The following is a 72,089-nucleotide window of genomic DNA, read 5'->3' as shown; positions in this document are numbered from 1 at the left end:
TCCACCTCTATGGCCATTCGTCACTTTTACAACATTAACAGTGGGTTTTGCACACTTAAGGGCTATGATGAACAAAACAACATAAGATTCAATCAAGAACATGAGAAAATTAAGCAATTAAGAGACAAGTAAAATAAGACATGTATGAGGCTGCTGCTGATGTAACACAACATATTGTTCTGCAATAAATTTTTCCTTTATAGGGAGTACACTCTAAAATAATGATTAAAAATATAGTGTAGTAACTTGAGTTTTTACTATCATTATCAAGTATTATGCATGATACGTAATTTTATGTGCTATACTTTTATAAACTTCTAGCATAGTTGGTTTTACACCAGCATCACCACAAATGGGTGAGTAGGGCATTGTGTACGACAGTATGATGACTATGATGTCACTAGGTGATTGGGATTTTTTTAGCTCCATTATAATCTTGTGGGACCGCTATAGTATATGAAGTTCAGTTGACTGAAACATCATTATGCCATCGCATGACAGTTGCTGGAATCGTACAGTTTGCCACCATTTCAGATTGGTTTCATTCACTTTGTGATGTGCACTAAGATTCTTCCCTGTCTTTTCAGGTCTTGATAGCACATTTCGTTTTAGTGTTGAGCAGAATTCTATCGTCTGGCTATACCACAGTTTATTAATCTATTCACCTACTGAAGGGTATCTTGGTTGCTTCTAACTTTTGGCAAGTGTGAATAAAACTTCTAAAAACATCCATTTTGGCATAATAATCTGTAGTATGTCAATACATTAATTTATTTAGGCATGCTCCTTTGACATACATTTAGGTTAGTTCCAGTTTTCGTTTTTGTCGTTGTTATGTCAAACAATACTGCAATGAACATCCTTTATGTATATTGTTTATGTATTTGTGTGCATACACCTGAAAGAGAAATTCCTAGCACTGGAATTGCTGAGTCAAAGGGTATGTGCGCTTTAAGTTTTGATGGAACACTAATGAGGTCTACTAGTGTCTTTTTCGAACTTTAAGTTTTGTAATACATTACATTTTTCCAGTGTGGTATATTTAAAAAAAGAAAAGTTTCTTGTTGTCTGTGAATTTTGCATGTTGATCTACTCACTTCTTTTCATCCTTCATTGCCCAGCCACTCCATGTGCTCCCACAGCGTGTCACACACCCTCCCCTGTATCCTCTGAATGCTCCACTTGTCTGAGGTCAGTTCTATGTTTTCTAGTAATAACAATCACAAAGCCCTGTAGGAACACAGCTCTTCTCCTGCAGTCAGTCCTGAAGTCTTACACACATTTGTTCATTTGATTCTCACCACCAGTCTGGGAGCTGGCAGGAGAGGAGTAAAAATTTGCTTTGCAAATGAGAAAACAAAGGCTTGGCACACAACACAGACCCATGGGTGCAGCACCATGTCAAATTTGCTTCTTCTCTTCCACTTGCTTGGCACAGGACTGCTGAGAACGTCTCTGTGAAATAGCCTCATTCATCTCATTGTTGGCTGTTTTACAGATTAAAGCTTTCCAAGGCCTCTTCCACCTCCCTCCATGATTTGTCTTGAGCCTCAACTCCTCACCTCAGCATTCATGGGCTTTAAAAATATCTAGCCCAACTCCCTATTACTATTATTTTACTGTTTTCTTCCTCATATACCTGGCGCCCTAGGTCTCCTGGAATACTTGCTGTTTCTCAAGCATAGTTCAAAGTTTCTCACTTCCATGCCTCAGTTCACGCTGTTCCTTCTCCCTGGCATTCCCTCCTTCCATGCCCTACTACCAACATCACAGGTATCCTTCAAGCTCTGCTCAACAGCTACCAGCTGCGTGAAACTTTTTATGATGTCTCTTCATCTTCCTCGACAACACTAACAAGACTAGCTCTCAATTGAGTGCAAATCCCCTTTTTACACCTCTTTTATAGCCTTTATTACACATCCGGTCAAATCATAACTACCCTTTTTATCTTCCCCATGTTACGGTAAATCTTTGAAAAGTAGTACCACATGAACTGCTAACTACGCCCCTTGAGCTTACAGGAGGATCTGGAAATAGTGGTTTAGTGGTGTTCCAAAACTCTCCTACATATATTTTTCCAACATAACAAAAATTGAATTATTTTTATAATCTTATATGCAATTTGTTTTTTAATTTTAATTATAAAGCAAGGACAACTTCCTGACTCAGTGCATTTAGATCTATTTAATTCTTTCTAATAACTACGTATCACAATATAGGAGTTTCTACCAAGTTATTAGCCGTTTCCTCTTTCTGAACAATTGACTTTCCTTAATCTTCCTTTATTACAAACAAAATTGAAACAGTATCTTTACATACACACCTGATATTTAGGGAACTAATTTCTAGCAATAACATTTCCAGGTAAAAAGATACATACATTTTTACACTTTAATAAGTTTTGCCAAATCACTGTCCAAACAACTGTGCCAATTGATTTTTTTTTTTTATTTTTATGCAACCCCATTCATCTCTTGGCTGAAGATTCTTTGTTATTCAGTGTTCACCTGCTCTTCTTGGAAGGCTTCTCCATGCCTTCTCCTCAGTGTTTACGTGGGGCAATGGAGTACTGAATCAGTCCTCTGTTGCCCATAAACCCAAGTTCCTAGCCATTTCCTCTTTCTGAATAATTAATTTTCCTTAATCTTTCTTACAACTAAAATTGAAACAACACTTTTTTTTTTTTTTTTTTTTTTTTTTTGAGACGGAGTCTGACTCTGTCGCCAGGCTGGAGTGCAGTGGTGCGATCTTGGCTCGTGGAAACCTCTGCCTCCTGGGTTTAAGCAATTCTCCTACCTCAGCCTCCTGGTAGCTGGGACTACAGGCACGTGCCACCAAGCCCTGCTAAGTTTTTGGTATTTTTAGTAGAGATGGGGTTTCACCATTTTGGCCAGGATGGTCTTGATCTCCTGAACTCATGATCTGCCCTCCTCAGCCTCCCAAAGTACTGGGATTACAGGCGTGAGCCATTGCACCTGGCTTGAAACAATATCTTTACATACACAACTGACATTTAAGGAACTAAGAAACTCAAGTTCCTAGCTCAATCGTAGTATTTACTCTATTACGTGGAAGTCAAGTTTATATGCTAATCTCTATTACTAGCCTGTGAGTTTCTTAAAGGTAAGGACCCTGCCTCCTTGTTCATTTCTTTATATGTTATAACCCCTTACACAGTACTTTAGGAAGCTTAAGTTAGTGTGTGTGTGTGTGTGTGTGTGTGTGTGCGCGCGCGTGTGTGTGTGTGTGTTGGGAGTGGGGATTTGTGCAGGAGATGAAGAAATTAGGAAAGAAGTGTTGTGAATGGAGGAAGGGGTGCAAGCAAAGCCCAGAGGCTCACAGCCAGTGACTTCCAAGCCCCAACATCCTCCCTCTCTTTTCAGAAATTGTGACCAGGGTAGTTGGCCCTACATCTTGGTCATTTGGCATTTTTCCCATAAGTGATAGGAAACTGCTGCCTCTTTGCTCCAGTAGTCTGGTAAAACTCAGCTGTGAGACCCCGACAACCAGGGAATTTCCTTTTCAGCAGCCTGAGCATGCAGGCTTGATTGAGCCTGGACGGTTGCATCTGAATCCTGTGTTAGTGGTGCAGAGTGAGACTTTTGTTTAGACAGAGCTAGGTTCCTTCTCTTCCTGTTACCTACTGTGTAACCTGAGGCAAGCTGCCTAATCACTTCAGTGTTTCATCTGTAAAATAGGAATAACCGTGTCTGCTTTGTAAAGTTGTACTGAAGAAGGTAATATGTACATAATGGGCCAAGCCCAGCTTCTGGTATATAATACACATGATCAACAAAAAACATGATTTTGTTTTTCAGACCCCTTAACCACCACCAATTAACTATGAAGTGCCAGGCACCGATCTTAAAGATCACTTCATTTGACTTTATCACTTTACAAAGGAGGAAACTGAGTCCCAGAGAGAGGCAGTCACACAGGAGTTGAGAAGGCCAGGACAAGACTCTCCTTTCTCCAGGCCCAGGGCATGTTCCACCACCTCATAGCGATTAAACTTAGCTGGGGCACCTTGACCTTCTCTCCTTGACCCAGTGAGAGCTCTCCCTCTGTACCTCCCAGAAGAAAGCACTGCTTCAGAGAGAGGCCACCCTGTTTCCTTTCCTTCCTCTGCCCTTCAGCCATCATCTGTTTTATCACCTCCCATTGTCTCCCCTCCAGCCCTGCTCCTTGACCTCCTCTTTTGCAGCAGATGCCACGTGATCTCCACAACCATTCTACTTCTTCTTTCCTCCAAGGCCTAAAAAAACGCTGTGTATTCCCTTTCTTAAGCTCTGGCACTGGGCAGTTTGCACTTAGGGGTTCTTCGATCCAAGAAGTTGTATGCACTCTCTCTTCCCTGTGGAAGGTTTCCTCAGTGCCAAGTCAACAGAGCTCCCATGGGCTTAACATCAATAATTAATTCGCCAGGTGCGGTGGCTCAAGCTTGTAATCCCAGCACTTTGGGAGGCCGAGGCGGGTGGATCACGAGGTCAAGAGATCGAGACCATCCTGGTCAACATGGTGAAACCCCGTCTCTACTAAAAATACAAAAAATTAGCTGGGCATGGTGGCACGTGCCTGTAATCCCAGCTACTCAGGAGGCTGAGGCAGGAGAATTGCCTGAACCCAGGAGGCGGAGGTTGCGGTGAGCCGAGATCGCGCCATCGCACTCCAGCCTGGGTAACAAGAGCGAAACTCCATCTCAAAAAAAAAAAATAATAATAATAATAATAATAATTAATTCAGCACCAACTACGCGCCACGTCAGTTCTTACCGCTTTATAGACCTTAACGCATTTGATCTTCATAACAACCTCATGAGATTGTGAGATAGTATCAACAGCCCCAATTTACAGACAAGGGAAGTGCGACACCCAAAGATTAAGTAACTTGTTTAGAGCTTTATAACTAAGACTTGGAGAAAGGACTTAGAACGAAGCAGTAGGCTCCTGAGCTGCTCCCAGGATAAGGCTGCACTGGGTCTTTGCCTTTGCTTCTTCCCCTCTCTGAGCCGCTTCTCCCGCTGCCTGACCATTTTCTTCTGGGAGCTTTCCTTCTTCAGTCACTTGCATACAAATCTTCAACTCAGAGGCAGCTGCCAGGGAATCCAACATTTGGACACCCCTCCAAGTCCACCCCAAATGTTACCGCTGTTTGTAGGTTGATGCACACAAAACATTTTTTCCCTCTTAGATGAATTTATGTATTCATTTGAAGGACTGCCCTTAGAGAAACTAGTATAATTTTCAGAAATTGGGGTTGTCCCAGGAAATCCAAGATGATGATAATGATGATGATGGTAATAACAATAAATACTTTTTTTTTTGAAACAACATGCTAAGTTCCTTAATTGCATTATTTCATTTAGCAATCTAAAACATCCTTGGAGAGTACTGCTATTCAGGGAATGCTTCCACCATGATCGTGACCACCTGCAGACACATCATTTCAATTTCTCAACTCCTAATCATTATAATATTTTTAGCTTCCATTTTGATGTCACGCCAAAATCTCAGATTCAATGTGGTCATATCTGAATTCATCACCCCTTCCTGTCCTGCAGCCACACTCAGTCCACTCCTCTCCTTGCACCCTGCTTAATGGCCTCCTCCACTCTCGTGACTCATTCCCCTGACCCCCAGCCAATCCAAGTTATGCTGATTTGTTTGTTGTCATGTCTCTTGGTTCTCTACCTTCCTTTTCAAATCTAATTTTTTATGTATTCCATTTATTTCTTCCATAACCATCCGAGACATTTTATCCTCATTTTACACATAAGCCCTCTGAGGCCCAGAAGCCTAAAGCATGTTGCCTGAAGCACACAGCTTCAGGTCAAGGACAGATCATGATCGCAAACCAGATTCCTTCCTCTGGTCCCAAAGCCCATGCTCTTTCTATCACAGTGCAGCGTATCCCATTAGCACAAGTCAAGGGCTGAGATACCTGCAGGTGTAATGAGAAATTATTTTAAATAATTTAGTAACAGCACTTTAAATAACAGTGTACTACTTACGAGTTATTCCCTTTTCAATTTTCTTTCAATCTTTTAAAATAAATGGAGAAAGTCCCATTTGATGCTAGAATACCATTAATATCCTAGCACTCGCGAATCTTCCTTTTCAGTAACAAGAGAGGCCTGAGGCTCAGAACTTTGGCAAGCAACAAAACCTAGCTAGCATTTACTGACATTGTTTTGTCTTCATGGTTACTTCTATTTGTGGCAAATGACACCAGTTTTCCACGTGTGGTAATGGCAGGTCACATAAAATTTTCTTTAAAAATAAATGTATTAAGTTTTAAAAATGAGTCAATAATTTAGAAAATCACAGAAGTTTTAAGAGTAAGTCAATGATTTAGCAAATTACAGAACACCTGCTCTTCAGAATAGCAGAAATCACAAAGATGAAATGTAAATAGCTGAAATCTTGAGTATAAAAAACACAATCAAGTTGTTGTGTAGGATATCGGCAATTTTTGCTTGTCGACTCCATGGTACCTCTTCGGAATCAAAAATTTATCTCCTCAGTGGCCCTCAAAGACCTTTCTTCCTGCTTATTCAGTTCAGAGTAGAAAGGCCCTCAGATGGATGTCACCAAGCCCCCATCTCCCGTTTCATAAATGAAAACTGAGGCTCAAAGAAAGAAGGCAACTTACTAAAGGTTGCATAGAACATGAGAGCTGTTTTGGGACGAGCATGTAGGCCTCTTAATCTCCCATCCACCCACTCTCCATTGAATCAAACTGCTTCTATCACATACATACATGTACATAGGTACATATACGTATATATGAATGTATGTGTGTATATATATATATATATATATATATATACACACATTCATCATCACACACTATTCATTCCTATACCTGAAGGAGACTCAAGCAATCCCTCTCAGATTCAGCAAAAGAAGATTCAGTTAAGCACCGTACCCTAAGGTATCCATTGCATTGTATGTAATGATTTAATTTCTCTCTTATGCCCCTAGGAGGGTAATAGATATGTCCCAGCTTTAGGAAAAATAATTTTCTGTAGGGTTTAATTATCTTGCAAAATCCCAATTTGAGAAAAGCTGCTAGAGTTTAACCCCTTTGAATTCTGATTCTCTTCAGGACAAGGAGTTTTTGTATGGCCAACTGGAGTCTCCTCTTGCTTTAATTTAATGCCATCTCCTCTTGTGTAGTGCTTCTAAGATGCGGAGAATTTATTAGCATGTCTCATAAAATGCTAGTGTAGCAGGAAATTAAATTCATCTGGTATAATCAGCTATTTGGAAAGCTTTGCTGGTTGCTCTGCTCTAAGTTACGGTTGCTAAGGTGATTGCAAATTGATTGATGAGTTGTTCTAGCATCCTTCCAGGTATTGATGTTAAGTTTAGATATAGACAAACCTAAGCATGAATAGAAGAGGCCTACCATGGTGGTAAAAGGGACTCTAGAACCAAGGGAACAAGGAATGTTAAACCTGAAGAGGTTTTGTTTACTAAGGAGAACTTTAAGGGATCCTTCCAAAAGCTAGGACAGAGAAAAGACTTGTTTTTAGTGGCCTCAAGGGGGCAGACTTAAGACCCATGAGTAGAAGTGAGACGGATTTCAGTTCTGGAAAGCTAGAGAAATATGCACCTACAAAAGGGGCTGGTGAGCTTGCCCTCACTAGAGAGAGCTCTGAGTTTTGCTGAGTACACTGTGTAAAAAGCTTACTAGATTGTGAGACGCTTCATTCAAAAACCGCTGACATCCCATCTAGCTATATGACTCAATGATAATAGCAATTTTCGAATCATTCTTCTTTCTAAAGAACCAAGTTTTGTTTCTTTTTCAATTATTTTTCACAGAATTCCAAATTAAACATAAATTAGCAATTATCCATGTTCAAAGGGTCCTTTCATATGTGTGATTAGATAGGACCAATATGCATTCTATATATATTTTTGATTCAAAAATAAGAAACTAACAGTAAGGTTTTTCTTCTACAGCAGCATGCTAAGCCCTTGACGTGCATTTAATCTCATTTAATGTAAATTTAATCTCATTTAATGTAAATTTAATGGGATAATGCTGTACAGAGACATTATTAAAGACAAGCATTTTAAACCATTGCTTGAAAAGAAATCTACAGATGTTTCTGTGCTCCAGGATCATAAACAAGAAAGGACTGTCATCTAAACCAAGACCTAGTATAAGATTTTCCTAACCCATCTAGCTGTTGGTGTGAGGGCATGCTCTGGCACCATGGAACCTTACTTCTATTCAAACATTCATTAGGTAAATCCAAATGTGGGGCTGTATTCCTGTTTGACAGGCAGGAAATGACAAATTAGTGTCTTAAGAGATTAACAAAATATGTAATTAGATGTTATCAATCACCGTAAAAGAGCCTGCTTTTTCTTACATCAGATAAAGAAGAATTTAGTCTACTAAAAACTTTCCAGTTCAAATCATGCATTAACTCTCTAAGGCCATATGAACAGTAAGCAGTGCTACTCAAACTCCTCTGCTGGGAAATAAAACAACAGCATTAGGCAGGGAAAACTTGTGAGGCCAGGAGCATACCTGGACTCCCAATTTTCCTTATCACTTTGAGCTGGACACTTCTTGTTTCTTCACTTCAGTATCCTCATTTGCAAACTGAGGGGAAATAAACTAAATGATGTATTAAGCTCGTTCCCAGTCTAACTTTCTCTAACACTGTAATTACACAGGAGGTCAGGAGAAGACTCTTAGTTAGCAGACATTTTGACATTTCTATCAGCTTGGTGAAGTAGGAGAAGAGAGAGAGAACATCCACTCATAAAGGCTGGAGGGCAAAGGCCCAGAACTTCCTAGATGACATAAGCACTTTTTCTTTTTTTTTATTATTATTATTATACTTTAAGTTCTGTGTTACATGTGCAGAACATGCAGGTTTGCAGGTTTGTTACACAAGTGTACACACGCTATAGTGGTTTGCTGCACCCATAAACCCGTCATCTACATTAGGTATTTCTCCTAATGCTATCCCTCCCCTAGCCCTCCACCCCTCAACACACACAGGTCCTGGTATGTGATGTTCCCCTCCCTGTGTCCATGTGTTCTCATTGTTCAACTTCCACTTATGAGTGAGAACACATGGTGTTTGGTTTTCTGTTCCTGTGTTAGTTTGCTGAGAGTGATGGTTCCCAGCTTCATCCATATCCCTGCAAAGGACATACACTCATCTTTTTATGGCTGCATAATATTCCATGGTGTATATGTGCCACATTTTCTTTATTCAGTCTATCATTGATGGCATTTGGGTTGGTTCCAGGTCTTTGCTATTGTGAACAGTGCTGTAATAAGCATACATGTGCATGTGCATGTGTCTTTACAGTAGAATGATTTATAATCCTTTGGGTATATACCCAGTGATGGGATTGCTGGGTCAAAATGTATTTCTGCTTCTAGATGCTTGAGGAATCACCACACTGTCTTCCACAATGGTTGAACTAATTTACACTCCCACCAACAGTGTAAAAGCGCTCCTATTTCTCCACATCCTCTCCAGCATCTGTTTCCTGATTTTTTTAATGATTGCCATTCTAACTAGTATGAGATGGTATCTCATTGTGGTTTTGATTTGCATTTCTCTAATGACCAATGATGATGAGCTTTTTTTCATATTTTTGTTGGCCGCATAAATGTCTTCTTTTGAGAAATGTCTGTTCATATCCTTTGCCCACTTTTTGATGGGATTGTTTGTTTTTTCTTGTGAATTTGTTTGAGTTCTTTGTAGATTTTAGATATTAGCCCTTTGTCGAATGGATAGATTGCAAAAATGTTCTCCCGTTCTGTAGGTTGTCTGTTCACTCTGATGATAGTTTCTTTTGCTGTGCAGAAGCTCTTTAGTTTAAGTAGATCTCATTTGTCAATTTTGGCTTTTGTTGCCATTGCTTTTGGTGTTTTAGTCATGAAGTCTTTCCCCATGCCTATGTCCTGAATGGTATTGCCTAGGTTTTCTTCTATTATTTTTATGGTTTTAGGTCTTATGTTCAAATCTTTAATCCATCTTGAGTTAATTTTTGTATAAGGTGTAAGGAAGGGGTCCAGTTTCAGTTTTCTGCTTATGGCTAGCCAGTCCCTCCTGATGTAGTACTTGTGGGTTTTAAAAAAGGAGTTTCCCAAAATATTCAGTTAAACTTTTAAGTGACTTATGTGTATATCTAAATACATGATCAATTAATATTTGTCTTAAAAGGGTTTTCTTTGTGCTTTTCTAAGTATAGGATGGTTAAACAATACTCTTATTTATGACATAGCTTCACAAACAGGAAGGAGGTTTTTAGCTCCACAATTTGGGTAGATGTGTATTTAAAGAAACGTTGTTGCATAACAAACACTGCCTCTTCCTAAAATGCATCCTACCAGAGGCAATTTTGGAAAACACAAATATGGGGTAAGTACATTTTGAAAACTATGTGAATATAATAGAACCTTAATTAATATTTGTGGCTTTTATGGGAAATACATGTTTTCTAAGGCATCTGTCTTGCAAGAAGTCCGTCTCTGCTATGAAGAAAGTTAAAGAGGACATGTAGGTTAAATTCTGTTTCTTAGCTTTACTTCCAGAGTACTTTACTTCCAGCTTACTTTTGCCCTAAAGTTTTTTATTGTTCTAGTAAAGAAGGCTAACAATATATTCTAAACCACTAAGTAATTTATATAAACTTCACTTACAACCCATATTCATGTGACATATATATGTGCAAAAGCACTTTCAAATTTACTACTGTATCATTCAATTCTCGTTCACCCCAATGGAAGTGACTTTATGCCCCTTTACGGATAAAGGAAATTAGGTACTTTGTGATTTCTCTCAAAAAAAAAAAAAAGCGAACTAGAAAGCACCAAGTTAGGTCAATCTGGAACCTGGGTATTCCAATTCCAGTTGTAGTGCTTCCTCCCTATCCACCACTCCTGTCTACATGTAATTATGCAATACATTGAAAAGATTAAAAGATGGGTCATGGACTCAGGCAGACCTGGGTCAAATCCAGATTCTAGCACTGCCCGGCCATTGCCCCTGGGCAAGCCATTTTCCTCTTTGAGCCCCATTTGTGAATTAAGCTAAAAATAACCCCCACCCCCATGGGACGGTGGGTAGAATTAAACAGAAATGCATGAAAAGCACATAACAGAATGGACCATAAATGTTAGCCATTGTCAGTTATTATGTAATCTACAAAGTATGTTTAGTTACACTTCATGAAATACTTTCAGTTTTTCAAAGGCACCACTAATACATGGGAAATCAAACTCTGAAAATTAATTTAACTTTAGAGGTAAAGTAACATGCCAGATGCAAAAGATAGTATTTCATGAACAAAGCTCTTAGTTTTGAGATTTGGTCTTTCTTTATTTTTTTAAGGGAGAATTATCTTTTGCTTTCTATAGTTCCAAAATGTTCTTAATCGTAAGACATTCTTAATACTCTGAATCATATGAATTTGCCATTTTGGTAAGTCACAGACACCAAATGGTGGCAATCTCATATGGCTCAACCTGAAAGATTAACAAACTATCCAGCAGATGAAAGGATTTTTTTTAGTTGCATTAGGATTACTGAAGAAATTGTTTGAATTCTCAGTGCATCTCCGATTTAACAGATGAGTGAGTGATGCCACACTCTTATTGAGAGTTAAAAACAAAACAAAACTAAAACGAAAGCACACAACTTTCTCTCTCTGTCCCAAAATACATACATGCATACCCCCCTCTCCGAATGAAATCCAAAGGGTAAAACTGTCCTGATGCCTGCAAATTCCCAAGGAGGGCACCGAAAGTACTTGACAGCGAGTGTGCTGAGGAAATCGGCAGCTGTTGAAGTTACCTCCTGCGGTCTTCCCAAATGTCTGAAAGGGAATATACCGGCTTACCAGGTGTAGGTTGGGAGAGGGGCATTATCAGTGCTCAGGTGAGGGAAGTTTGTGAGTACCCAGATGGAGACATCCGCCTCTGTGTCGCTCTGCATGCCTCTAAACCGGCGTGTGTGTTTACTTTTTTGTGTGTCACTATGCCTTTGTGCTTCTGGGTGCTTCTGTGTTTGTTTCTGGCCGCGTTTCTGTGTTGGACAGGGGTGACTTTGTGCCTGACGGCTTCTGTGTGAGCGCGCTCGCGAGTGTGCCTGCGGGTGCCCTGGGAGGGTGTGTCTCCGTGTCTATGGCTGTGGTTCCGTATAAGTCTGAGCATGTCTGCCGGGGTGTATTTGTGCCTGTATGTGCGTGCCTCGGCGGGCACTCTCGTTTCCCTCCGTATGTGGGGCAGTGCCGGTGTGCTGCCCTTTGCCCTGAGACCTCAGGCTACACAGGCGCCCAGGGCAGGCAGGTAGCGGCCACAGAAGAGTCGAAAGCTCCCGGGTTGACTGGTAAGCGCGCCAGCTCCAGCTTTAGCCCTCTGGGGCCAGCCCGGGTAGCCGGGAAGGAGTGGTGGCCGGTCCGCCAGAGAGCAGCTGGGCCCCGCCCGGGCCAGCCCCAGGAGAGGGAGGGTGAGGGGAGGGTAGGAAAGCGGAGGGGTGCCTCGCCCCTTCGGGGCTGCCGGCGTGCCATTGGCCGAAAGTTCCCGCACGTCACCGCGAGGGCAGTTCCCCTAAAGTCCTGTGCACATAACGGGCAGTGCGCACTCCGAGGCGGCTTCTCCAGAGCGCTGGCTGGAACTGGCTGGCACCGTGAGCCCCTAGCACCCGACAAGCTAAGTGTGCAGGACGTGACCCCACCACACCCACCTCACGGCCGCTGAATGAGGCTTCCAGGCGTCGGTTCGCGGCCCGCAGAGCCCCGCCGGGGATCCGCCAGCTGAGGCACCGGCAGCCGGTGCGCTCACCTGCCAGACTGCGCGCCATGGGGCAACCCGGGAACAACAGCGCCTTCTTGCTAGCGCCCAATGGAAGCCACGCGCCGGACCACGACGTCACGCAGGAACGGGACGAGGCGTGGGTGGTGGGTATGGGCATCGTCATGTCGCTCATCGTCCTGGCCATCGTGTTTGGCAATGTGCTGGTCATCACAGCCATTGCCAAGTTCGAGCGTCTGCAGACTGTCACCAACTACTTTATCACTTCACTGGCCTGTGCTGACCTGGTCATGGGCCTGGCAGTGGTGCCCTTTGGGGCCAGCCATATTATCATGAAAATGTGGACTTTCGGCAACTTCTGGTGTGAGTTTTGGACTTCCATTGATGTGCTTTGCGTCACGGCCAGCATTGAGACCCTGTGCGTGATCGCAGTGGATCGCTACTTTGCCATTACTTCACCCTTCAAGTACCAGAGCCTGCTGACCAAGAATAAGGCCCGGGTGATCATTCTGATGGTGTGGATCGTGTCAGGCCTTACCTCCTTCTTGCCCATTCAGATGCACTGGTACCGCGCCACCCACCAGGAAGCCATTAACTGCTATGCCAAGGAGACCTGCTGTGACTTCTTCACGAACCAAGCCTATGCCATTGCCTCCTCCATCGTGTCCTTCTACGTGCCCCTGGTGATCATGGTCTTCGTCTACTCCAGGGTCTTTCAGGTGGCCAAAAGGCAGCTCCAAAAGATTGACAAATCTGAGGGCCGCTTCCATGCCCAGAACCTTAGCCAGGTGGAGCAGGATGGGCGGACGGGGCATGGACTTCGCAGATCTTCCAAGTTCTACTTGAAGGAGCACAAAGCCCTCAAGACGTTAGGCATCATCATGGGCACTTTCACCCTCTGCTGGCTGCCTTTCTTCATCGTCAACATTGTGCATGTGATCCGGGATAACCTCATCCCTAAGGAAGTTTACATCCTCCTAAATTGGGTGGGCTATGTCAACTCTGCTTTCAACCCCCTTATCTACTGTCGGAGCCCAGATTTCAGGATTGCCTTCCAGGAGCTTCTGTGCCTGCGCAGGTCTTCTCTGAAGGCCTATGGGAATGGCTACTCCAGCAACAGCAACGGCAACACAGGGGAGCAGAGCGGATATCATCTGGAACAGGAGAAAGAAAATAAACTGCTGTGTGAAGACCTTCCAGGCACGGAAGACTTTGTGGGCCATCAAGGTACTGTGCCTAGCGATAACATTGATTCACAAGGCAGGAATTATAGTACAAATGACTCACTGCTGTAAAGCAGTTTTTCTACTTTATAGGACCCCCCCCCCCAACCAACAGAACACTAAACAGACTATTTAACTTGAGTGTAATCAACTTAGAATAAAATTGTATAGAGATATGCAGGAGGAGGGGCATCCTTCTGCCCTTTTTATTTTTTTAAGCTGTAAAAAGAGAGAAAACTTATTTGATTATTTGTTATTTGTACAGTTCAGTTCCTCTTTGCAGGGAACTTCTAAGTTTATGTCTGAAGGGCTTTAGTCCTAGAGGACCCGGGTCTGCTATGTTTTGATGACTTTTCCATGTATCTACCTCACTATTTAAGTATTAGGGGTAATATATTGCTGCTGGTAATTTGTATCCGAAGGAGATTTTCCTTCCTACACCCTTGAACTTGAGGATTTTGAGTATCTTGGACCTTTTAGCTGTGAACATGGACTCTCCCCCGCTCCTCTTATTTGCTTACACGGGGTATTTTAGGCAGGGATTTGAGGGGCAGCTTCAGTTGTTTTCCTGAGCAAAGTCTAAAGTTTACAGTAAATAAATTGTTTGACCATGCCTTCGCTGCACCTGTTTCTCCAAAACCCCTTGACCGGAGTGCCGTTGCTTCCCCCACTGGAAACCACAGGTAACTACTTGTGATAACTGCCCATGACTTAATGTGGAATGATACAGGAATGACATGCACAGATTGCTTAACCCTTTCATTTGCTTTTGAATCTGCTGCTGCAAAGCTGCGTCTCTCCTGACACTTGTGCCCCAAATCAGTTCTGCCTGCTCTTAGTATAGCTCAGCTCTCCCTGGTTATTGTTCTGTGTTGTTACCTCAGCAACACTGACTCATAGAAACGGAGTTATAGGCATATGTTTTCTTCCCTTCATGCGCCCCCACCACCCACCTTCCAGTTCTACTTGTTTCATAACTGCTTATATTTATGTCTTGGCCCTGTCTTATAGTGGAGCTCTTTGTACTGCATCAGGGCTTGGAATTTTAGGGATAAGGAAGATGTTCTTATGAAAAACCTACTCAAACATGGCCCTGTAATTCCACGGAATAATTAAAAAGGCATTGGACATGGGAGAAAAGCGGGAGAACATGTCACTGTTGGATACCTCATGACCTCGAAACAGAATTTTAACCCCTTTTTCTTCCATCCTTTAGTCCTTGTTTTCTTCCCCCATTGACTCTCCTCACTTCAGTCTAAACCAAGGTTCTGAGCCTTGGCACTATTAGCATTTTAGACCAGATAACTCTTTGATGTGGGATCTGCATCACTGGATGTTTAGCACCTCTGGTCTCTATTCATCAGATGCCAAGAGCACCCCCTGGTTATAACAAGCAAAAATGTCTCCAGACATTGCAAAAGAGCCCCCGAGGTGTGAATTCACCCCTGGTTGAGGGTCACTGGTAGAAACTGAAAATCTAAGCAGATACATACATTCTTTCTAACGCAAGCACTTGATGGTGCAGATTTTCACAGTTCACCTAGGCCAGCACTCTTTCCATTCCGTCATGCTGCTTTCAAAACTTGCTTTCTAGCTGCCCAAATAGTGACCACGAACTGTTAAGAAGCCTTTAGGTCTCGACATGAGTTGTTTGGGAGGGTTCATCAATGGAGGTGAGACCTGTGGGCCATTCTGTTCGTGAAGAGATTATAATATTGTCAAGAGGCACGTTAGGGGAAATCACAAAAGTCAACACATTTCTTCTCCCAGCCCCTTTCTATTTTTGCCTGGGTGTCTGAGCCAGAGCTTGGCCCAGGTTTGATGAAGTGGATCGTCCTCCTTGGCAATGCCAGGCTGGAATGGATCAGCCTGCAAGGTTCACTGCCATTTCACTGGCTTATGAAGCTGACTCCAATCCCCTGTTCCTTTCTGTCCCAGCCAAGGTCCCCAATCAGCAAAGCATTGTCCTTCTCTGCTTCCTGTCAGCTCAATAATGGGGCGTTTGGGTGAGCACTGAGCTCTCAGGAGACTGTTAGTTGCCTGTGATTTTGGAACATGCCATAGCAGATTGGAGAGTGTGTGTCATACAGTGCTTTTACTTTTCTTCAAGGCTTTTCATACCTATTAACACATTCTCTTTCTACTGCTCTGGTCCCCACCCTCAGAGATTTGGGCAGCTTCTTTTGCTAATCTTTATGCTCCCGGTAGCCTCATAAGATCTCAGACATGGAAGAGCCCATAGAAAGCATTTAACATCTGAAGGGACTGAAACCCTGTGAGGCAAAGGACTTGCCCAAGGTAAGCAGCCAAGGATGTCGGAGTGGGATTCAAGCCAGGGAACCCGACTGCCATTCCAGGAACTGCTGCATTCTTTCCAACACATTGGCACTGAGTTCTTTCCTCACCCTCAATTGGGGCTATAACATAACACATTCATTTCAGCCAAAATATTTTTCTTTTGGGTCCTTAACACAAAATTAAGGGCATAAACAAGTAATCTGCAAAGGGAGGCAAAAAAAAAAAAAAAAAAAAAAAAAGAATTGCTCATTTAACGCAACAAGATTCCACTAGGATATCTTCTGCTTTTAAGGAAGCTGGGAGATTCCTTAGCTCTTTATAACTGGATGTTGGTGTTGTATATATACTCTTTGCCTAAAGGAACATCTAATGTAATTTCTGTTAAAAATTTAGGTATATTAAAAAAAAACTTAGGTATTCATGTTAATTCAGATTCCCAGCTAAAAGGAGAGTTTAACCATATTCAGGTTCCTGTAGGAATACTGTAAGCACAAAAACTTTGATTAGTTTTAAGGGTCCTCATAAGCAAGCCTATTCCAGGCGTATCTTAATCCTTTGCTTTCTACCTCTTTGCTGTGTTGCTTTGCTTCTTTTGGGGGATTGGGTTTGTCAGTGTCCTTTCCTCTCTCTTTTGCTGACATTCTGGCTACCTAAGGTTTGTGTTGTATTCATCATCATAAAGTTTTCTTTGCCTGGACAGCAAGTTCTCAGAGTCTGTCAAGTAAGAACATTTTTGCTAAGATGCAAACTGACAGGTGTGAACAGCGGCAGGACAGGGTGAGCCTCCCCACTGCAGTAATTAATGGGAAAAAAAAATCTGGAGAAAAGGGAGCTTGTGAATAGCAATTGTCTTTACATGATTCTTAGAATGTTTCTGATGGTGAACCTACTGCCAAATGGAGCCTAAACCAGAATCCATCAAAGTATTTATGGAGCACCTACTGTGTGCAGCATTAGAAAAGTAGAGGTTTCAGTTTCTGCCTTTTGGAGTATGATATTAATGATACAATGCAGATACCTTTTATGGAATCTTACTAAATGTTAATGACTATGTTAGACACCTGTTAGGCATTATATCCTTTCTACAACTGTATGATGTAGGTAGCATAATTGTCCTCATCTAACAAATGAGGGAGCTGAGGTTCAGAAGGATTCAGTAACTTTCCAAAGCCATAAAACCAACTAATTGTAGAGTCAGGACTAGAACCCAGGTCTCTGTGATTCCAGGATCCATGGAGCCTAGCACCAGGCAAACCAGGAAGCAGCATGAGGTAGCTTAGAATTCATGCCAGAACAAGTGTAAGAACTGGAAATGCAATACTTTGTTGAGAGAAGAGAGAGATTGCTGTGGGTCGAGGCAGGAAAGAATGTTCCCTTCCAAGCATGTGACTGCAGGGTTGCTGGGGACTGGAACAAGAAACCAATCACTGAGTGCCTAGTTTGCTTCTCTGAGTCTTTCTTTTGACTTCTTATCAGAGAATCAGACTAAAATGGAAAGAGGATATGAAACTCTAAAACGAACACAGCAGAGTAAAGCAGAAACACAGGATGCCCTATGTCCTAGCAAACGCTCAGCCCTAAAGTTAGAAAGGTCTCCTAAATTGAGTAGGTAGCTAGACTCTTACAGAAATTTGATAGGCCTGGGTAGCTGTATAGGTATGTTGTCCATCTTGAGCTAGGATTCTAGAGCAAGGGAGACGATTTTCTGACAGCAGAGAGCAAGGAAGGTTAATACACTTTGAATGATACTTTTCATTGACAGTATAACGTCTACTAAATTCAGTCTGTGCTAATCTGTACTTCACTGACAGGGCAAATGTAATTTGAAGGAGGGATTTTTCTAAATGCGTAAGATAACAAACTTCTTAAGCACTTTCAAGAACTTGAGAAATTCTTCTGTGTTATGAATAATAGGAGGCAGGGTGAGGAGAAAAGAGCCCCCTAACCTCCCAACCACCCCTACTCTCTCTCTCTGAAGTTGGATAAGGCAGTTTTCCTCAGCGGACTTCCATTTGCTCATCCGCAATTTGAGGCCAGTACAGGTCGTATCTAAACTCTGTTCCACTCTGAATGTATACAGCTGTTCATTTAGAGACTCAAGACTAGAGGTAAACATTTCTATTTCTAATCAGAGTTGATGATGTTTGCCATATAAACAAGGGTTGCATATTCTGATGGTGCAGCCTGCAGAAGAGAATGCTGTGAAGTACCACTATTTGGTGCATGATAATTGCTTTTGAGAATGATCTGAGAAAAAAAAAAAAAAATTCCCGGTTCTGACAAATACAAGAAGGCAAGCAGGACCTTACAGAAAGGCAGATTCCAGCTCAGGTATAGGAAGACTTTCCAAAGAGGAAGTAGATGATCTATCAGAATAGTGAACTTCCCATTTTTGGAAGCATTCAAGAGAAGCCCAGATGAAGCTCTGTTTGGGATGAAGCACAAGGTCTCCTGCACTGAGCAGCAGGCTGAGCTAGGCTCTTTCCAAATCTGTGATCTTACGTCCTTGAAAACAATAGACCTGAATGTTCTTAAAACTTATTCAAACTGTTCCCTAATTCCAGCTGGTCTTCTCCCCAACTCCTCTGGATTTCAGAGGTTTCACTGCATTCCTAAATGAGAAACCTCCGGGGGAAATCAGGATCTCAACAGCCTTTGGCCATGAGGAGAAATCCAGAAATAGAGCAATAAGGTTAAGCAGTTTTCCAAACTATTAGACCTTTTCATCAGCTGCTCTTCCCATGCCTTTTGCAAATGACCTACTAACTCCCAGTGCGAGAATAATGAGAGCTGCAAAGTCGTCTCTGCAAAGACTATTACATCCTCTCTACCCTCGGAATCATTGCACTTCCTGCCATCTTTTCATCACCCTTGCAGGGCAGGAAGGAATAGAGGCAGGTTCCTGGCTAGCACTGGAACACTTAAGCTTCTAGCCCCAAAACCTGGAGACCTGGGGTCTGTCATAGCCTAGCCACTAAGAGTCAGTAACCTCAGGCAAGCCACTTCCTTCCCTAGACACATATCATCATCACTAAAGAGAGATACTTCGGTTTATATAGGTCCTCTGTTTCCTTCTTTCTCTAAAATTCTGTAAGATTTAGGACATCTTTAGTACTGCACATCTGACTGCATTGTTTTTATTTTTAAAAGCACACTTTTTTTTTCTTTCTAAGAGGGTAGTAGATATTTATTATAGGACACTTAAAAGTATATGAAAGTACAAAATGAGATAAATCACACTCAATGTCACCACCCGAAGACAATTGTTCATAAATTTGATGATGTATATGCATCCAGTCTTTGTTCTAAGCCAAGCTATACAAATGTAGACAAATATATTTTTAAATGAAAATAGAATTATATTATTTATACTGCTTTGGATCCACTGGTGATGCTTTTAACAAATGCTCCCTTGAACTTGTTTTTATATATACTGTGATACAGATATTATCATTCCTGTTTGCCCATTGGCCTGATTTTATAGAGCGTTCGGGTGCAAAAGAAACACCACTCCCAGAGAGATTGAATCACAAGGACTGAGTTGGGGTCTAAGAATCTGTATTTTAGCAAGTTCCTCTAGGTTTTCCAACACAGATTGTCCATGGATCACATTTTGAGGAACAAGGCTACAAAGATATAAGCTTTGTATAAACCAAGATAGTCTCCCTACCCCTGTCCCTTGCTAGTGGATGAAAAAGATGTTTCTATACTTCCCTTGTTGAAAGCATACTTTCTGGACCTGGGCTTTAATCTGCTTTCAGAGCAGAGGAAACTAACCACTGAACACCCAGGACAGAATTCTTTCAACATTGTTGAATGCATCCTACCCAGCCTGTTGATTTGTGTAAAAATAAGTCTATTCCGGTCATGTAGTGACCAATAACTTCTGTTTGGAAAAGTGCAACAGTAGGTTTCTATTCTTATAGAGAGCCTCTTGTGATAATAGTAACTGCTAACAGCTACGGAGTGCTTCTTATGAGCCAAGCATTATAATTGGCAATTCCTGTGTATGCTCTCATTTAGAATTCACACCAACTCTAGGAAATAGTGCTATTATGCTTGTCATCATTTTATAAATAGGGAAACTGAGACTATCAGTGGTTACTCAGTTGTCCAAGATGACATAACCCATTGGAGTGAAACCAAGGTATTCTGAACCAGAGTTTATGTGTGTGTTTTGCCACTAGAATAGGCTGTCTTTTCTCGGTTGGGAATTAGGTAAGAAAGAAGGAAGGAGAAGATTATGAGAGGATATTTTTAATGGGTGCATTTTGTTCTAATTCTCCATGGAATCTTCTCAGAGGGGCCTCATTCATTTATGCCCCTTGAGACCAAGAAGTAAGCCCCACTGTCTAGGCAGGTTGTGATTAAGCATAAACTAGGAAACAAGATTGTACTTGGAGTCAGCATCTCTGTCTTTCACCATTATTCAGACACGGTTTCAGTGAGCTTCCCCCACCAGATAGGAGGACGGAAGGAGGCACCTGATAACAGCACATTAGTTTGCACTGAGTCAAATCACCACTTTCAGGCCAGAAAGCTGTTGACATCTGGAAATTGGGTGCCCTTCCCATGTCCCTGATAAGGTCTGTGTCAGCATCTGAGGTTTCTCGTTAGAGAGTATCAGGGTGAGATGGGCCATGACAGAGCTTGTAACTCCTTATTCCTTGGTGCACTGGCTGCAAAACCTGGGCTCAAGGTGGCTGGGGTCACTGGACAAGGTAGTACAGGCCCCGAGGGAGCATGCTCTCTGCTGGTTTGGTTTATTATTTTTTTTCCAGTGCTGTGAGGGGGAGACAGGAGTTTTTCAATGTGTTTGTATATCCAGGAAGAGAAAACAGCGTTTAAAATCATAACAGCAACACCCATGACAAAGCAAAAGTGGAATTCTAGGGAATGCTTGCTTTTTTTTCAACCACATTGTACTGATTTTGTAACCTAAGGCTTGTGTTCCAAAGCCACAACTCTGTCTGGGGATTTTTCTTCATTTCTTCAATTCTGTCTCTACAATGAATGCCTAGTTTTCTTTTTATAAAAATCTATTTAGATTATTTCTAAATATCACAGACAACCCTGATGGTCTGTTGGTGGATTTTCATTGCTGTTGTTTTATTTTGGTTTGTTTGTCTGAGAGGTCCTCACAGTTCTTGTGATATGTATTGCAAAAATCAGTCTGTTCTGCTCAGTGTTGCTCACAAACATTCAAAGTGGGTTTCTTTTTTTTTTTTTTTTTTGAGAGAGTTTCGCTCTTGTTACCCAGGCTGGAATGCAATGGCGCGATCTCGGCTCACCGCAACCTCCACCTCCTGGGTTCAAGCAATTCTCTTGCCTCAGCCTCCTGAGTAGCTGGGATTACAGGCACGCGCCACCATGCCCAGCTAATTTTTTGTATTTTTAGTAGAGACGGGGTTTCACCATGTTGACCAGGATGGTCTCGATCTCTTGACCTCGTGATCCACCCGCCTCAGCCTCCCAAAGTGCTGGGATTACAGGCTTGAGCCACCGCGCCCGGCTCAAAGTGGGTTTCTTGTTTCATTTGCCACATCATCTATAAATCCAAACGTTCACCCAGCATCCTCAGTTCAAAATAAGAGAGGGTCAACCTGAAGGACAGAGTGGTTCCAGCCTTAGAAATGTCTTTTTATAGAATTGTGAAAGGGCTAGTGGTGTCAGTTTAGGTGTAAGTTTCTTGATATTATTTTATTTTATGGCAGCGGATCCCTAACCTTACAGAGCACAGAAATGAGTTGGGGGAACTTCTGAGAAAATGCGCATTCCTGACACCCATTCTGAGATTCTGAGCTAATAGGATTGTAGTTGGGGGCCAGGAATCTGCATTTGCCACAACTTTCCCAGAGGGCTGTGAAGCAGGTGGTCCAAGGATCGCAATTTGGGGCCCTGGAGATCACACTGTCTTTCTCTTCCCTCCCTGCTCTACAGCATGAAAAGTAGGCATAGAAAAGCTGATCCTATGGCTGTATGGATGCACACAAATAAACATTTGGTCAAATAAGCAGAATCCAAATTTTACTGTGTTATCAAATTTAAGAAGAAGATGAAAACAATTTGTAAATTAACATAAAAGAGGAAGGTGACAATAAAATGCCTTGAGCAACTAGGCACTTAATTAAAATTGTGTTTTGTCACCTACATGGCGTCTAAACAGTGATACCTCCAATCTCCCAATAGCATCACTGTCACCTAGACCCTGGCCCTTTGCTTGTAAGTGGGGAGGTAGCAGCCCAGGAAGAAAAAACAATTTTCTTCCAGTGATAGGTTCCTAGTCCAGTGCTCCTTCCTCCACCATACCCTGCTTTGGGTTAAGTCAAATCATACTAAGGTGCATATGGATCAGTTCACCTAATGCACATAAACTCTCCTTCTTAGAAACCTGAAAGGGGACCCACCCAGTTGCAAAGAAAAATATGACTCACACACATATATATACACTTCCACAGATGCACACACCCAAATAAACACACATAGACTTTTACACTGATGCCTATGCCCATATCAACGCAAATGCACACACATGCATTTTCATATAGATATTGTATAAATCTAGGTTATTTTGTGTATACTTCCATAATGAATGCATACATAAATGTAGGATGTAGACATACTCAGTATATACTTTCCTTAGACAGAACACTCCTCCTTAGCTATATATTGGCATAGGGATCCCTAAGCAGACTTCTGTGTGCTCCAGGTAAGCAAATATGCTGTGTCATGTTATCATGGTCATGCTGATACCTAAGTACACACAGATTCATATGCTGACCCCTCTCCCTATGTAAGTATATACAGCTTTGATTCAATACATGTCAGTAAGGTCTGGCTGTGTTTCCACCCAAATCTCATCTCCAATCATAGCTCACATAATTCCCACATATGTGGGAGGGACCTGGTGGAAGATACGTGAATCATGGGGGCAGTTTCCTTCATACTGTTCTCATGGTAGTGAGTGAGTCTCAGGAGATCTGATGGTTTTTTAATGGGAAACTCCTTTTACTTGGTTCTTGCTCTTGTCTGTCGACAAGTAAGATATACCTTCTGCATTCCGCCAAGATTGTGAGGCCTCTCCAGCCACTGGGAACTGTGAGTCCATAAACCTCCTTTTCTTTATAAATTACCCAGTCTCAGGTATGGCTTTATCAGCAGCATGAAAATGGACTAATACAAATGTGTATTGAGTTCTCATTATATGCCAGGAACTGTTTAGTGCTGAAGGTCAGTGGTTGAACAAAAGCAGTGAATCCTTGCCCTTACTAAGTCTGTATAGGATGGAAGAGGTACATTTTAAAAATGCATACCAAATGGCAACTACAGTAGGTGCTATGAAGAAAATATTGTGCTATGAAGAAAATATATATAGGATGTTTTGAGGGAATCGAGATAATTTGGGGAGGTCAATAAATGTTCTCCCAAAGAAGTAAAGTATCAACAAATACCTGGAAAATGACTGTCTAATTCCTAGAAAAACAGAAGAGGAAAGAACATAGCACTTAGGGAGAAAAGCATGTGTAAATGGCCTGTGATGAAAGGAGACCTCCAGGTAAGAAAGACTAATCAAAGGTCAGTGTAGCTGCTGTGCAGAGACAGGAAGGGCATATGGGGGCAAGGGGTGAGCCTGCAGGAGGCAGACAGGATCACACTGTGAAGGGCCTTTTAAGCTTCATTAAGAATTTGGATCTTTAGCCTTAGATCATGTAAAAGCTATTGATGTATTTGCAGCAGAGTTCAGATTGGTATTTTGAGAGAACATCTCTGAAGATATGCTTACTCATATGAAAGCATTTTCATACAGATAAGCGCACACAGATGGGTCCTTGTGTGCACGTGTGTGTGTTTTCTTAGAAATGCATGTAAGTATTCACTCACAAGCTCTGCCTCTCAGAACACACTTCTCTGTATTTACATGCACAATGTATATAAACCTCCTAGGTGTTGGGAGAGAAGGAACACCGTCCTCATGGGGTATCATTAGGCCTAAGCCATTCTTTGGGGTAGGGTGGTGGGGAGACCAGGGAAATGATCTAACCAGCCTCAAAACTCTGCCTTTGTAGCTTCTCTGGGCTTTGCTGCTTGGCTTCATGCACGTGCCACCAGCTCTGCTCCCCTTCCTCTTGGCTGAGAGTATCCAGGGACAAGGTGGGGTTTCTTCCAGAACATGATCATTAACTATTCTTGGCCAGGACAAGGAGGGGAGGATGAGCAGGCTGGGTTACATAAAGATTGCCTTGTGCCCTCTCAGAGTTGTAAGCAAAGCCTCTGGCCAGCTCCAAGCCTAGAGTAATTTTTGCATAGAGTTGATAACACGAAGAAGTAAACACAAGTAACAATGGTGGAAAATAGAGGTCTTCAGGTCCTGGTGGGGACTGCGGTGGGACTAGAAATACTGCATCCCATAAGCAACCACTGCATGAAATGTTTCACTGGAGGAAGACACAGACAAAGCCCGGTAGGAAAGCCTGTTCAAGGCAAGATATCTGTCTGTTTTCCTCATCACCACATGTACACACATATTTACACGTTAGTAATTTTTCCTTCAGCGAGCGTAGCATCTCACAGCAGAGGAAGCAGCAAGTAATTTGTGAGCCACAACACTCTGAATTATTTTCCATCCAATGAAATGGAACTGTATTTGCGTACATTCTGCTCCTGTTTACTAGCAGAGTCAGCAAGGGCTTTAATCAGAGCCAGCGATAGTCTCCAGGGAGATCAATAGAAACATTCATGCAGAAGCAAAGGCTCACCTAAAGCTTTACAGGCCATAAAGATGGCCTCCAATGATTTGTTCTTTAATTAATTGATTTATTTTTATAGACAGCTCATTGTCTCACCCAGGCTGGAGCACAATTGCACAATCATAGCTCACTACATCCCCAAACTGCTGGGCTCAAACAATCCTACCTCTGCCTCCTGAGTGGCTGGGACTACAGGCTCACATCATCATAGCCAGCTAGTTTTGGGTCGTATTTTTTGTTTTTGCTTTTTTTTTTTAGTTTAGTTTTTATTTTTTGTAGAGACAGGGTCTATCTATGTTGCCCAGGCTGGTTTCAAATTCCTGGCCTCAAGTGATCCTCCTGCTTTCCCCTCCCAATGTGTTAGAAATTATAGGCCTGAGCCACTGCACCTGGCCCCAAGCAATTTTTTTTATATTCTAAAGATTTCTACCCACTGAGATTTTATGTTTTCGAGCGTGAGCTTAGAAAATGTCTTCTTCAAAAATGAAAAGGAATCTGATAACATTAAGTCGAAGTTCTTTTCATTTTGCTTTAGGGTATGTGGGGGACATACTTCTTTTCCATTTGTTGACTGCCCTTTTATGCTAGCAAGGGACCAGGTCCATCACACTGCTGAAGATCGTAACACTCAAGGGGACACTGTATGATAACACTTCCCCATATTGACCTATAATTTACAGGGGGCAGTTTGTAAAGGGCTTTTATATCTGCCGTCTTGTTTAATCCTCATATCTCTGAGGTCAGAGTGGTTGTTCCCATTTCACAGATACAAAGACTGAGGTTAGAAGACCTGCTGCGAGACATGGAGCGATTCTAATATATGGCAGGGTGAGAACCTGAATTCAGTTCTTCATGTTCGGTCTCAGAAAGTAACACAAGCTTTGCTACACTCTACTACCCTCCTAAGACTTAGGGTTCTTCTCAATTTATTCCTCTACTTCCTGGTACATTTTTGTCTTATAAAGTCAGGGTTAACTCTCCCCAGCACTGAAGCTATAGCTGCCAAGTTGCAGGTAAGTAATTGCCTGCTCCAGGGACAGCCCCAGGATGCTTTTTCTATTGACAAGCCCCAAGCTTGGGTGAACTCACACTGTTGGTAAGCAACAGTGACTCTATTAACTGTGGCTTAGAACAAAAGTTCTGAGGCTTTCGCGGTCCTTGTGGTACCACCAAATGCACTATCACCAGGTCCAACCTGTGGACCATATGCTCTTCCCATACCTATCCTCCTGACAGCTTAAGCTCTTCTGAGGCTGTTTTTGTACACTTTGCCTAATTCCTCTTGGGTCAGGGTGTTTCTGTGGGAAGACCCAGTGTGATCTGACCCAATCCCACACCCAGTTAAAACAGCCCAGCCAGTTTTAAGGGCCAAGTTCCACAGCTCAGTAAAAATTGCAGGCTCCTCTGGGAAGTTATTCAACTTTTTGAAAACCACTAGTGTTTCGTTGAAAAGTTTTATTTTAGTCACAGCAATTAGATGTTCTTGTTTTGCACACACGTCTTCCAAAAGAATTGCCTTGAGCATAGGTGAACAGCCTATAATGGGTTTGGGAGAGCTTGGGGTGAATGACATATCCCAATCGTAAGAAGAAAAGATTCTGCTGACGATCTCTTCTCCTCTGAGTGTCAGCTTATCTGTTTTACTTAGCTTTCCATGCAATGTTGTGACTAATTCTTTCATTCATTTGTTCAGAAATTTTGAACACTTACATACGCCGGAAGCTGTGCTAACTTCTGGTGATATTACAGTCATCAAAATAGAAATGGTTAATTTTTGCCTTTGAATTTCTTATGGTCTTATGTAGAAGATAGACAAAGAAAAGGGAATTATAAAGAAAATGTGGATCTTCTTTTCCAATCCTAACATTAGAAATTTAAGTATGCTTATCAAGAGGGTGAGGGATGGGAAATTGGCTTTGAGATTTTGCCAGTAGATTCAGAAAGATATCTGATATCTGTCAACCTTGAACTGGTCTCTAATTATTGCATAAAAATATGATTTTTTTTCTCTTTAAAAATGCCTCAGGAAAAAGTAGAGTCGAAGGTGGCTCCCAGGATTCTCAATGTTTCAGTCATGGTCTACTTCCAGAATATCATGTCCAATTCTGAGGGTTACATTTTTCAAGAGAAGAATGCATATAGCTCACTTCTAAGGTTGCCAGATTTAGCAAATAAAAATACAAGCTACTCAGTTAAAATTGAATTTTAGATAAGCAGTGAATGTATTTTTCATATAAGTATGTCCCAAATATTGCATGGAACACACCTATAGAAAAAAATATATTCTTTGTTTATTTGAAATTTAAATGTAACTGGTGATCTTATGTTTTAATCTGGCAGCCCTAAAGAGAATTATAGAGAAGACAGTGAGAAAACCTCAATTCTGTGTCTCAAAATGAATAGTTGGAGAAGCCTGGCTTTTTAGGTTAGAAACAACGATATTAAGAACGTAGATTTATGTAAAGAAGCATTCTCTGAGCATTGTTCCTAATAGTATATGTGGAAAATAGTACAAGGTACAGTGGGAGGAAAATAAAAATTGAGGTGAAAAGTTCGAGAGGACAAAAGTTTGGAAAACGAATGAATTTTTGGAGCTCATTTTAGGCAGTAGCATCCTAAAACTTCTGAGAAGTTTTTCAGGAAGCATACCTGGTTGACCTGATTTAACCTGGCTTGCCCACAGAATTCTATTTATGGGTTTTTGTCTGTTTGTTTGGGTATGTTTGTTTTACAAGGACACCTAGTAACATCGTGCAAACTGACTGCTCTGCTCAGCACACTTTGGGGAACGCTAGTATAAAAAATGAAAGATGTCTTCAAATATCTAGAGTGTTCGCATGCTCTCACTCATAAGTGGGTGTTGAACAATGAGAACACACAGACACAAAGAGGGGGACATCACACACGAGGGGGTGGGGGGCTAAGGAAGGAATAGCAGTGGGTAGGGGGGTTGGGGAGGAATAGCATTAGGAGAAATACCCAATGTATACCTATGCAACAAACCCGCACGGTCTGCACATGTACCCCAGAACTTAAAGCATAATAGTAAAATAATATATATCTAGAGTGTTGCTGGCTAGGGAGGAAGTGGACTTGGTCTGGTAAACCAAAGGGTAGATCTAGACCTTAGTCATGGACACATCTGGGAGATAGATTTGGCTCAATATGAAGACTAGAGTTTTCTAACAATTAGAATAGTTTGAAAGGTAACGAGCTCCCTGTTCCTGGAGACATATAAGCAGAAACAGAATGCTGTTAGGGACACTGGAAGGAATTCTTGCTGCGTAGAAAGTTCTCTGGGTCTGCTGCGAAAAGCACCTTCATAAAAACATGAATGGGGTCTCCACCAGCAAACTTTCTTTAAAACTATGCCCCATGTTCTACATCCCTTCTGCAGTCTGAATACCTCCTTCCTTCATCCACCTTTAGTATGTTTCCTTCCAATCTAGAGCCCAAGGAGATTAGACTTCAAAAGTGAGTGATCTTTGTTCTGATGGGGCCCTTTTTATACCCTAGCCCAGCTACCTTGGGTCATCCACCCTGAGCCTCTGGCAGTGGCTCATAAACTTCAGAGGTAACCTAGAGGTCACAGCAGAGCTTAGTGGCAATGCCCTACACAGTATCCGTGGTAGCGTACAGGATCATCAGGCATTTGAGGCGCACAGCATAATGGAATCCTACAGAGAATCAAATCCTAACCTTGCCCCTTGCAGAGTCTGTGACCTGAAGAAAGTTTCTCTCTGAGCTTTATTTCCCTCTGGAATAAAAAAAAAAAAAAAGGTAGTGGGGAGAGGGGGATGATGATACCTGCATCATAGTATTATGAAAATTAAAAGAGATTAAGAGGACATCAAGGATTCTGCAGAGGTCCCAGTACCTAGTGGATATTTAGTAAATGCTTATTTAATGTATGCCTGTGTTCGTTACCTTCATCATAGTAGCAAACATCCAAAGAAGTTGAAAGACTTCTTTTAGAAATCCACTAATTAGTGCGCCAAGGTTTCAGGCCCCTAACAAAGTCACAAGCTGGAAAGTGTCTAGACCATCTTCCTTTTGATAATACATTCTTGAGAACAGAAACTAGCACACGCGTATTGAAGAACAAAGCTTTCCTTCCTGCTGTCTAGAAAGAGCACTGGAACTGGGGGTGGAGGGGAGACAGGTTGCTTCAGCTCTTGCCTTAAGTAACTCTGCGTTATCATCCATTCTGGACTCCAGTCCTTGTCTATAAAATTAAGGGGCTGGATTCAGGTTTCTTCTGGGTCCCATAGCAGTGCTTTTGAATTGGGTGGTAAAGGCAGATATTTAGCAATGCTATTGGTCCACCATTATTAGCAAAGGAAAGATCACACCAAACCTAAAACAATGTGTGTTTGTGTGCACGCACAGGGGTACACATGTATGCTAATGCGTGGGAATACATGGAATACATAAGATGCTTTGACATCACTTAGATTGTTCCCTATTCTTGTGCCTGTCTGCAGGTTTGGCAAATAGACCCAAAATTAGTTGTGAGGAAGTGAGATGACCACTGATTCAGAATGGGGAAAACTAAATTCAAGTTCCAATCCTGACTCTGCTGGCAAAGCTTGCTTTCTGTCTCTGTGGATGTGGAACTGAAGAGAGACCCTTGTTTCCCTCTGCACCTTTGTCTCCCCATCTTTCATGGAAAGGATTTAGTTCCAGGATCTCCCAGTTCTTTGTCTCTTGGGAAAATGTCTCTGATCTATTTTCGTTTGAATTTGCATGTTCTCCACACAGATGATTATCTGGCTGACTCCAGTTTTGCTTATTCCTTTTGTTTGATCTGCTCAGGTTTCATAACGCAAGCCCTACGGCCAATTTTAGCCCTTCTTGGATTATGGGAGTGTCAAAATTAAGGTGTTTGTCATGGTTTCAGTCAAGGATACTTGTCTCCCCCGCCCCCACCCTCCCTGGAGAGCCTTTCCACTTTGGCCCAAGCAAAAACCTCCTCCTTCCCTAGATCCCTCCCCAAGTGGAGTCTGGTTTTCACATTAGCTGAAAGGAGGCCCTGAAGTCAGAAATCCTTGGCGCATGAGTCACATTGTCTCTTTGTGCCTAATAAGTGGAGTCTCGCACTTTCTCATCTCCCAGTGTTGGAGGGCTCTCTGTGGAGGTGGTTTTGTGCAGACCACGGGCTCCTTCCTCATGGCACATCTCTGCCTTCCAAGGTGGATTCTCTTGACTATCAGGGCCCAGCAGATTCTCTAATAAAACAGTGCATCTCTCTGTCTCCCGGCTTCCACTCCTGCTCCCAACCAAGGCCCCTTCATTACTGTCTGTATGACCTTTCTAAAACGCAGCAGGCAGCCATGGCTAAAAAGCCTTCAGTGCCCTGCCGCTACCTTGAGTAGAAAGGTTTCAGCAAAAGGAAGTACAGTGAAAACGGACACAGAGGACTAATGGCACTTCCAAACACATGCCAATGTAGGGCATAGATTCCTCTATTTGGATCTATAAGGTGGAAGGCAGTGTTCTGAGAATAAAGAAAGGAATAAGAGTGGCCCCTCTGTCTGAGTTTACATGCTTTTGAAGGTAAACAAGTATACAAATATAATGTTTTTATTTTTTTAAGTATTGGAAGTACCATAGAAATCACTGACTTTGCCCAACTGCCCCATCTTACAGTTGTGGAAACCAAGGTCATAGAATTCGTCAATTACAAAGAAAAATATGTTTCCTGATAGGTCTCCCTGTCTTCAATCTGCCTCCACCACCAGGAGTCTCTGCACCAAGCCATTGTTCTAAGGGGTGTGCCACCCATCACTCCCCACACAAAACCTCTCTGTGCCCTCTAATGCAGGTAGAATAAAGCCTATGAGGTCAGCATGGTCAGGTCCCTGCAACCTCGGCTTGCGGTCATGGCACACCGTGCTTCCGCTACCCGGCCTTCTCGCTGCTGTGTGAACACACTAAGCCTTAAGCCTTGCCGTTGTGTCGGAGGGGAGAATTCTCCCAGATCCTCAGGCTTCTTTGTATCATTCAGTCTCACTCAGCTCAAAGGGCACCTCCTCTGGGCTGTCCCACCCCCACCAGACACCGAAACTAGACTCACAGCAGTCACTCTTTCCCATCACCCCGATTGAGTGCCTTTAAAGCAAGTACCGCTATCTGCATCACTGCTTATTTATTCATCATTCATATTTATTGCTTGTGTCCAATCACTGGAGAGAAAGCTGCAGGAGGGCTGGGATCTGTCTCTACTTCCAGTGTCTAGAACACAACTGGTTCATAGTTGATACAGAAAAAATATTGGTTGAATGACTAAACAAACAAATACATATTGAAGGGGATTTGAAAATGAGGGATAATATAAAAATACAAATAAAAATCACCCATAACTCCTCATTCTGGTATAACTTTTGTTAACATTTTTTAGTATTTCTTTTTTTCAGGTCTCTTTTCTATTTGTATACATATGATATAAGTATGCATAAAATTGAGACTATGCTAAATTATGGTTTGTCTCTTGCTTTTTTTCATTTATTATATGGTATTTCCATGCGTTAAGAGTTAATGTTTTAAAATACTATTTTAAGTGTTGCATAATATTTCATATACATTTGTCAAAATTAAGCATTTCTTTATTGTTGGACCCTGATAGCTTATTTTTTTTTTCTAATTGATCTCCCCTCTCCAAACCATTCTAATAGCACTTGGCTTTTGAGATACTTGTGGTAATTATTCCTAGCTGGAAGTAGTTGGGTAAAAGATGTTCATTTCTTTCCAGGAAGTACCAATAGACCTGTCCTTAATTTTGTATGTTTTCTGTGGTCTCTTTCCGTGGGGATTGACTTGGTTGATGACCGAGTTATTAAGTCAAAGATCTGTGGTTAGTAACAGATTGAGTTTCTAACATTTCCTGATTGAAAGATAAACTAACATGAATGGAGAGATGAAGGTAAGTCCCAGTCACATCTAATGCAGACTTTTAACCAGGAACATTTTCCTGTGGAAATTACCACTCGGGAACAGAAAAGTAAAGAGTTTCCAAATCCTCATAGACTTATAAAATCTTAGTGAACTAAAGGAATATTAAAGGTAACTAACTAACTCCCTCACTTTAAGTAGGAAATTAGGACAGAAGGGGACAGAAGGGGGCACTATCTTGCCCAGAGTCTTATCACAAATAATCGTGGAGCCAGCCCAAGAAGAGACAGCAAAGCTCTTCACACCTCAGAGCAGAGTAATCTCCGCACAGATGAACTGAGATTTTCCTGCATAATGAGTTTCAGACTGTCGGTGACCAAATTAAAAGACAGAAATTTAAATTATAATGTCTTAGAAAAATCTGTTGAGGCAGAATTGTAGTTGATTGCCCAATTATTAAGCTCACTGACTTGGGATACCCTACATCCTAGTTTCCAGAAATTTTTAACACACCCTTAGTATGAGTGCATGCATTGTGCCTAGATTATACACATGCCACTATAATAATATACTATGTATATTTTTAAACATACAAAAATAAACATTTTACCAAAATGAAGAAAAAGAAAACAAATAGTTATTTTATTATTTTTCCTTTATATCTGTAAGTTGTCTTTTCTGCTCCCCAAGGAGCCTGCAACACATTTTGGAAACTGCTGCTCAACATCATCCTTTTTTACACAAAGGGTCATGACTTATTAGTGAGCCATGAAACCAATTCAGCAAGTTGCTGCCGCCATATTTTAAATGAACTATAATACAACAGATAAAGAATAATAAGTGGATTACAGGTGGTAAGGAGACTATTGTTGCGTGGTACTTTCTTCAATCACAATCGTGTCACTTAATGACAGGGATCTGTTGTACAAATATCGTATCGTATATTTACACAAACCTAGATGAGATAGCCTGCTACACACCTGGACTACATGGGATGGCCTATTGCTCCCGGGCTACAAACATGTACAACATGTTACTGTTCTGGACACTGTAGACAATTGTAACACAATGGTAAGTATTTGTGCAGCTAAACATATACATACATAGAAAAGACACTGTAAAAATATGGAAGAAAAGATTAAAAATGATACATCTTTACAAGACACTTACCATCAATAGAGCTTGCAAGTCTATAAGTTGCTCTGGGTGAGTCTGTGAATGTGAACGCCTAGGGCATTACTGTACACTACTGAAGACTTTATAAACACTGTACTAAATTTATACACTAAATTTGTACATTAAACTTATAAAGAATTTATTCTCCTGAACGGACGACAGAAGAGAGAGAGAAGGAAGGAGGAAGAAAGGTGGAAAGAGGAAAGCTAGCAGGCAAGAGCAGAAAAGAAAGGAGGAACGAAGGGAGGGAGGGAGGGAAGGAAGGAAGGAGTGAGTGAAACGAAGGAAGGAGTGGAAGGAGGGAGGGAAGGAGGGAATTTGTACACTAAATTTGTACAATTAAGATTGTAAATATTTTTCTTTTTTCAATAATAAATTAAACTTAGCTTATTGTAACATTTTTACTTTGTAAACGTTTTGACTTTTTAAAACTTTTTGACTCCTGTGGTAACGCTTAGTTTAAAACACAAACTGTTTTGTGTTGTACAAAAACACATTGTGCAGCTGTACAAAAATATATTATTTTCTTATACCCTTATTCTATAAACATTTTTCTATTTTTAATTTTTTTTTTTTTTACTTTTAAATTTTTTTGTTAAAAACTAAGACAAAACCACAAACATTAGTCTAGACCCATGCAGGGTCAGGATCATCGAGACATCATGAGATGACAGGAATTTTTCAGCTCCATCATAATCTTACAGAGCCACCACCGTGTATGCAGCCCACTGTTGACTGAAATGTCATTATGCTGTGCATGACCGTACTTGTGGAAATGAGTGAAGTGTGGTTTGGATGGGGGGAGATGGCATACTGGGTGGCTCTGTAAAGTGTGAATCCACCCAAATCAGCAATTTCATATTTATTCTTATATCACTTCCATCATCTCTAACCTCACCACCCATCTTCAAATTTAATCGGCACAATATCCCTGTGATAAAGATATTCCTACCCACATCATGTGAGTGATCAAACAGTGGCATGGAGAGGTAAATAACTTGCCCAAGTTTGTATGGCCTGGTACAGGCAGGATTTAGGCAGCTGAATCCACAGATGCTGCTGAACCACCAGGAGACCTACTGCCTGAGTAACTGCAAAGTGGGCACCAAGGGGTGTCTAGGGCCACAGACTGGGTCCCACCTCTGCCAACCAAGTCTGTTGGCCCTACCTTTCCTCCCTCCCTCCCTCCCTCCTTCCCTCCCTCCCTCCTTTCCTTCTTTCTTTCCTTCTTTCCTTCCTTTCTTCCCTCCTTCCCTCCTTCCTTCCTCCTTCCTTTTCTGCTCTTGCCTGCCAGCCTTCCTTTTCCCACCTTTCTTCTTCCTCCTTCCTTCTCTCTGTCTCTTCTGCTCTCCATTCAGTATTAGTTTTTCATGAACTAGATTTTGGGAAAGATGTCATGGAGCTAGAGGGGATCTTAGAGATGACCTACTTCAACCTCCCCGTTTTTGAAGATGAGGAAATGGAGCTCCATAGAGGGGAAGGGTGTCACCACCAGCTTGTGTCAGAGCTAAAGTGCGAAGCCACTTCCTCTTCCTCCTCATCCATCAGTCTTTCCTGTGAACCAGTTTTATGCTGCCCTATAAACAGTCTACACTTAGCAGAATCTGCCGCTGGGTTCTCTTTCCTTGAGTGCTAAGAATTCATGTTAATCCTCATAGAGAATTGAGAGATCAGAGCCTTCAATAAATGCCAACCAACAGTTACAGAGTATTGTCTGTCAGAACAGTGTTGTGACAGTGCTGGGGATAAAACAACACAGACACCAGGGCATCAGCCCCCACCCCCATGCTGCTTTATGTACTCTCAGAGCACAGGGATGCCTCAATCCGTGCTCTTACCACATTGACTTGTGTCATCTCTTGATTGTCAGTCTCTCCTACTAGACTACAAACTTCCTGAGAGCAGAAGCTCTTTATCTTTCTTTGGTTTCTCAGCACTCTGTATCCTATTGCACAAGTCAAGACCTGGAACATTATAGATGCTCCATAAATAATGGTTGAATAGATGAATAAACACATAGTGCCTGCATTAGTTTGCTAGAGCTTCCATAACAAAATATCACAGCCTGGGTGGCTTAAACAATGGAATGTTATTTTCTCACAGTCTTGGAGGCTGGAAGTCCAAGATCAAGGTGCCTTCAGGGTTGTTTTCTCTGAGACCCGTCTCCTTGGTTTGCAGGTGGCAACCCTCTTTCTGCCTCTTCATATGGATTTTTCTCTCTGTGTGCACACACTCTTGGTATCTGTCTGTATGCCCTAATATCCTCTTCTTATAAAGACAAGTGTCAGACTGGATTAGGACCCACACTAACAGCATTGCCTTAATCACCTCTTTAAAGGTGCAACCTTCAATTATGGTCATCTTGTGAGAAACTACGGGTTAGGGCTTTAACATATTAATTTGGAGGGAATACAATTCAGGCCATAACAGTTTTTTGGCCTTAATTAGCTCACTGTAGTTTAGAAAAAGGATTATACACACAAATACATAATAATACAGCAAAACAATTGCTTTAATAAGAAAGAACAAAAGCCTGGTGAGACACATGTAGTGGCTCCATCTATGTACCAGGTCACCACTAGCTTGTGGCAGGGCTAAGGTGAGAACCCACTTCCTTTTCCTCCTCATCCGTTAGTCTTTCCTTTCTACCAACTTTATGCTATAATTATAATAGCTGCATCACTGGGCATCACCATGTACCATTTATTGTTCTAGGCATAGAATATATTGCCTCATATAATCCTTGTCAGTATTAAATGTTCACAAATATTGCTAGTGCCTGCAATGTCAATCCCAGTGCTAAAGTCTAAAGAGCCAAAAATATATAAGCCTATATCATAGTGGGAAGACTCTCACTGCTTAATAGGAATATTCAGATGCACACACACTCAAACACACACATGCCAGTGGTACACTGTCTCTGCCCATTTCTGCCAGGTTTATGGCTCTAATATTTATTCCTCAGCCAGGTAATTTAGTCAGTTTCCAATTAGAAAAATGGGAATCATTCTAGGTCTTTCAACATAAGAAATTTAAGGTAGGTAACTTAATATCAACACTTCACAGATAAAGAAACTGAGGCATGGCCAGTAAGTGACTATTCCATTCACAAGCCAAGAGATTGCTGCTCCAGGCCTTAAACCCATTATTCTGACTTCAAAGTTCACTCTTTTAAACAGAACCCCATACTTCCCCTCAATAACAACAACTCTTCTTTTTTTTAAATCTCAACAGAAAGGATCTGAGACCACTGCAGAGAGGAGAGAAATTAAACAGAGACACCAAGTGGTGTAAAGAGAACAGAGAAGAGACAGAGAAAGCAGATGGCCTAGGTCCAGATTTGTAAGCATCTGGCTGAGCAGGTGGCATAGAGGGCTAGTGAGTGAGGTGAGCTGGCCAGTAAAATGAAGATGGAAAGACAAGTTGGGATCAGAATAAGTGAAGTCTCATTTGATGTAAATATAAAATTGGGCTTGCGTCTCTAAATGCTGGTGAGCTAATGCACTTGCAGTGAGAGATCATTTAATCTTACCTCCTCATTTTGTCAGTGAAGAAACTGAGGACCGGAGAAGAATGACTTGCCCAAGACTACAAAGCAAGTTAGTGGCAAAACTTGGGCCAGCAACCCAGTCTCCCACGCCTAGTACCATCCAACTCTGTTAAACAATTCCTGCATAATGTATGAAAACTAAAATAATTTAAAAGAATGCTCTTTCCATGTTTTCCCTTTTTTTTTTTTTTTTTTTGAAATGGAGTGTCACTCTGTTGCCCAGACTGGAGTACAGTGGTGCGATCTCGGTTCACTGCAACCTCTGCCTCCTGCCTTCAAGCAATTCTCCTGCCTCAACCTCCCAAGTAGCTGGGATTACAGGCATGTGCCACCACACCCAGCTATTTATTTTCTATTTTTAGTAGAGACAGGGTTTCACCATGTTGGGCATGCTGGTCTCAAACTTCTGACCTTGTGATCTGCCTGCCTCGGACTCCCGAATTGCTGGGATTACAGGTGTGAGCCACCACGCCCCACATTTCCCATGTCTTTTACCCAGTTTTTACTCACTTTCTTTCTTTTTTTTTTTTTTTAAAGGCAATTGCACTTTTTCCTAAGTTTCAGCTAATTAATATCTTCCTATCTAAAATAACTATATAGTTTAAAGCCAGAATGATGCAGTTTTTCTGTGTGGCTCAGTTGTATGCAGCAGAATGGCTCACTGATACATTTTATAGACTAGAAGGACCTATATCTCTCCTGTCTAGGTCTAAGAGATATAGAGATAAACTAAACAGCCACTCTGGCTAGGTTTATTTTACCAAACAAACTTATTAAGTCTACAAACATTTACTGGTGTTTAGTTTATGCCAGGCACTGTGCTAGATCCAAAGATACATAAGCTCAGTTCCAGATGAAAAGGCTCTCACTGTTTAGTAGTAACATGCACATACATCCACACACGCACATGTCTGATATGCTTTCTTAGGGTCTCCTCAGAATCGTGAGTTCCTAGCCAGGCGACTCAGTCTGAGTCCAACCAGGAAAACCACTCTAAGTCTTTCAAAATAAGGAATATAAGGAATTAGATGCACAGATAATGAATACTCTGAGAAGCCAAATGAGATGGTAAAGCACCACAGATATTAGCAACAGCAGGAAGATGCTACTGTTCCTGAGCCTGGAGGAACATAGAAGCAGGTAGTGTAACCAGATTTGGGAAGCCAGGACATTTGTCAGGAGCACGTGAGGCACTGAGCACTGAGCACATGAAGCCATTGCTGGAGAGGCTATCAGAAGCAGAGAGAGAAGAGAAGAAACACTCATCTCGTCCCCTCCTCTCCTTCAGTCTTTTATCATTGATTCCCATTAGCCAAGCCTTCCTTGAAGCAACAGGGTAAGGGATCTTGTAGTATGCAGGGCCGTGGGATGCTGAGCGGAGCTGGAGAATCATGAGGAAGGGAACCAAGAGCAAGTGGCAGCTGCCTTGCACACCAGGTGACCTTGGGTAAAGCACTTAGTCTCTCAGTGTTAGTTTCCTTGTTGGTAATTTGAGAAGAATAACACCTCTCAGGTTTGTTATGAAACTTATGTGAAATAAAGTATGCGTAGGCATTTTATAAGCTTCAAAAATCACATACACAAATGTGAGGACTTTTATTCTTTATTTTCATTCAATGTTTTGGATTTTAGGCTCTGGGGAAAAAAGGAAGTGAATGGTGTTTGGGTGTCACCAGGAACTGCATAATGCCAGGATAATTACCTAAGCAGAGGGAAATATCCTTTAATTTGACTGCCTGTTATCTCATTCGGTCTCTCTGCTCCATCAGTCTGTGAAAACCACCGAGAGATTTTGAGGAAATTGGCACATAACTGAAAGGATGTCAGAATATACTGTCGATTCTATTTGTAGGTATGTCCATGGCTTTGAGTCAAAAAGTGATAAGAAATAGGACTCTAGAAATCACTTCAAGACCACTTATTCCACTGTTTTAATTTCACAGAGAATCAGAAGGGATATGGGCACATAGCACAAACTCAATAAATCTCTCTTAAAGGAATTTATACAATGACACATGTCAGCTTCTCTGCTGAGAGAGACAGAGCCCTGGAAGACCCTCACTCCTTCCTTGGCTAGCCCTCTCTTCCTTGGACTTTATTATTTCAAATTAGTCTTATATAATCGTTTATACTTTCAGCTTTTCCTTTTTCCTTTTTCATTATCATTAGGCTTCCTTTCTTTCCTTTTAGTTTTTATCTCTTCTTTCTAATCACTTTGACTCCTCAATTTCATGGATGTTTTCCTATATGCCATGTTAATGGACATTGAAAACTTAGCATTAAGCTATTTCTATTTTAATTTGGGAGAGTGCAAGATTTTCTTAAATAGCTCAATTCCTCTTTGTATTAGATCCGAAAGTATGACAAACTCTTTGAGACTAGCTTTTCTCCCAACCCCAGGGCTTACAGTGAAAATCATAAAGTATGATTCTTTTGTTTTCTTATTTTTAGACAGTCTCTCTCTGTCACCCAGGCTAGAGTGCAATGGTGCAATCTCAACTCACTGCAACCTCCACCTCCAGGGTTCAATCCATTCTCCTTCCTCAGTCTCCCAGGTAGCTGGGATTACAGGCACTCACCACCACGCCCAGTTAATTTTTTGTATTTTTAGTAGAGACGGGGTTTCGCATGTTGGCCAGGGTGGTCTCAAACTCCTGACCTCAGGCAATCCACCTGCCTTGGCCTCCTAAAGTGCTGGGATTACAGGCATGAGCCACTGCACACAGCCTGATTTTTTCTTTCTACTGACACAAAGTCCAGGCCAAGCCAGAACTGTCGACTAAATGCTGTGGTACTCTACCTGGCTCGTGAGAATGGCAGTAACTCTACCTGATACAATGTGGTTTGACTCTCTAGGCAAAAGTAATCCTATATTCTTTAATTTTTTATGTGTTTTGGCGCAGTTTTTAAGTGAACAATAAAGTTTAGGATGTGTTCCTCGCTATGGAAAGACTGTTTTGATTGTCTCTAAGTTTCCTTCTAGCTCTGACATTTAAGAAATCAGTATCATTCTGCCAAAGAAAGCCTATTATGGTCACAGAAGCACGAAGATAGTAATGATCCCCTGAGTGACTCATGGAATTCCCAGTGGTCCACTATGAATTGACATTTTACGGATGCAGAGACTGTGGCATCTTAAAATGTCATAGCTGGAAGACTGTCAATCATTATCTGTTACCAGTGCCTCAAGGAGTCTGGGACCTGAAGCTTCATGGTATCCAGTCACTGAATTTTTCAACAGAGATTTATTGTTATTGTTCTCATGCCATGTGCCAAGCATTGTACTAGGTCCCGAGGTACAGTAATAAATAAGATAGATGAGGTACCTGACTTAACATATACTAGTGAGGTAAAATGCATGATAACAAGGAAACTGTAATAAGAAAGATAATAAAGTCTGTAATAGTTGCTTAAAAGATATAAATCATCTCATGGATTTATTCACTAGGTTCAATGGACAGTGAATAACTTGTAGGGAGGGAGATGACTACAGAAGTGGCTCCTAAGACAAAATCTGAATCTTGAGAGGAAACCAACTGTGGAAACCAGGGTTAAAAAAAAAAAAGAAATGTAGGCAGAGAAAATGAGATATGCAAAGTCCCAGAGGCAGGAAAGAGCTTGGTATAGTTAAGGAGTGGACAGGCAGCCAATCTGACTATAATTAAATAGAAGAAAATTAGTATGAGGAGTGGCTGGAAGAGTTGGCTTGGGCCAGGTTAACCTCATAGGCCCTAGTAAGGAGCTTTGGTTTCATTCCAAGAGTGGGAAGACTTTGAAGTCTTTTCTGCAGTTAAGAGACATGATCTGGTCTACATTTCTTAAAGACACCTCTGGATGCAGTGAGGAAAATGATTTGTAGGAGAGAGCATGAGGCTATTGCAATAGTCCAGACCAAATACAAACACACACACATACACACACACACACACATACACACACAATTGGAACAAGCGGAACTGGAAAGAAGTAGAGAAGTTTGAGCTATGTTTAGAAAGTAGAGCCTGTAAGACATGCGGATCACTTGCATATATGGACTGAGAGAACTAAAGGAATAAAAAACGACTTCTAGATTTTTGAGCAATTGGATGAATGGATGTATTGTTACTGATGTAATGAACCTTAGAAGTGGGTGGGATCAGAAAGATCTATTTGCTTTAAAGGGAAATGGGGAGTGGACAGGTATGTTGGCAGCATAAGGACTGGAATAATAGCATGTATCACCCATGCCTTTAAAAGAATATGAAACTTTGAATTTCAAGCAATGGTATTCAATAGGTATGACTTTGCCCCTAAGGGACGTAGACCCTAGGGTTGTTGCTAAACATCCTTCAATACACAACACAGCTCCCACAACAAAGAGTTATCTGGCTGAAAATGCCAACGTGGATGAAGTTGGGAATCCCTACCTTACAGGTTGTCTTTTGGCATTTATGCAAATGGAGTCCCAGAGAAGATGATCCTGGAAGGTGTCACTGCAGACAGAATGTGAGAAAGGGGCCTGGATTAGCCTCTGTGGCTGAGGCTGGTGAGAGCTGGTAAGTTATGGGGTTTGCAGGGTTTTTCTGTGAGTGGAACAGTCTCTAGGAGAGGGTCTGAACCTCTGGGGCCTTGGAAAGAACAGAACATTGATTCAATCCAATTAGGAGGCCCTGGATGCAGTGGGAGACGAGTTGGATATGCCATCTGGTGAGAACTTAACTAAGCAAGAGGATTGATGGCTGTGAGCTTGGGTAAAATCAGGGATTTTCACGGGGGAAAAAGGAGACTGGGAATCCTAAGGGACATGAGGAAAGGGAATGGGAACTCCTCTTTGAATCCAGGCTTGTTGGGGCAGGTTTTCAAACTAGAGGTCATTTAGAGTCTACTAGTTCTCATGCCTACCTGCACAGTAAAATCACCTGGAAAGATTTTAAAAGGTACTAATGCTGTAGCTGGGTCCCCACCCCAGAGACTATGATTGAATTAGTCTGGCCCCAGCACTGGAATTGTAAAAGGTACTCCAGGTATTCTGGGTTGAGAAGTACCCTTCTAAGCATTGTACACTCTAATGCCTACGGGGCCAGAGAAGTAAAAGAAAAAGGGACAGGGTAGGCCCTGCCTGAGTGGGCAGCCTCTGCTCAACCATTGCCCGCTCTTGCCTTGTGGAAATCTGGGCTGTGTTGCCAAATCTTCCTGTCCTCTTGTGTTCTTTTTTTTTTTTTTTTTTTTTTTTTTTTTTTTGGAGAAGCCTAAAATCCAGATTTCTTAAATGTTGGCTCTAAATATTTTAAAACTCCATGCCAAACAAAACATGTCTTCAGAGTACATGTTGGGCCTCTGGGCTGTCATCTAGCAACCTCTGACCCAGCCCAGTGGTTTTCACACTTTTTTTTTTAACCACAAGAGGTTTTCTCCAAACAACTTGTTTTGTAGAACTGTTATAAATTAGATAAACTTAAGCAGAACCTTGGTTTAGAGCAGGACAGACAATCAGCCTCTCCTTCCAGCCCAGGGCAGTTCTGAATGCTGCTCCTGAGACTCTCTGGTTCTGGGGAACCTCTCTGGTCCAGTTACCAGATGAGAAAACCGAAGCCTTCATAATTCAGTCCTGGAGCAGAACCTGCCCCGTAGGGCCACTTAGAAATAGGTGTGGGGATATTTGGAGTTGTCACAGTGAAAGGGTGGCACTACCCGGCACTCAGTGGTTGGGAGCCAGGAATACTAAACTTCCTGCAACGTCCAAGACAATAAAGAATTACCCTACACAAAATGCCAATTACTCCCTGCTGGGAAACACCAGATGTGGAAGTGGAGACCCAAGAGAGGGAACATCATCTGGCATGATCATGGCAAGTACACCCTAGAACTTTGGCCTCTGCCCCAAAGGCTTAATTAAGGACTTTTCATCTGCACCCATAAGGACGGGTCACTGGCAGAGCTGAGCTGGCCATATTCCAAAACACAGTAGAAAAAGAGATGTTTTTAAATTAAAGCCAAGTAGCCTCTTAGGTTGGGACAGCCATTATGTTAAAAAAGCCAAGTGCTACGTTTTGAGAAGCGACTTGAGAGGAAATGGGGACTGCAATACCTTCAGCCTGGGCCGGGGCCAGTGGCTGGTACTGGGAGGGGGCAGATGAGCTGAAGCAAGGGGCAGAGGTGCTGGGACATGCTGGAGTCAGGGCAGTCACACAGGTTTGTTGGCTCCATGGGTCATTTAATCCCTAGGCCAAAAGATGCCAGGTTCAAAAATAGGATGTGGGAGCAAAAGGTGAAAGGAGGGTGTCCCCAGAACTCCAAGGAAACAGAGCCAAAAGAAAAATCATCTTCCTATTTTTGTCATCACAATGCCACACATTGTACAGAGCTTCACTGTTTGTAAAACCACTACAACAGGATCACCTTCTCAAGGACCGCCAGGCAAGGGGAGAGGTATCCCTATTTTGCAGGCAAAGAAATGGAGCCTCAGATTCATGCTTACCTGGCACCTACCCTTTCAAGATCTGAGTTTATTTGTTCATGCTTACTTTCGCCATCCACATGATGAAAGTCAAGGCAGGGATTTCTATTCTCAGTGTGTAGATTAGACTAGCAATTCCCAAACTTTGGTAGGCATCAGAGTTACCCGGGAAACTTGGTAAAAACACAGCAGGCCAGATCCGACTGGAAGAAAGGAGCCTGGGTCTCCCACATGCTATCAGCACTCACTCCAGGTGACTTTGATCATTGCCAATACCCCAACGGGTCTAACCCAGGTCAACAAGACAAGACCATTTACAGAGTGCTTGGATGCCACAGCAACGTCAAATTCCTACATGGGTCTAAATGTTTCTCCTCTCAGCTAGTGATGGAGCTGAGACAACATCCAGTGGTATGCTAGTTAGCCAGCTCTCCATGAGGGAGGATCCCTGACTTGTAGTGTTTGTCTATTTCTATGGTGTGAATACTGACGTCATGGCAAGTTTCAAAGTACTGAGGTGACACCACTGAACATGGAGTCAAGAAGAGGTGTCCACACCCAGTTCTTTTGAGACAGTCTGAGCCAGCTTCAGCACACATCTTTTGTGTCTCATCTCCAAAAATGGTGATCTTTCCCCTAAGATATCCAGAGCTGGGATGTGGGACAGGCTGATGACAGTAACAAGGAGTGTGTGTTCTATAACATCATTTTCAGGGGACAAGAACATCCATTACTGCTATTCACCATTACCTTTGAAAAGCAATAGACGTAATTTTGAATTTCAACTTTGTGACTACTGACTGTGTGATGAATGAGTCTTAAACCTCTCTGGGCATCCTATTTCCCACACTTAAACTAGAAATAATAATACATTCCTCAAAGAAAAATCATAAAGGCCTAAGCATGTGATACCTGTAAAACAAGTAAGACAGTACTTGGTAACTAGTTGTACACAATAAAGGTTTGGACCACTCTCTTCCTCTCCCACGTCCTTCACATTTTGAAACCTAGAAAGTACCACGTAACTCTTCCCTTCTAGATGCCTTGCTAGGTCTCCCACATGCTTCCCATCTAGGTGCCTTGCTGATTCTAGATGACTTCTTGAATCAGAGACTCAACAAGGGCAAGTGCTTTGCTCAACAAATCATAGGCAGCTGCTACAGAAGCCACCCTACATGAAAAAAAAAATGTCATTAGGTCATAGTTTTCTTTCTGCAGACCAACCCGGGAGCCAAGCTGTGGAAATTTCTGCATGTGTGCATTGGAATGATTTTGTCACAGCCACTATTCTTGCAAAAGTTTTGATAGAGATGTCTGGAGGCATTTTGCCTTAACAGACTGGGCTTTGGAATTGGGCTTGTCCTGCAACAGGTCACTTGCACCTTTCTGTCACAGATTACGGAAACATTTAAAGTTAAGGATTGTGTCTCCGCATCCTCTTCCCCTCACACCAGCTAATGCGTTTTTCATTTCTCTTGGCTGGCTCAATTTCCCACATGTTCTCCCAAGCTCTTCCTCTTCACTCCCCAGGGCTTCCCACAACAAACCTGCGTGCTTTGGCCTCTTAGTAGGAGGGGCTGCTGAAATTCATACCGGATATGTCTTTGGCTGTGTTTATCAGCCCCAGCCCAGGCTCCCTTGGCTGAAGGTGGCTGAAGCAGAGGGCTTTGACTGTTCCAGCGGCCCCAGCCTGCCTGCTCCCTGTCCCTGAAAGCAACCTGCCCATTCGGCCTGAGGGGATGGACTCTTCCAACTCTGCTGTCTGTTCGAGATTGCCTGGGCAAAGACCTTCCCCTCTATATATCGGTTTCCTTATCTGTGAAAACAACAACAATAATAGTATCTTTGTTTTATGTGAACCACTTTGCTTTTCACAATTGTCCCTTTACTGGTGGCTTCCTGTTTAATCTCCACTACAGCCTGTGAAGTAGGGGACACTAGACAGGTTGGTAACGTGCAGAGCTAGGACAGCAGCCCAGGTCTGCTCACACCAAGAGTGAACAGGAAATTTTGCCCTACCCATTAGCTGTCTGTTTCATTTAAATGAGGACGATGGGGCTGTGTCTCTATTTTGCTGTGTAGAACCTGCTTGCTTCATTGTCTTCACTTCTATCTTTCCCTCTCTTCCTGTGAAAGGAACTTTGCTCTCTGACAGCCAGGGCAGGGTACCTGGGCACACACAGTGTATGTGTGAGCCTCGCAGAGCAGAGGGCTAATTAGAAGGCATTCACTCTTTAAACCCCCCATCTGAATTCCTGGTTAGAAGAGGCAACAGAAATTTTCCTGCTCTTTTCTGTTCTTTTATTTTTCCTTCATCTGGGTACTTGCGCCTTGCTACCTAGTACTCCTTTTGTACATGGGATGTGTGCATTTCATGTGTTTTTGTTTTCTTTCTTTCCCATTCCTTTTGGTAGAGAGTCAGACAGAACAAAATGTGTTTGAATAATTCAACAGTTCCACAGACATCTAGGTTGGACAGGGGCCACAGAGAGAACTTGCTTGTCCCATTTAACTGTTGCTTAGGAATGTAAAGAGGTGAGCACTTAGAATCTAGAAAACATTTTAGGAGAGGTGGTTTCCCAATGTACCCTGAATGTCCCACTCTGTACCCTACTTTCTCCATCAATCAAAGCCTTCGCTGTATCTCTAGCTGGAATTAACTTCTCTTTTCTGAATGCAAACCCTATCTTGCATCTCCATGACCATGCTTCTGTTAAGCACTTCTCTTGTCGCTGAGCTGGTTTTCTTGGATTGTAAATTCTTTTATTGTAAAGACTAAGTTTTAATCTTATTTTTTGTGTGTTCACCATTGCAGCTCCCACCATCACCACCTAATAGTAATCATAATGATAGCAGTTTCCAAGTATTAAGTGTTACTCTTTATCAGAGACTATTCAAACAACATCTTATCAAATCTGACATCAGCCTATTGAGACATGTAGTTTTACTCTTAAATAACTTTCCAAGAATTATATAAGTAAGAGGCTGAGCTAGGATTTCCAAACCAGGTTTGTCAAATTATTTAATTCCCAAGCTGGTGTTTCCAAGTTCTGTGATATTCTGCCAAGCGTAGGGGCTGAAAGAAAAAGCCCTCCACGAGGAAATTCCATGCTTGCCTTGCTGAGATTCGGCACTATCTGACAAAAAATAACAATTTCAAGGGCATTTCATCCCACCCTTTCATTTCACTGATGAAGGAGTTAAAGCCAAAAGGGAGAAAGTGAGATAAACCTACGTTGCCCAGACAGTGGGTAGCTCAGCATAACACCCAGCCTCACCCAATTTCCCCTGCTGCCTGCAACCTCTCAGCCTCTCACCTTCCTGAAGAGTTGATGATATGATATACCGGACAGGAATTGCTTAGTATTAGAAAGCTTAGGCAGGAAGAAGGTGTGGGTACAAATGTATATCATGCTTCGTGATCACGCTGTATAGGACACCAGGGACACCCCCAGCTTCCCTGAAGTTTTACTTTCCCGAAAAGTTGTGCGTAAATGAGGGGCTCGCTTTCCCTTTCTGGTAAGTCAGCCTCCAGTGGGTGAGTCAGCTTGGCTCATGGCTGGGACTCTGTGCCACGGCTTTGCCTTTGTGCTGGTTGTCAGTCGATTGTACGTATACGGACTTCAGGATATACAGATGATATACACATACCATCGCTTACTGTCTGACCTACCATTGACTTTTATACCAGATAATTCTTTGCCATGGGCCTGTCTTGTGCATTCTAAGATGCTGAACAGCCTTCCACGTTTCTGCTCACTAGATGCCAGAAGCACGTCTCTTCCCCCAGTAATGACAACTGAAAATGTTTTAAGACATGGCAAAATATCCCCTGAGGAAGAAAACACCTGTATTAGTCCATTTTCACACTGCCATAAAGAAATATCCGAGACTGGGTAATTTTTAAACAAGAGAGGTTTCATTGATTCACAGTTCCGCATGGCTGCGGAGGCCTCGGGAAATGCACAATCACGGTGGAAGGCAAAGGGGGAAGCAAGGCACTTTCTTCACAAGGTGGCAGGCGAGAAAGAGATAGCAACGGGGGAAGCACCAGGCATTTATCAAACAATCAGATCTCATGAGAACTCACTCACTGTCACGAAAACATCATAGGGGAAACCGCCCCCATGGTCCAATCACCTCCCACCCTTCACATGTGGGGATTACAATTCAGATTACAATTCGAGATGAGATTTGGGTAAGGATACAGTCAAACCATATCAGGACCTCTAGCTGATTTGGTCTCATCTTCCTCTGAGTCCTTCGGAGAGGAGGGAAGTGTTAATTAGTGTAGAGAGCAAATATAAAAAACTCTAGCTAGAATCCATGTTTTCAGGATGCTTTCCCTGGGATTTCAAAATATTTTTATGGTTTCCATGTATTACATTCCTGCATGCCTGCTATGTGTCCAACAGTAGCTAAGTTGTTTTTTTTTTTTTTTTTTTTGAGATGGAGTTTCGCTCTCCTTACCCAGGCTGGAGTGCAATGGCGCGATCTCGGCTCACCGCAACCTCTGCCTCCTGGGTTCAGGCAATTCTCCTGCCTCAGCCTCCTGAGTAGCTGAGATTACAGGCACGTGCCACCACGCCCAGCTAGTTTTTTGTATTTTTAGTAGAGACGGGGGTTTCACCATGTTGACCAGGATGGTCTCGATCTCTCGACCTTGTGATCCACCCGCCTCGGCCTCCCAAAGTGCTGGGATTACAGGCTTGAGCCACCGCACCCGGCTGTAGCTAAGTTTTTTAACGCAATTGTTCCCCACAAGAATCCTGCAGGACAGCTATTATTGTTCCCATATGTATTTCTTGCAGTTCTCCAGAGAAACAAAACCAATAAGGGGTGTGTGTGTGTGTGTGTGTGTGTGTGTTTGTGTGTGTGTGTGTGTGTGTGTGTTTTAAAAGAGATTTATTACAAAGGATCAGCTTATGTGATTATGGAAGCTGACAAGTTCCAAGATCAGCAGTTTGCAAGCTGGAGACCCAGAAAAGCTGATAATATAGTTCTAGTCCAGAAATTGACAGGCTTGAGACCTGGAAAGAGCTGATGTTTTAGTTCAAGTCTGACGTTAAAAAGAAACCAATGTCCCAGCTGAAACGCAGTCAAGCGTGGGAAGTTTCTATTACTGGGAGGAAGGTCAGCCTGTTTTCCGATTCAGGTCTTCCGTAGATTGGATGGGAACCACCCACATTAGGGTGGGCAATCTGCTTTAGTCTCCCAACTCAAATGTTAATATCATCTAGAAATACTGCCCCACACAACCTTAGAATAACGTCTGTCCAAATATCTGGGCACCCCATAGCCCAGTCAAGTTGACACATACAATTAACCATCACTTGGCAGGGCACAGTGGATCACGCCTGTAATCCCAGCACTTTAGGTGGCTAAGGCGGGTGGATCACCTGAAGTCAGGAGTTCGAGAGCAGCCTGGCCAACATGGCAAAACCCTGTCTGTGCTAAAAGTACAAAAACTAGTCAGGTGTGGCGGTGGGCACCTATAATCCCAGCTACTTGGGAGGCTGAGGTAGCAGAATAGCTTGAATCTAGGGGGCAGAGGTTTCAGTGAGTGGAGATTATGCCACTGCACTCTAGTCTGAGTGACAGAAGTGAAACTCCTTCTGAAAAAAAAATAAAATTAACCATCACTGCATGGTTAAACTGGGTGTCAATGCATCTTATGGAAAGAGTCACACAGCTAGAAAGCAGAAGAAGAAAATATCAAGACCAGGTTTGTGCTCTTAACTTCTATATATGTGAGTTTCTCCACCCAGTAGATGTGTGCTGGATGTGTGCTGTACTCTTTCAAGTGCATGGGGTGAAAATAGAGCTTGAGAGCCACTGCTCTGTGCACTGCCCCTCATTGGTTGGCTATCTCAGAATCACTGATTATCAGGGTTAGAAGAGATCATCAGGATAATCTAACCCAGTGAGACATTAATCTGATGATCACACAAATAAATGAATAGTGTGCCTGTGGTCAGTTACTCTGATGGAATGGTGCATATGATTGGGAAAGAGATTTGACCTGAGTCAAGAGAGGCTTGCTGAATGATTGAATGGGTAAGGGTTACATGGGTAGACAAAGTAGGATGGCATTTGAAGAAGAGAGAACCCTAGGGTAATAAGGAGGGAGCAACATGACCCAGCTGGCTCTGCAGAGTGGGTACTTTGGGTTGCTGCAAACACATCTCAGACAGGCATACTGGATGTGGGATCTTGGAAGTCCTATAGAGTTGGGGTTGAGAGTGAGGAAGAGTGACTGTAATAAAATCACAGAAACCCATTCCATCCCACCTCTCATTTTATAGGAGAAGAAACAGACTCAGAGAAGTTACTTATCCCAGAACACATAACTAGGGAATTGCAAAGGTAGTGTGAAAACTTGGATCTCCTGCCTCTGTTTCAATTATATTCCCAAGTATCATGCCACCTCTCCACATTGCCTGGAATTGCCTGACCGTCCCTTTACCCCAAAAGGAGTCCCCAGCTCTGGGAGCTTCAGAGTTCTTGTCCAAGTCTCACACAATCTCCTGAAGAGTGGTGAAAATACTCTAAGTCACTGAACTCTGAGCACAGGACCACACCCTAGGAACTGCCACATAAGAAAGGTGAAATCGATGCATGGCCTTAAAGTACTGAATCAATAGCTGAAAATACTAAAATAATTCATGACCCATAGAAGCACAAGTTACAAAATGGTAGTCTGCAGGTCGGATCTAACCCACAGATGTGTTTTATTTGGCCACACAATGTATTGAAATGTGTTTAAAATTTATTGATATCATTAAAAACTTAGATTTTATATTTTTAAAAGTTCTAATCTGCATTTCTACCTGACAACATTTCCCTGGAGCTGCTGCCTTCCCCTCCTGACGTTCCTCAGGTGCCCACCTGCTTCCTCTGTTCCCAACCCCAACTCCCAAGGTAGCAGGTGGCATCTGCAGCCCAAGGCTTTGCAGACATGCAGCACAGCACGCCTTCTCTGCCCTGCCCCAGGATAGCTTTTCAACAAGCTGCAAACAGTGACCTTGGGATGGCTCCTCTAGCCTGCAAGCCAGCTAACACCAGTCCTGTCAGCTGCTTCTCCCTTGATAGGGCTGTAGTCTCCTCCTGTCCTGTCACCCTCCTTCTAGACTGTCTCCCTCTGAAAGGGAGGCATTCAGATTCAAGCAATGGGCTCCTCTAGGTGGAAGGGTTAAAGCAAGTCTTTATATTTATACAATATTCAATTTCAACTTGGCAATCGGAGCAGCACACACAATGTCAACCCAAATCGAAAGAGCCCTCATAACATACAAAGTTGATTCTCTCTTATGATTCTAGCTAAGTAGAATAAACTCCCAGGGGAAAACATCAAATCATTTCCTGAGACTATATACAAGCAGATCTCTAACAATGTGGGAGGAATGACAAGCATCTTGAAAAAATTTTTTCTGTTTATAAATATAAGCAGAGAAAGGACTCTAAGGAAAATACTTGTAAAAGTCCTTGTTAAATAACAGCAATCTAACTGGCTCTATGAAGTTACTGCTGGTTCTCTCTGCTACAGGAATGAACTCAGATGAACCGTTTCAATTGTTTTGCCCTTTGAGGTTAAAATTGCACTGCTAGAATGCAAGAAAACTAATGGAATTATAGGAAGAAACACTGGCCTGGGGATCTGGTACCCTGGAGGCTTTCCTTCTATCTGCCTCTGACTATTGGGAGCTCATAAGTGGGTCACCTGACATTCTGGGCCTCAGTTTTCTCATTGTGCAATAAGATTGTTGAATCAGATTAGAGAGTCCACAAATGAGAGCAGTGCATCCAAAACCTAAGCCATTTTTGCACAGCCTTTTCTAGAGCTCCCCTGACCCATTAATCATTTAATTAATCCTCCTTATTAAAATGACTTCAATTCTAGCATAACTTTTTAGTTCAGTCCAAGTGGAAACATTTACAAGCCCACGGGTATGATATGTTAACTATTATTTTAGTACATGTTAACATAAACAGGAATTAAAATTAAAAATAACATTTGTCCATGTACCACCAAAAATCATCTTGTTTATATGGATCACCTTAGGAACACCAAACTTTGGTTTCACGGATAGACTTCAGGAGGGCCTTAAATATTCTGAAATTCCAATTGTAGTTTTGTGTGTGTGTGTGTGTGTATGTGTGTGTGTGTGTATTTTCAAGAGAATGTATATATTTCCTATGATTCTCAAAGGCTCATCTCTTCCATTAGAAAGCTGAGAACTGCCGGGAGCAGTGGCTCACGCCTATAATCTCAGCACTTTGAGAGGCAGAGGTGGGTGGATCACCTGAGGTCAGGAGTTCAAGACCAGTCTGGCCAACATGGTGAAAACCCATCTCTGCTAAAAATATAAAAATTAGCCAGGCATGGTGCATGCACCTGTAATCCCAGCTACCCGGGAGGCTGAGGCAGGAGAATCACTTGAACCTGGGAGGCAGAGGTTGCAGTGAGCTGAGATCATGCCACTGCACTCCAGCCTGGGTGACAGAGTGAGACTCTCAGAGAAAGAAAGAGAGGAAAGAAGGAAGAAAGGAAAGGAGAGAGGGAGGGATGAAGGGAGAAAGTGGAGAACCATGAAAGAAAAAGAAAGAAAGAAAGAAAAAAGAAAGAAAGGAAGGAAGGAAGGAAGGAAGAAAGAAAGGAGGGAGGGACAAAGGAAGGAAGAAAGGAAGGAAGGAAAAAAAGAGACAGCTGAGAACCATTACCTCCAGTGGGATTGCTAAGAATCTGTCTGATTTTTCTTAAGAAGGGACTAAGCAAAATGCCTGCAAGTTCTTAGTAACCTGCTTGGGGCTCTTTTCAGCAATTTTTCTCCCATCCCTCTTTCTCAAAAATCTCCTAACTGGTTAAGGAAACACTGCTAAGTTCCTTGGTGGGGTGGGAATGGAGAAGGCTTCTCTCAAACTGAGCCTGGGAATTCGACAGGGTGCAGCCTAATCTTGGCTTCTTCTGTGTCCCACTCAGTTTAGTCTCGGCGGTGCCGAGATGGCAATATCCCGGAGGAAAGGGCAGTTTTAATGCAAGCGATCTCATAAACACTTAGCAAAACCCTTCAACACCAGAATAATATAGAGTACAGCTTCAGCTGATCCCTTCCTATCTCCTGGGAGGACTCGGAAGTTCAGTTCCACAGGACTGCTCCAGGCAGAGGGGCAAGAATTGGGGCTGTAGTATCTCCCTCCTGCACTGCTTTGCCTGGTGGAACTCCCACTACTTGTCCACCTGCTTATTTTGCAGCTTGCTGAATTTCCACATGTCTGACCTGAATTGTTAATGGTGTCAATGGTCTGGATATAGGAAAAGACCCATAACTTTCTCAGGCCCTGGAAGTGATGGAAGCTACTGCCATAAACTAACATAAATATGAACACACCAGACCTATCTCAGAGTAGCCTTGATCTTGCCCTGCAGTTCACCAGATAGGGAACTTCCCAGCAGGAGGATCAGAGTTATTCATCCCAGAGCTCGGTCCAAAGAGGTGCTCAAAGAGCAGTTAGTGAATATGCAATAAATGTTGAATGAATAAATGCATGAACCACTGCTGAGGTCTGTCATATGTACCATACACAGACATGAAAGAAAGCTCTATGGCAGAGGTGTCATTTGAATGACCTTAGGGTCAGATAAAATTTCAGCAACGCAGGAGACTCTAATGTTATAGAATTAAACACACAGGTGCTCTGGAGTCTAGCATCTGATTGGGTTTGAATTCTAACACCCCTCATGTACAAGACGTGCCTCTGTGTAAAATTCTTAGCGTCACTACACCTCAGATTTCTCATCTGTAAAGTAGGGATAATGACGGTACCTACCTCCAGGACTGTATGTGAGCATTAAGTGAGAGAAAGCACATAAAGCACTTAGCAGAGAGCCTGAGTGATTGAGCCTTGTGGTCACATCATCGTCATCATCATCGAGGAAAGTGGAGAGGATATTCCACAGGAAGGGACTTGAGGGAGTGGAGCACCCAGCAGGCAGCCAGTTTGCCTGTGATTTCCATAGGTCCAACTCACCCAAGCTATTCTCAGCTAAAGTTTGCAATCCTGCTAACAGACTTCAGTGGCTTCTGGGGAGCGTTGTAGCAGGAATGATTAACCCCTTGCCCTCATCAGCAGCCTCTGTCCTGATTGGCTGTATTAACCCATGCTGCCCAGTGGTCTGGCTGTGCATTTCCTCCTCCAGAAGTGAGGACTCTTACTCCGGAACATGGCCTACAGAGTGCAGCAATGGGAAACCCCTGCATCTATGGACCCCAGATGCAGATCCTCTTCGTGGCTGCATTTCCCTTGAAGAGAGCTCAATAAGGACACCTAGAAACTGCAGTGCCAATCAACATCAAAGAAGTGGTAAGGGTGCAGGAAGAGCCACAGAATTGCCAGAGGCTATTGCTGAACTTTTGTTCCTAGCTGGGGCCAGTTAGGCCTGCACTTCACTGCAGCAGGCATCTCTCAATGCTGTGAATCCTGGTGGGCCTTGTTGATTCCTCATGCATTTCTTATCACCCCATGTGAATGAGATTCAGCTGCTTCATATTTTTTTCACTACACTGATCACCACCTGATATTATATTACAGTAGTGAGTTTTGCACCTCTTATATTAAGACAGTATCTGCCTCATAGTAAGCACTTAGGAATTTGCTGAAAGTTGTAAAAATGCATCAGTGAGTATCCCACAGTGCCTGGCAAATAATAGTTATTCCATAAATAGCTGTCAAATAGTGAGCATTTGCCTCTCTGTCCAGGGAACAAGGATGAGGGTGATGTAGATGGGGAGCATTTTGTTCAGGGAAGCTGTTCTGGATGTGGCATTTGAGCTAGACCTTAAAAGATGGAGTGAAATTCCACAAGGAAGGCTTAGCAGTGGGGCATTCCAGACAAAAAGGACAAGTGTTTAGAAATGGAAAGCACTGGGAACGTTGGGAATAGCTCAATATGGCTGGTGGACTGAAAACGCAAAGAAGAATTACAAGAAGCTATGCCTGGAGAAGCTTCCCCAGTGTTCTAAAGCAGGCGTCCCCAAACTTTTTACACAGGGGGCCAGTTCACTGTCCCTCAGACCATTGGAGGGCCGCCACATACTGTGCTCCTCTCACTGACCACCAGTGAAAGAGGTGCCCCTTCCTGAAGTGCGGCGGGGGGCCGGATGAGTCTCAAAGGCCATCCCAAAGAGCAGGCGCCTGGCTCCTTCAGGTGGTGGAAAGTCAATGGTGGTCTTTAAGGAGGTAAGTAATGTGGGCTGACCAATGCATTAAGAAGATTAATACAGCAATGTCTTGAAGAGTGGTTTTGAGGTGGAAGGGAGAGGGAAAACAAAGATCTGAAGCCAAAAACATGGAGAAAGTATAAACAAGGCTCAGTGCAACACCAGATGTTGATTTAACACAATCAGCAGGGAAGAGGAGAGTCAGAGATAATGTTGAAGTGCCTGCATGGCTGGCTGAAAGAAGGATGGTGCTGCTGCAGCCTGAGCAGAAGGTCAGAAGAAGGAGCAGAGGGGCTTAGAGTATGAAAAAGAGAACGGTGCAAAGACCCATCCTATCACGACCCAGGTTCCCCATCTGGTGAATGCCTGTAGGCATAAAAGTGCCGAAGTCTCACAGACTGTTGGAAACAAAGACTGAAACTCCAAATGTAGACAAGGAATGGATGAATTTCGAGAGTCGTCTCCATGGAAGGAGCCTACCTAGGCCTTAGGGTCAGCACAGTTTCTGGAATTGGGTAAATCTAATGCTAGTTTTTCCTCTTCTTATTGTATGACTTTGGGCAACTCTTTTAACTCATCCAATCCCCTGCTTTCTCGCCTATAAAATGGGAATGATAATAAATCAACCTCATAGAGTTTTATTGAGAATTAACATATGCATGGTATTTACTAGAGGTAAAATACTCAATATCCATCAACAATTATTAATATTGTCTTATTTTTATTCAAGGCAGAGGTTGCAAATACAAATGCCTTTATAGGCCAACTGGGAAGATAAATGAATTAAGCCAATTCTCCACCTAAAAGGAATGTGCCTATTCATCTTCAGCAAATTATTCCACTTGGGAGTTTGGATGAGGTTGTCACACTGTGCAATTTATTAAGAGAAGTTGGAAATCCAGACTCTGGAGGGTTAAAATTTTTCCCTTTTAAACTGTTGAGTCTAAATTTAAATTACAAGATAATATTGTGGAATTCAAAGTGTACGGATTGAACAACATGTATGTGGGGCTGCTATATCCCATGGGCTGCAATCTGTGAAATCCGATTTAAGACATGTTTCCAGCTTGATGCAGAGATCCTGGGTGCCCTTTTGAAAAATGGAGCTGAGATTCTCCTGAGATACTAAGCTGCAACCTCTCCCACATGTCAAACAACTGGCATACGGTGGATAACTCGATGCTTTCCAGGCCTGAGGCTCTGAGATCTCTAGTGTCCAAGGATGTGGAGTCTGGCATGAAGAGATCATTTGGGGAGGGCTGAAGGGCCAAGGGAGACGGCCAGAGAGGCCAGACCTGGTGGCAGCCTGGTATGCTGCAGCGGGGAGAAGCCTGCAGTTATGTACCTGCTGTGGATAAAGACAAGAGAAGTGCTGAAGCTAGCTACAGACGAGAGGCAGGCCCTCTGACCTGACTAGTTAAACCACTTTACCAACAATTACAGCTGAATCAAACCAAATATGAATAGGTACCTGTGTGTGTGTGTGTGTGTATGTGTGTGTGTGTGTGTGTGTGTGTGTGTCTGTACGCCACCCACCTGTGCTGGGCGATAGAGGGAGAGAATGGGCCTGAGTGTGTATCTGCTTCATCTGCTTGCTTTTCTCAAGTTTGTTCCTGTGTGACAGAGCTTTCTAATCTCTTGCACTCACAAAGAGGGAACTGCCAGCTGTAGCTCTGTTTCCAGAAACCTTCATAGCACCACCTCCCTGCACCGCTCTGTGCCACCTGATCCCTTACCCCCAGGTTTTCAGGGTCTGCATATGCAGCCAGGCCTCAGGGTTCTAGAACCCAGAGAGGAGATGTAGAGAATCCTACAGGCAAGCCTGAGTGTTAGAGCCACCAGCAGCCTCAGACTCTCCTGCCAAAAGATGGCTGCGATTCCAGGGCCTGCACTGCAAAGATGGGCAGGTCAATGCATGCCCAGCAGGGACAGAAGAAACACTGCCATTGTACCAGCTGATTGAGGTGGAGATGCTGGGAAGGCAAGATTATTTTTCAGTAAAGTGCCTCATTAGCCCAAAGTGAACATTTGGTTTCCTCTACTTCACTGGAATATTTGACTTTGAATCCATGTTTACTTTCTACCTCTGAGTAGATGTATCCTGTGACTCTGTGACAAATGACATTTACAAAAAGAGGTTTTCAATATATTTTCAGCAGCAGAACTCTTTCTTTAAAATGATATATTACACTAAACCCAATATATAAAATATGTTTTGTAACTGAGTGATTAACATGTTCTTTGGTTGATTTGAATCTTTATTTTTGATAGTAAAGCCTTTGTTATTTTCAAAATCTCAGAAATGCCTAACAGGAAACTTTAGATTCTTTGGAGCACGCTGTAAAAACCACTGATAGAGTCCTCACTTTCTGAGGTGTTGGGGTTCTGAGTGAGGAGAATTCACAACCCTCATCTTTAACAATGTGAAATGAAGATGATAGAAGGGAATCACAGCATTTCATGGCATTTTACTGCTAACATTTGAATGGGAGGTAAGTAACTGTATATTGGAAAGAGAAAGAATCATGCAGGAAAAAAAAAAGGGTCAGGACCCTGTGTTCTAGTTTTGGCTCTAGGGAGTGTTGGCGCTAACCGTCTGAGAATTGGCACTCACCGTGTGCCACTGGAGAATGCCCTTCTTGCTTGTGGATGTAGATCCTCCATTTGTAGGCATCACCTCACCTGAACATCTAGGCTGCTGCTCAATGTGTTGGCCCAAAATGCTGCACTATCACAAAACTCTAAGGGTACATTCAGGGTGCCACAAAGTAGACCCATGCCCTCTACACACCCAAATGTATGTATTGATACTAAGTTGTACAGGGTGATTCCATACAAAGCAATGGAAATGAATTTTTAGAAGGTTTCCCGTGATTACGTGAGGTACAGCAGAGTAGCAAATGTGGCCACAGTTACAAGTGCCAGCCTGGAGCTAGCCCTAGATTTTAGTCCTGACTGTATCAATGACTGGTTATGTAATCCCAGGCAAGCCACTTACCTTCTTGCCTTCTCCATAATAAAATGGAAACAGCATGGCAGTGACCTCCCAGGCTGCTAAGTGAGTTGATTTACACAGCACCATGGGAAAGCCCTCAGGCTTTGACTGTTCCCAGACCTGGATTCAAATTCCTTTTTTTCCACAAATAAGCAAAGCACTTTGTAAACCTCAATTTTCTCATTTGTCAAATAAGGATAACTATTAAATCAAATAATATTTGTAAGACACTTTAGTTAGAACTGTACTTGTGATACAGGGAACACCTCCCAAAAAAAAAAATGATGTGGCCAAGGGTAAAGATACTTGGAAGCAAACAGTGGTTATAGACAAAGAAGAGTCCAGCTCGAAAATGAGGACTCAGCTTTCACTCTCCCTATACCCCATGTCCTGGGTGACATCAGGAGTGCTCTTCTCTTTCTGAACCAAAGTCTCTCCATCTTTGCAAGAAAATGGTGCACTCCACGATCAGATTCTGATATTCTCAGTTTTTTTGGTGGACTCTTTCCTTCCAGTCACAGCTTCACAGAGGGATGTGGGAATCAGTGTCAAGTACCACAACTCAAATGTCTTTAGGATTAGGCATCAGGCATCTTCAGAGTGATATGAACATCTTGAATCATATTTTTCTCAAGACAGTTACAAAATTGATCTATTAAATATGAAAGAATATTCTTCACATCTTCAAAAAAATGTGATCACTCTCATTTTTCTTGAACCACTGACAGCCTCAAATTTGGAGACACTATCTGGAGAGGAGGCACCCTGAAGTAAATGGGACACTTAAGTGCCATCTGAAATGGCATCTGTATTCAGCAAAAGTTCATTGTTGCCAAAACAGAACGAAGGCCCAGTGCTACTAAATATCGCAGATTTTCAAGAAAAGATGGAAATCAGACTTTTGTGTGTGTGAAATCTTGGGGTCATTATAAGAGATAGCAAGTAATTCAAGATTGTTTTAAAAAACAATACTTTTGCAATCCGCAGATTCAGTTCATGGGTAGCATTTTGCCACTTCAGGTGTGACCAGTTCCTAAAACATAGCAGCAGGTGTTGGATGATGGGGTCTGATGCTCCCTACCTCCACCCTACAAAAAGGAGGATTCACAGGCAAGGCCTTAGACCAAACAGAATGCAGGATCTTCATCCCAGATCATGCATGCTCATCACATTTGGTAGGACCAGAGTGAGTATCTGACCTACAGACAGCTCTCCGTGGCCATTGTTTGCAAACTTTAAGATCACTTGGGAATAAAATCATCAGGGGAGTTTGCGTAAGATGTCTCAGGAGCCACCCACAGAACTTCTGCCCCATCAAGTGCAAGTGGGCCTCGGGAATGTGCCCAGATGGTTTTGCAGCCTCCCTTGGGGAAACTGATCTCAGGTCTAGCCAGGGGCCAATGGCTGTAGAAGTTCTGCCCAATGTGGAGACTCACTGCTAGTGGGTGATCAGCTGAACCAATTGCTGCACTGAAGGGGAACAGACTGAAGAGTGCGGATTTGCCTTTTCTGGGGAGCATGGACATAGACACACTCATGTTACTCACTTCCTAGAAGTTTATTTTAAAAATGCACAGAGAAGTAAGGAAACCACCTGAGCTGCAGAAACCATCTGAACTACAGAATCAAACTCTATGGAATCCACAAAATTGTTCCACCATTGGAATGTTTTTCACTCTTGTCTCATCTGTCCGTAAGCATTGGACTTCTGTGTTTCCGCCTCTTCTGATCATGAGCATTATTCTTATGCCTTACCCTTTTCTCTTGCTCTCCAAGAGAAAAGGTCTGATTGGTTCAACCAGCCACCTGTCAGAGCACAGCGTTCCTGTGGACAGAGCATGAACACCTCAGAGGCTGCTGGCCAGTCCATAGCTAGTAGGCTTTGGGTTAAGCTATTCTGTATTGCATCAGCTGTGGCCAGGATGCCAAAGTCAGGTAATGCTAAGCATCCCAACCCGTGGGACAGGAACCTCCCAGAGAAAGGCTAGGGGATGGTAGGCTCCTGGCATGACCAACTGCTATGATATGGTGGTGGAGAAAGGTAACCAAAATAGGCAAAAAAACAGAAGCTCCATGAGTATGAAGAGACAGATGTCCCAATAAGAGCACTCTATCTTGGCTGGTGACAGATGGTAGACAGGGAGAACAGACCAGCCTCGTTGGAGAGTCTGCAAGTCCTGAGTTCTTATCCCAGCTCCACCATTCTCTGGCTGTGTGGTCTTTGGTAAATTACTCAGCCTCTCTGAGCTTGAGCTTTCCAGTCTTTGAAAATGATTATAATGTCTCACAAAGGGGTTTTGAGAGTTAAATGAAATACTGGGTATAAAGCCTTTAGTACCAAGCCTAGAGTAAAACAGAAGACAATATTTCTTTTAAAAGAGAAAAAAAGAAACCTACAGAGAGTTTCTCTTCTCAGAATACATCCTCAGAGAAGAACAGAACAACATTGCAAGAGGAAACCCAAGTTCTGCGGAAACATGAGCTATTGTTGTTATTCTCCAAGTACATAAAGTAGATGTGGATTAAAGGTGGAATTTGGGGTGTTGGAGGCTGGAAAGAAAAAGAGCATGAGATTAGAAGGACACCTGTGGATGTGTCCCCACTCTGTCATTTTTGTAACTAACTCTGTAACCAGACAAAAACAGGGCCCTTCCTAGGTCTGGGCTTCACTTTCCCCATTTGTAAAATGAGGGGTTTGAGTCATCTGATTTCAGAGGGCACATCTGTCTCTAAAGCTTCAGAATCTCAAAGGTATCAAGAATGGCAGAAGAAGAAGAATCAAAGATCTCATCAACTGACCCCAGATCCTAGGAGGGCTGGGGTTTTTTTTTTTTTTTTGCTTTGTTTTGTTTGGGGTAATGCACTCTGAAAGGTAACGTTAGGCTGGAATAACAGATTTTCTGGGATAAGAAGTTTCAGGTGGGACCCAAGGACGGTCTTCAAGAACCTGGAGGGGATGTGCATCTGGAAGCAGGGGTAAGCTGGTTCTGTGTGATCTGAGGTTGCAAGGCGTGCCCCACCCCATTTTAGGAGTCACCAATCTGACAAGCAGAGGAGTCTTCCCCACATGCTTCAAAACACATTCTCGAGCTTCATTCTGGTCTCTATTCAAATGTCACCTCCTCAGGCCTCTACTCCTGACCCTCACCCTAACTCAATGCCTGTCTCTAACTATCCAGTATAAAATGCCACCTCTGTCACTCTCTAGGCCCTCACCTGTGTCTGCCTTTCACACTGCCCTATAGGCCATCATATGTTGTCTGGCTCCCTCCAGGGAATGTCAGCATCACCAGAGCAGAACATTTGTTTGCTTCAACTGCTGAATCCTCAGCTCTTAAAACAGGGCTTTAAACATAGCAGATTCTCCACAGATATTTGTGGACCTCTCCCTGCAAAAAAAAAAAAAAAAAAAAAAAAAGGAAAAGAAGTCCTACAGTCAGTCAGTATAATATTTTCCTTTGTCCTGGTGAACAGAACCTGAAATTAAATACTTCATTTCTAATGGTAAACATTCAGAACTCAACCTGTTGAAAAGGAAAGAAAATGAAGGAGCAGACGATCGTCCCCTTATTACTGGAAAATTTCCCCTCTATACTAAAAACTTCCCCTCCCCTGCCCAAGGAGGGCAGGAAAGATTATGTGGGGATCTGAGCTGAGAACGGGGGTTCTCTTCTGCAACATATTCTAACCTTTATTCTGGAGGCCCCGTGCTGGCCTTGGATGGGGCTTTGAAGGCCTGAATATTCAGGAACTGTCCTGAAATTTCCCCTCTTCCGCATCCAGCAGGCCTGCCACTTTCAGGAACTGTCGATTGTCCGGGAATATAAACAAAAGAACAAAGGCAAAGTTGGCTCATTGAAAGAGAAAAAAAATCTCAGATTGAACTGACTATATAACCCACTGGGAATTTAAACACCAGAGTGGTATGTAGGAGGAACATGATTACAAACTCTGGAGAAAGGTCCCAAGAAACCAAAGAAATTCCATCCTAGTTCCCAGCTCCTGTTCATAAGCATTTCATAGAAAGGGAACGAGTCTCCAGAGCTTCAGCTTCTAGCATAGCAACCCCGCTGTCAGTTCCCTCTGTTTGCTCTGAGATATCAGAAGAGAGACTCCAAGCAAGCTGGCTTTGATTTATCTAAATATAGTCTCTTTTCCGAGAGTACAGTGCATCAGGCAAGGAGTCCTGGGGCCAGGATGGCATCTGGCATTTTTACTTTATGGGGTGTATGACTTTTGGCACGTTTCTTTCCCTCTGCAGGCCTCAATTTCTCCCTCCATTGTGAAAGGAATCCAGGCAGCATTTGAGCTCCTTTTTCTCTGTTCCTTCAAACTTCGTTGTCTGAGGCCTCCATGGCTTCAGTGTCTTTTCCTGACCTGTCCTCTTCATCGTCTATACTTCCTTTTCTGTTTGCAGAGAAACTGTTCCTGGCTTAATGTGGAATTGAACCCAAGAACGCAGAACAGCTCTGAGTCTCAGTCATAGACACCTAGGAGGACTCTCACTGCTGGACTTTGGGTCACCATCCCTCTCTCTTTTGACACCACTACCTGTTTTGCCAAGTTCCCCTCCATGGCATGTGACAACGTGATGTCCCAAGGGAGAAAAGCTGCCCAAGCAGGGCCCTGACTCCTTGGCTTTGGGTGAGAAGGTGGTGTTCTCCCAGCATATGACCGAGGCTGCAAGGGGACGCTTGCCTGCTGAGCCCCATCACTTTCCTTGCTTAGAAAATGGAAATAAGAAGAATCCTGTTCATCTCAAAAGACTTGATGGGAATCAGATGAGAAGAGCTTCTGGGGAAAACTTTGATTTGCTATTTAGACACTTGAGTCCAAGATTCTCAGCCACTGCTTTGACCTCCTACCTCTCCGGCATGCTATCTCTTCACTTCACCCACCCTGGTAGCCTCTCCAGCAATAACAGAGCAGCTCACGGTATGGGCTCTGGAGTCACACTGCCAGGCATTTCCCACTGGCTCTACTCTCACCAGCTGCGTGATCTTAGGCATGTTAACTCCCCTCTCTGATCTACAGTTTTCTCATCTGAAAGTGGGGATAAAACAGAACCTACCTCAAGGGTTGCTGTGAGATAATGTAAGAAATGCACCTGGCACAGCACCTAAGATGCATTCCTACTGCTATTATTTCTTTGAAGATTCACAGCCTGTTTTCACTAATAGGATCAGTGGGAGACTGAATATAACTAATGTAACCAGTAGGCATCCTGAACTCTGACAACTTAGTCGAGGTGTGGTCCACAGACCTTTGGCAGTCCTCCACATCCTTTCAAGAGGTCCACAATGCCAAAATTATTTTCAGAGTTATACTACTTGGCCTTCTTCCACTGTGTTGACATTTGCACTGATGGTGCAAAAGCAATGGTGCCCAACTGTGCAAGTGGTCATTGTATTCTTTACCCTGATGCATGCCCGGTGGGTGTGGGGGGAGGAGCCAGTTTCATTTAACAATGTCTTTTATTAAGCAGTAAATATTGTTATTTTTATTAAATTTTGACCCCGTTTTTACTTGAAAGAATGACTAACAGACAAACTGTAATTATTCAGATGTGGGTATGCAGCAGATATTTCCACAGAAATGAATGAAGTAAGCCTGTCGCTTCAAGAAAAATCACTAGATATTTGTTGCCAATGACAAAATTCAAGCTTTCAAGTAAATTTTAGAAAGCTTGTATCTGCCACCGCAAACTTGTCAGCTTCCCAATAATTGAAGATATTGTAAATAAGATTGATAGTAACATTAATTAACGTGATTTTTTTTTTGTATTGTAGAATGAACTATATCAACATGTGGAAGACCTGCCTAACTAATGTTTTTCCAATGATTAATGTATGATGTTACAAAATCATGCCTTTTAAAGTGTAAGTTGGACCAATGAATTATACATAATCAACTAAGGAAAAGTTCATTGATAAGGTTCCAGATTGCACATTGCAACTAACCTTTCAGAAACTGCCACAACGCTTCATGTAGTATCAAAGAAGAATATCCATTACTATTTGAGATGGCCATTAAAATATTCCCCCTTTTTCCAGCTATGCCTGAGTGAGGCCAGGTTTTATTTATATACTTCAACAAAACATCTCATTGCAACAGATTAAATGCAGAATCAGATGAGAATCAGGCTAACTTCTATTAAGTCAGATGTTGAAGAAATAAGCAAATGTAAAATAATGCCATTTTCTGAATATTATTTTTCATTTTTGAAAAATTTTCATTAGGAAATGTTAATTATATTCCCATGTCATGGTTTTATTTTTGTTACTTTTAAATGAATTAAAGCAATATTTAAAATTTTATGTTTTAGCTTCTTATATGGTAAATATTACTAGATGGAATCTGCATAAATGAAATCCGTGTGTAGTTCTCAATCATCTTTTTAAGAGAGTAAAGAGGTCTAAGACCAAGAAGCTTTAGAACCACTGCTGTAAATGTTTGAGAGAGAGAGAGAGCAAAAGACGGTAAAGAGAAGTTCCCGTGCTAAGCATAGGAAGTGACAGTCCTGCTGTGTGCTCTGTTCTTCAGCTCATACAAGAAACACTCTGGAGTTCCCTGTCCGACGCAGAGCCCCACAATTTAGCAGGGATACTGACAAACTGAACATTATTCTAAAAAGGGTAACTGGAGGATAAAATTATGTCCCCGCAGGAATAATAGAAGTAAGTAGATAAACACCCTGAGGCTGGGTGCAGTGACCCACACCTGTAATCCCAGCACTTTGGGAGGCAGAGATGAGTGGATCACTTGAGGTCAGGAGTTAGAGACCAGCCTGACCAACATGGTAAAACCCCATCTCTACTAAAATTACAAAATTAGCCAGGAGTGGTGGTGCGTACCTGTTGTCCCAGCTACTCAGGAGGCTGAGGCAAGAGAATCGCTTGAACCCGGGAGGCAGAGGTTGCAGCGAGCCAAGATGGTATCACTGCGCTCCAGCCTAGGTGACAGAATGAGACTCTGTCTCAAAAAATAAATAAATAGGCACATATATACCCTGAAATACTGTGCAGCCATTAAAAAGAATAAGTTCATGTCCTTTGCAGGACATGGATTAAGCCGGAAGCTATCATTCTGAGCAAACTAACATTGGAACAGAAAACCAAACACTACGTGCTCTCACTCATAAGTGGGAGTTGAACAATTAGAACACAGGGACACAGGGAGGGGAACACACCAGGGCCTGCCGGAGTGTTGGGGGAAAGGGGAGGGAGAGCATTAGGACAAATACCTAATGCACACGGGGCTTAAAACCTAGATGATGGGTTGATAAGTGCAGCAAACCACCATGGCACATGTATACCTATGTACCAAACCTACACATTCTGCACATGCATCCCAGAAGTTAAGGTAAAATTTAAAAATTAATAAATAAATAAACTTACCCTGATGGAAAAAAAAGGCAAAAATAAGAATAAAATAAAATTTATAGAATTATAATAGCTTTTCGAATCTCTGAAAGGCTGTCAGAAAAGCTGACCACAGGGATGAATAAGAATGGCTCCACATACATATTTTGCTAGACTAAGATTTTTTTTTTTTCTGTTTTCTCCTCTTTCGTTTTCTAATGATTCTCCCTGCTCTATAATGTTGTTTCTGGTCTCTTTTCATTCCCTTCTCCTTTTCTCTTTCTTTTTCTAGCTTGCTTTCTTTTTCTCTCTCTGCCCCCTTTCTTTCTTTCCCTTCCTTTCATTATATTTCTTCCTAAATTACCCAAAATATATAATAAATATATATATTTTAAAAGTTTTGTGTCTCTTTTTTATTAAAAAGGTGCGAGAAGGAGGAGAATGAGGAAGAAGAGGATGGAGGAAGAAGGAAGGAAGACGGGAGGGCCAAGGGGGAGGAGATGCGGGAGAAGAAAAGAAAGAGGAAGGAGAGGAAGAATAAAAAATAATGATCCGTTTTTGTTCCACCTCTGTAACCTGATGTATTTAATAAGACAAAGGCGTAACTGATGGTGGTTCCCAGGGAAGGATCAAGAGCATTTCCTCCCAGCACGGAGAGCAGGAGGGTGAGTAAGGCTGAGCCTTGGGCTTTGGGTGTTATTTATCCCAAGTTCATTAGGGAGAAAGAAGTCACAAAACAGTGAGGTTTTTGCAGACAATATGAGGCAAATAGAACAGAGAATTTTAGAAAATTTGTAAAAGAAGACTCGTAACAAGATTCCTCTTCTAGGAAAGGAGCTTAAGGAAGTAATCTAATATATAGGCCGAAAACGACTCACAAGGATGTCTGTCACAGTATTAATTAAGATAACAAAGAACTGACATACCCTAAGTGTCCAACAATAAAGGGTTAAATTATTTCTGAGACACAAATGTAAATTAATAGAGAGATAAATAATGACATGGGGAAATACAAGGTAATGTTCAAATTTTAAACATAATGAAGACACCAAATTAAATATACATAGGAATTTAGTCAATATCTTTTTATTGAGCTGCAACTTGCACTGCAGCAGATATTGGACATTTAGTGGTGTGCATAATCTCTGCCCCTATACAGTTTACGTTCAAATAAAACAGGATTTTAAATAATTAATTAGGCAAATAATTAGTTGAATGCCTTTTGTTCCCTATTTCAATAAAGAGACATGAATTTATGAAAAGCTATAAGGAATGATAAAATATTAATGGTGGATTTTTAGATGGTAAAGCTGTAGGTGCTCGATATATTCCTTGTAAGTTATGTATTTTTTAAATTTCCTAGAATAGGAATATATTACTTTTTAAATCATCTTAAATAAGAAAAAATGTCTAAGGAATACACGCTTGCAATTAATTTCTAACCTTCAGCTTCCCTTCCTTTCTCCTTTACATTATTAGACACTAATGACGCCTTCTACCTCTATGACCTACCTAGAAAACCAAAACAGGCAGTGGTCTTCATTCTTTCTTCAAAAAGTGCTAGACAAACAGAGTTTGAGGTGTCAGGTACACAACAAGGCAAAAGACTGACTGACCCTTTTCTTATGTAATTTACGGTGAGAAGATGGGAACAGATGGGTAACCAGTGCAACCATTACTGGGCACTATGCTGAGCACTCCATATGCCTCATCTCATTTACTCTTCACTGAAAACTATAGAATAAATTCTGGTTTTAGATCCACTTTGCAGATGAGGAAGCTGAGGCTCACTGAAGTTAAATAATACCTTGCAGGTGGAAGAGCTGGAATTCAGACTCCCATGGCCTGACTCCAAAACCCAAGCCCTAAGTAAATCACCAGGAAGAAGACAGAACTATGAGTTCAGCTGTTCAAGGTCCCACCAGGAAGAGGACCTAGCCCAGACCTAAGTAGGAGAGGAATCTTCTTCGTAGAAGCAACAGTCCCTGAGCCCTCAAGGGTTGCAGACAACAGCCTGTGGACTGATTCTGGGAAATGCAAGCTCAGTAGGACTAGCATGTGGAATACTGCAGGGGATTGGGGGAAGGCAGGAAATGAGGCCAGAGAATAGGCAAAGAACAAATCATATAGGTCCTTGAAAACTCAGGTCATTTCAAATTTATCCTCAAAAATGTTGGGGATCACTAACGTGTTTTAAGTAGGAAAACATCAGGGGCAGTTTTCTACTTGCAAAATATAACTCTGGCCACTTGGAGAATAATTTGGACGAATCAAGACTGAAGGCCAAAAGGCCAGTTAGGAGGCTATAGTCATCAATCAGTAGAAGGATGATGGTGGCCCAGAGCAGGATAGAAGCAACAAGGAAAGAGAAAAGATGTCTGGTCCCAGAGGTATTTTGGAAGTAAAGTTGGCAGATGTAGAGGAGGTGAGAGAAAGGCAGAAATAGGATGCCAAGGTGTTTCTCTAATAGTATGCCAATTGAAGTGCAGGTCATTGAGGTACGGCACACGGGAGGATGCTGTATTTTATTTAAAAATAAAAATTTTATTTTTAAAATTTGAGCATTACCTTGTATTTCCCCATGCCATTATTTATTTATCTATTAATTTACATTTGCGTCTCAAATAATTTAACCATTTATTCACTTTAGGACAAGCTGGGTTTGAATCGCCATTGTGACATTTAGGTGGCAATGCCCAGCAAGAAGGCAGTATGAGAGCCTGAAGGCCCAGGAGAGGGAGCTGGGCTAGAGGCCCATCAAGCTAGCGGTTGAGCCTTGGAAATGGATGAAATTCTCCTGGAAGAGGTGTGTTGTGAGAAGACAACAAGGCTTATTATATTATCTGAAAAACGTCAACATGTAAATTTGGGGAAAAAGAATAAGTAAAACAAAACAAAAGAAAAAAAAAAACAGGAAATGAGCAGTTGCCAGGAAGGTAGATAAAAAATGCCTACAGAGGACAAATGTGGTATCATGGAAGCCGCAAAGAAACTTTTTCTGGAAGGCAGAAGTGGTCAGCAAGCAGAGAAACAAGGAAGTTGTCAGTCACCTTTGGGAAACCAGCTTCAGTGAGAGTGAGGGTAGAAGCCAGACTGCAGGGTAGCTGTCCAGCAGGCGAGTAGGTAGAAAGAAGTGGAGATAGCCCCTGCAAGCACCTGGAAGCATGGCTGGTAAGGCAAGGAGAAAGAAAGAGCTGTCGCTGGTGGAGAATCTGGGCTAAATACTGGTTGCTTTCCACTTCACAGCTGCCATGATTTGATAGATGAACTAGACCAATTTCTCTTTGCACACACTAGAACTGATAAATGGCATTACTATCAATCAGGAACCAATGAGCTTCTATATCACTTGATTTCTCTAGGAAGATACCAAAAATAAAGATTATGCAGAACCTCACAACATTTGATTTGGACTCCAAGAAGGCTGCAATTAACCTTTTGATTCTATATAATAATAAAATGTTATTATTATTTTGATTATAATAACACCAGCTAACATTTGTGGATCACCCACTATGTGCCATGCGCTGTTCTGAAAAGGCTATGCAAATAGCTAGTTTGATCCTCACAACAACCCATGAGTTAGATTATCGTCTCTATTTTATAGATGCAGAAATTGAGAGTTGAAGTAACTGGTCCACAATCGCAATCACACAGCAAGCAAGTATTGGAATCAGGATTCTTTAAGGATGCTTCTCCCCAACTTATCCCAGGGACAGAGGAAAAAAAAGAAAATTGAAAAGTTCTGGGGCAGAAAGGGGTAATTCTGAGGTTGCCAGAACACTTCCATTCCAGAAAAGTCCTGGCATGAAAGGAGAACAAACTGGTCTGTAGGTACTCTCAGTTCCTTTTCCCTGCTGGGTCAGGAGCAGACAATGATATTTCCTGAGCCAAATGCTCTAGGCCTTGCTGGCACCAACCACATAAATATGTTCTTTGAAACTTCTAGTTTTCTGAGGGCTGCAGCACAGAGGGGAGACGAATATCCTAAAAGGACTACCGAAGAGTGGAAAGCACAAAGTCCTTCTTGTAAATGGTTGTCCCAATTTGATTCCATATCTGCATAGCTTTATACCATTTGCTGAGGGCCTTTATACCATTATCTCATTTAATCTTCATGGCACACCTACCAAAGGCAAGCCTAGGGAGGAGCTGTGAACCCTGGAACTTTGCACATCTCCTCTCTTGTGGAAACATTCTTTCTCCTCTCCATTTTTTTATATGATTGCTTGGCATCTGGCTTATCATTGCCTATGTTTTGTTTTACTGGGTTAAAGGGAAGGATAGTAGTAAGAATCTTAAATATATATATATATATATATGTATATATATATATACATATACACACACACATATATATGTATATATATATGTATATATATGCATATATGTGTATATATATTTGTATATATATATATGCATATATGTATTTGGTTTTGGACTAAATGAGATAATGATCTATGTCTCTTCTTAGGAGGAGATAGGCAACCCTTCTCCGGCTGCCTGGGCACATCAGAAATACCCGAGGATAAGTGACACCCAAGTTTATGAGCTTTGCACCAGTCAGATTCAATCAGGGGTAGATTCGTTAGGATTGTGATGGAATAAAAGAGTTGTGATATGAATTAGATGCTATGCAATTATGGCAGAAACTAGGAAAGTGAAATTCTGAAGTGATGTTTAAAGGATCAGAAAAGGATTCATAGTGAATCTGAAAGGTCAACAGTCAAGCACATACAGCAACCCAAGTGGGCTCAAAAAGGGTAGGGCAGGAGAGGTCTGTGGGAAACATTGCCTCTCAGAGGCAACTGTGCTGGGTGCTGCAGATGAGATGATGGGCCTGGAGCTGCTGGTTGTCAAGCGGAAGAGCTGGAAGAGCTGGAAGCTAGCAGGTACTGCTATGCCTGTCATTCCATCTGACCACATGGCCTTCAGAGAGTGATAACAGCCGCTGCTTCACCTCTGCCTTCCAAATCTTATGCAAGTCTCTCTTGCACAACTTTTGCTTGAGACCATAAAGGAAAACATACATAGTTTCTGATTAAACCAAGCTGACACAGTAAAATCCAACACACACCAACGAGAAGTAAAAGACAAACAAAAGTCAGGGTTGACTAACATGAGAAGAGATGTCAACTTAGGGTCACCTTGCCTTTTCTTACACCTTCTGCATGCCCAGTGTGTCAGCACATTTTCTAACACTGTACCATTATCTCCACAATGGCCTCTGCATGTATGTCCTCTTCTCTGTTCCCATGGTCATCACCCCCGTTCAGATTCTCCTCACCTCTCATCTTGAAGACTGAATGTCTTTCAAGTCCTCCACTCCCTCTGCTCCCTCTGGCCTCTTCATCTTTTACACTTGATCTTTCTTCTGCATGGAATACTCTTCCCCTCCTTTATACCTTAGGTCTTAGTTTAAAGATCATTGTATTTTGGAAGCATTTTGGATCTCTCAAAAAATCTGAGTTAGATGCCACACTGATTTTCTTCTCTATTCTAGTACTTACTACATTTTAGATCTTATTTAATTGTCTGTCTTCCTCTCCATCCCCACCAACTAGGGCATGACACATAGGGGTTCAATAATTGTTAAGTGATTGACAGAATGAATGAATGGATGGATGAGTAAAAAAGTCTCTCCCTTTCCAGTGTGTATTCTCTCTAATATTTTCTATATTATACATTGAAATGATCTTTTTGAAAACCTGGACTTCAGTGGCTTGTCATTGCCAGTGGATAAAATGCAAAATCCTCATCTGTGCATTCAAGAACTACCACATATAGTCCCAGCCTACCTTTTCTAAGCATCTTCCAATATTCTTCCTCAAGTGTCCTCTATACTTCAACCGAACTTAACAAAACATTGTTCTCAGAATAAGAGTAATTATTTGCAGTACTAATTTCAAAAAATGACTTTTGTTTATTGAGCATATACTATGTGTTAGGCATTGTAGGATACATTTTATCTATCTTATCTTAATGAACTATTAAAATAGTTTCATGAAGCTCTCATCTCTTACCCTTATTTTAAAGATGAGAAAAACAAAGTTCAGAAAAGATAAGTCACTTGCCCTAAGTCACTTGGCCAAAATCACATAGCTAGTAGGTGATGAAGCCAGTATTTAAATTCATGTATTATCCAAAGTTAAGACTATAACCATTCCACTCTACCATATCTTCCTGCAAGAAGTTTTCAATAACTGTTTGTTGAATTATTTAATTAATATAGGTGACTAATATAACCTAAATATTTTGTATAGCTTATGTCATTAGCATTCACACACAGCTTTATGAGAGAAAAGCTATTATTCTTCTCAGATTATAGATAACAAAAGTGAGACTCAAAGAAGTAAAATAACTTACTCTAGGCCACACGTTTTAAAAGGGGGAAAACTGGGAATTGAACCGTGGTTTGTTTGCCTCCAGGCTGGAGTAAATAGCTATTATGCCACACCACTCCTAGTTAGAATCACCAATTGCTGGAGCTGGACTGGCCTCAAGTTACCATCTTGTCTCAAGGCACTTACTTCATGGATACGAATAACAATTCCCAGGAAGGCTAAGTGACAGCACTTGATTGTGGTAAACTAGGACTATGGCTTGGTATTCAGTGTATTTTCATTATAAAATCTGTCTCCTTTACTGACCAAAAATTTATCCTAGATTAGAGCCAAGGCTTGCTCATCAGACAACAGGGAGCACAACCAGCTTACCCAGTCTTTGCTCATGCTGTACCTTTGCCTATTAAAATTCAGCTTTATTCTGCTGGTCCTATGGATGTCTGTTTTCTGTTTTATAAGAATATGAGGAATTTTGAGTCAGAGGCACATCATAACTACCTTCCAGGAGCTTCAAAGCAAATAGAGACAGATATTGCTGAGAGGAATGCTGTGACCATTAGACAAAGGTTCCATGAAAATAAGCTCTCAAGACTTTCTGTTTATACAAGGACTGGAGTTAGTGAGTCCTGGAAGTTGAATGTTTAACCTAAGTGGACCCTAGGGAATTGTCACCTTCCTGGAAGAGAGAGAAATTCAAGAAGAGCTGAAATGCTATAAAAGCTGGAGCCCATCTACTTGGATATTGGAAGTTGAGTGGGGCTAGGGTATAGCACAAGAAAGCTGAGAAACGGCAAGAGGGTTTCGGACTAAAGAGACAATAAATTTTTTTTCACTCACTTAATTATTTCTTTTGTCAAAGCATATGTATGATACACCTACTATGAGCCACATTTTGTATGAGAACTTAAAACAGAAGGGCTTAACCTAGGCTAGCATCTCAGAGAAAACTCCGGTATTAGTCCATTTTCATACTGCTTTAATGAATTGCCCAAGACAGGGTAATTTATAAAGGAAAGAAGTTTAATTGAGTCACAGTTCAGCATGGCTGGGG

The 72,089-nt window shown here is 42.2% G+C and overlaps 1 protein-coding gene across 3 annotated transcripts; it reads left to right on the top strand.

The window, feature by feature from the left end:
- Positions 1–12,624: 12,624 nt before the first annotated feature.
- Positions 12,625–68,970, top strand: ADRB2 (adrenoceptor beta 2). 3 transcript variants are annotated; one of them, XR_012512160.1, is made up of 3 exons: positions 12,625–14,025; positions 41,097–41,218; positions 61,751–68,970. XR_012512160.1 is itself a non-coding variant. In XM_010344521.3 (2 exons), the coding sequence occupies exons 1-2, from the start codon at positions 12,846–12,848 to the stop codon at positions 61,768–61,770; spliced, it is 1,200 nt and encodes a 399-aa protein (XP_010342823.1). In that variant the 5' UTR covers positions 12,625–12,845; the 3' UTR covers positions 61,771–68,970. The 3 variants fall into 3 exon arrangements, 2 of the variants coding, with proteins under 2 accessions (XP_010342823.1, XP_003934046.2); XM_010344521.3 differs by lacking the exon at positions 41,097–41,218; XM_003933997.3 differs by lacking the exon at positions 61,751–68,970 and having other exon boundaries at positions 41,097–61,744.
- The last annotated feature ends 3,119 nt before the right edge of the window (positions 68,971–72,089 follow it).

Source organism: Saimiri boliviensis, chromosome 1 (assembly GCF_048565385.1).
Source record: "Saimiri boliviensis isolate mSaiBol1 chromosome 1, mSaiBol1.pri, whole genome shotgun sequence".
Classification (NCBI taxonomy): Eukaryota; Metazoa; Chordata; class Mammalia; order Primates; family Cebidae; genus Saimiri; species Saimiri boliviensis.
Note: the sequence above shows the minus strand (reverse complement) of the source record. Positions and strands in the feature narration are given on the sequence as shown.

Excerpts from the sequence above, each read along its gene's own strand:
- ADRB2 (XM_003933997.3), top strand. The coding sequence starts at position 12,846 with ATGGGGCAACCCGGGAACAACAGCGCCTTCTTGCTAGCGCCCAATGGA. Across the intron at positions 14,026-41,096 it reads AGACTTTGTGGGCCATCAAG|GTTGTCTTTTGGCATTTATG; the intron begins GTACTGTGCCTA and ends CCTACCTTACAG.